Source organism: Salvelinus fontinalis, chromosome 18, assembly GCF_029448725.1.
Source record: "Salvelinus fontinalis isolate EN_2023a chromosome 18, ASM2944872v1, whole genome shotgun sequence".
Taxonomy (NCBI): Eukaryota; Metazoa; Chordata; class Actinopteri; order Salmoniformes; family Salmonidae; genus Salvelinus; species Salvelinus fontinalis.
Window position 1 is genome coordinate 31,794,288 of NC_074682.1, and position 66,998 is coordinate 31,861,285.

Below are 66,998 nucleotides of genomic sequence, written 5' to 3' on the forward strand. Positions count from 1 at the left end.
ATGCAATGATGGGAAGAGAAAGGAAAAGAGAGAACAATAAAAGTGCAGACTGTTCATCCTTTGTAAACGACTGAGGATCCTACCCTGACCTCGGTAAACACGGTGGCTTTCAACATGCAAAATCATATGCACACATGTATTTATTGATTTTAGTTCAGCTTTCAATACAATGCAAAGACAAACACTCCTGAAATTACTACTGGACCTGAATGTCAACGGATCAAGGACTTTTTAACTTACCGCCCACAGAGGGTCCTCATGACTGGGGCCCTCTCTGATGAACTGACCCTGAACACAGGGGCGCCCCAGAGGTGTGTCCTTTCACTGCTGTTGTTTTCTATCTACACTAATGAGATGAAGATCCAAGGAAATAATGTGACCCTTTTCAAGTACATGGATGACATGGCTCTGGCAAGACGCTATTTTTAAAGATGCTAAGTCAGATGGGAACAGCTCATTTAAACAGACCAACAACCTTCATGAATGGTGCCGGTCAAGTGCCCTCCACATCAATGTGGAAAAGACAAAGGATCTGATCATCAATGGCAACAATTTGCCAATGTCCCAACCACTCTCTCCGAACGAACAACCTGTGGATGTGGTTAAGTGTTTCAAATCAAGTCAAATTTGATTTGTCACATGAGCCAAATACAACAGTGAAATGCTTACTTACAAGCCCTTAACCAACAATGCAGTTAAGAAGAATACCTAAAAAATACAATTACAAAAATAAATGAAAGTAACAAATAATTAAATAGCAACAGTAAAATAAAAATAGCGAGGCTATATACAGGGGGTACATGGTACAGAGTCAATGTGCGGGACCACCGGTTAGTCGAGGTTAGTCAAATACCTAGGAATACAAATTGATAACAAGCTGAGTTTGCAGACTGTATTTTTTTTAAAGCAAGCCAGCGCCTGTTTTTAATGAGGAAATTGAGGTCAGCCAGGATGTTCTGGAGAGTGTGTACAGCAGCTTGGTGGAGAGCATCCTCACGTTCAACATGACAGTCTGATATGGTAATCTGAGCGTGAAGAGCAAAAGCAAACTGAACAGAATAGTAAAAAATAATTGGTCGACCACAGGCACATTTGAGCAGTCTGTTCCACAAGGCAAGCAAAAAGAAGGCACCGGCTGTCATTGCCGACCCCTCCCACCCTCTACACCCTCAGTTCGAGAGGCTTCCCTCTGGCCGGTGCTTCAGAATGTCCATGGAAGAAGGTGTTCAAACATTCGTTCCTTGTGCAGTTGGACAACTAAATGCAAAGTAAATTGTATCAGTATATATACATATCTATCCAGTGCAGTTGAGACAGCAGTCAGTTGTGAATGAATGTATCAATGTCCTCTGATTTTAGTGTATGCAACATGACTGGTGTGTATGGTGTGAGAATGTATGTGTATATGATCCTTTTAATGGAAGGTGATGCCAAAGAAAAATGTCCATCCTGGATTAACAATAAAGTTTTATTATATTCTATTATTTTGACAACTCTAACTCTAACATTTATTTACTTGGGTTTAGGTTTAAATAAATACAATTCAATTTAAATTCAATTCAAGGGCTTTATTGGCATGGGAAACATTTGTTAAAGTGGCCAAGGCAAGTGAAGTAACCACTCCAGCTCGTTAGGCGGCAGTGTTCTGGAATATCTAAGTCACATCTACGCGTGAGCATTAGTTCCACATGTTGACATTGCCGAGATGTGAAACATTGCCAGGTTGGAACTGCGTTTATGTGAAATTTGACCAAGTACAGCGTTATTTAACACCGTTTATGGGTAACAAATGCTGGACAATATTTGTTTAGATCTAGCGTCATGACGACGCCATCTGCTCGCCTGTTTCATAAACTAGAGGGATTGTTTTCCATTTACAAACCCCCCGGTGTCCACTGGAAACTCGTCCGGGATACCGTCGAGACAAACCTGCTCAAAGGTACTGTAACGTTACTGACACTAGCATCTACTTTTGCACTACAAATGCAACATAATCCCCCATGCTGTTATTTTGATAATTGCATGCTTAATTGTAGTTTGATTAATCAGGCTGTAGTACACAATTATTGGTATATTCAGCCTGGAAATAATGCCTGCAAAATCGTGTAAATGTACATTACAAGCCAGAATGTTGAATAAAATTAACGTTACATTTAAACTTACTCTACATGTTGTCTGTGCGGTTTGCACAATAGCTGCTCGTAATTTGAGACAAAATATCCACAGGAAAGTATTGTTTACCCGACATTTTAGAGAGCCGGTAATGTTTAGTAGTAACGTTATATGGTTGAGTTGCTACTGCTGTTACCTAATGGGTTTACCACTTGACAAGAAATGCCAGCAAGGGATTTCCTGTCACATGTCCAGTTCATTCACAGCAGTGCAGTTGAAGGAAATTAGAGAATCATTTTACATCTTACATTTCTAGTCATTTAGCAGACGCTCTTATCCAGTAGCAAGAGCATACATTTTCATAAAAAATACTCGTCCTGGTCCCCCTGGGAATCGAAGCCACAACCCTGGCATTTCAACCGCCATGCTCTACTAACTGAGTCAGACGGGACTGATGATGATGATGTTGATGCAATCTCTCTCCAAAGGGATAAATGCTGCCCCTCCTCCAGCCCCTCGTCAGCGGGTCCAGTTCCTGGCTGAGCCCACCACTGTTGTGGCTGAGGGTTCCAATGAGCTCACCCTGTCTGCAGCCTCTGTCCCAGCTCTGGCTCATCACCCTCTGGGTATGTTCAGGTTCACTGTACAATCACTTCCAAGTCTTTCATGACCTGTCCCTTACACAACCTATAAGTGCATTCACATGTACTTTAAAGGTGAGGCTCTCCATATCGTAATGATGCTGGATTCGTGTGAATTCAATAACGATCTTACTGTTTTCTTGTCAGTGAGTGGACCTGAGTTCCAGCACATAGGAGTAGGAGTGGGACATCGCCTGGACGTATTCTCGTCTGGAGTTCTAGGTGTGACTTTCTGTCATGTCCTCCAAATTACAAAAAATATATACACTGCTCAAAAAAATAAAGGGAACACTTAAACACAATGTAACTCCAAGTCAATCACACTTCTGTGAAATCAAACTGTCCACTTAGGAAGCAACACTGATTGACAATAAATTTCACATGCTGTTGTGCAAATGGATTAGACAACAGGTGGAAATTATAGGCAATTAGCAAGACACCCCCAATTAAGGAGTGATTCTGCAGGTGGTGACCACAGACCACTTCTCAGTTCCTATGCTTCCTGGCTGATGTTTTGGTCACTTTTGAATGCTGGCGGTGCTCTCACTCTAGTGGTAGCATGAGACGGAGTCTACAACCCACACAAGTGGCTCAGGTAGTGCAGCTCATCCAGGATGGCACATCAATGCGAGCTGTGGCAAGAAGGTTTGCTGTGTCTGTCAGCATAGTGTCCAGAGCATGGAGGCGCTACCAGGAGACAGGCCAGTACATCAGGACACGTGGAGGAGGCCGTAGGAGGGCAACAACCCAGCAGCAGGACCGCTACCTCCGCCTTTGTGCAAGGAGGAGCACTGCCAGAGCCCTGCAAAATGACCTCCAGCAGGCCACAAATGTGCATGTGTCAGCATATGGTCTCACAAGGGCTCTGAGGATCTCATCTCGGTACCTAATGGCAGTCAGGCTACCTCTGGCGAGCACATGGAGGGCTGTGCGGCCCCACAAAGAAATGCCACCCCACACCATGACTGACCCACCGCTAAACCGGTCATGCTGGAGGATGTTGTAGGCAGCAGAACGTTCTCCACGGCGTCTCCAGACTCTGTCACGTGCTCAGTGTGAACCTGCTTTCATCTGTGAAGAGCACAGGGCGCCAGTGGTGAATTTGCCAATCTTGGTGTTCTCTGGCAAATGCCAAACGTCCTGCACGGTGTTGGGCTGTAAGCACAACCTCCACCTGTGGACGTCGGGCCCTCATACCACCCTCATGGCGTCTGTTTCTGACCGTTTGAGCAGACATGCACATTTGTGGCCTGCTGGAGGTCATTTTGCAGGGCTCTGGCAGTGCTCCTCCTTGCACAAAGGCGGAGGTAGCGGTCCTGCTGCTGGGTTGTTGCCCTCCTACGGCCTCCTCCACGTCTCCTGATGTACTGGCCTGTCTCCTGGTAGCGCCGCCATGCTCTGGACACTATGCTGACAGACACAGCAAACCTTCTTGCCACAGCTCGCATTGATGTGCCATCCTGGATGAGCTGCACTACCTGAGCCACTTGTGTGGGTTGTAGTCTCCGTCTCATGCTACCACTAGAGTGAGAGCACCGCCAGCATTCAAAAGTGACCAAAACATCAGCCAGGAAGCATAGGAACTGAGAAGTGGTCTGTGGTCACCACCTGCAGAATCACTCCTTAATTGGGGGTGTCTTGCTAATTGCCTATAATTTCCACCTTTTGTCTATTCCATTTGCACAACAGCATGTGAAATGTATTGTCAATCAGTGTTGCTTCCTAAGTGGACAGTTTGATTTCACAGAAGTATGATTGACTTGGGGTTACATTGTGTTGTTTAAGTGTTCCCTTTATTTTTTTGAGCAGTGTATATTGCTGAGGGATATGCTCATTTGAACCACATCGGGCCGGCATTACTGCACCAATATAAGTTTATGTTTGATCATTACATCATCATAGCATCTGTTTCTCCTCAGTTCTAGGTGTTGGCCAGGCAAACAAGGCTCTGACTGATCTCTACAGATCTCATGTCACTAGAGTAAGCGTTCATCTCTATTTATGTTACAAGTAAAAGAGCATACAGTTTATTGGAGGTGGAAAATCCATATGGCATCGTTCTGATTGTCATGATGCATTTCTTGCTCAACTTTCAATAATTTATTCAGGATTATACATTGGAAGGTGAATTGGGGATGGCCACAGATAATTTCTCTCACACGGGCCGCCTCATAGAGAGGACCACATATGGTAGGTACAGCAGCACTTTATTTTTTTGCCTTTCACCTTATTGAAATAAATACAGAATCTATAAAAACATTATCTTGACTGTGTAGCAACCCTTGACATGCCTTCCAGATCACATCACACGGGACAAGCTGGAGAGAGTCCTGGCCATGATGCAAGGATCCAATCAGAAAGCCCTGCTCACGTACGTCCACCATTCATTCTAGTTCTGTGGTCCACCTCTTATCCCTCTCTGTTCACCTTACTTTATCTACTCACTGAACCAAGGTGTATTGCAATTAGAGCATTCCCATAGACCTGTACCAATTCAACCCCATTACTTACCAAACTAATGCTGTGATATAAGTGCCAGTCAGTTGTTGTCAGTGCCAGTGAAAGCTTATTTGTTATTTTTGCTATACCTAGTGTGTGGAGCAGTGTAGGATAACTGTTTGTTCTGGCAGGTACTCTAAGGTGGACATGAGCACCCAGGGGGCCTATGAGCTGGCTGTGAAGGGGGAACTGCGTCCCGATGGGAAGTCTCCCCCTATTATGACAGGCCTGCGTTTATTACACTTCCAACCACCCCATTTTACCTTGGGTAAATGTATTGCCACCTCCAGTTTCACCTGTACTGTACAACACCCTGCTAGATAGACACTTGATCACACACAGTACCAGTACACACAAAGACACAGGGACACACTCGCATGCAATAGGACATGGCACATGGCTCTTTCTAACTGATGAACTGCAACAGACACCTCGTTGCATTAGATATGTATCCGGTATTCTTGAATAGTGGGGCAATTCCATGATGACCAAGTGACACTGAGAATGATTTTTCACTTTAAAATGTATGCCAAACCAATGATTGCAAAGTTAAACAAACCATACAACTCTATGCACAAGAACTACAGTATAAATTGTTAAAAGTAGTTATTGTGCATAGTTGTATGGTTTGTTTAACTTTGCAATCATTGGTTTTTGTTTGACATACATTATTATGGTACCGTGCAACTGCCCAGTGCTCAATTCAATTTATACACTTGACCCTCTTTCCCTAATGCATGTGTAAATATTGTACTATAAATCAAATCTGTTATCGTGGAATTGCCCAGTGCTCAATTCAATGTATACACTCCCCTCCCCCTTACCCAATACATGTGTAAATATGGTACTATAAATTGTGCCTTTCTGTATTATACATATTTCTCAAATGGTAATTCTATTCTACTGCCATTTACTTTGTTCATATTGTTATTTTTTTACTATTTCATATTGTTATTGCATTGTCAAGAAGGAACCTGCAAGTAAGCATTTCGTTGGACAATGTATACCATGCATGTCCCGCACATACGACTAATACAACTTGAAACTTGCTAATTCAGTTTTGTACATTTCATTAACCAGTTTTCTCCCTCTCACAGAGGTGCAGTGTTTGAATGAAACCCAGCGGTACCTGTGCAGAATCCTGCATGAAGTGGGCTTGGAGCTCCGCAGCACGGCTGTGTGTAAGGGAGTGCGCCGCACTCGAGACGGACCCTTCACCATACAACACGCCTTGACCCATCAACACTGGACTTCCCCAGATGTCATACAGGCCATCAGACAGTACCGCTCTTCCAGAAAGGCTAGCAAAGCCAAGCACACACAGCCAGGGAAGGATACAGGAACAGCCAGTCAGAGACAGGAGATGTCAGAAGAAGCAGCAGTCACTGGTGATTCCCACCGGTTACACTCTGTAATGACCTCAAAAGCATTTGGCTCTTGATGTCCTTGGAATAGATATCCTTGAAAGCTACATCAGCCTCAAAACATACTGGTTTTAGTCAATGAAGATGTAGCCTCTGTCACAGGCTTGCGCCTCACTTACGAGTGCGAAGCCTGGAGCCTAGGCTAATGAAGATGTGGCTGTTGGAAAGCCAATTTTTATTTTCATGCGCAATGTCTGCTTTCTTTATGCCAATATATGACCTGTTTGTAACAGTCTATCTGTTCTTTTAAATTAAAATATACCAAATTATGTGATAATCTCAATCTGTAGGGGGAGCTAATAAATGTATACATATTCTTAGTTATAAGAAACACCAGTAAGTAGCTTGAGCCATCCCAACATTAGCCCTTGATCATGATTCTGTTCCATTACATTACTCATAAGTCATTGATTGGGTGAAGGCGTCTTCTGTATTGGGGTTTTGTTAAGATCCTTGACGCTTGTTTTGAACATTAACACGCATTGCTTGCAGTACAGTTTTGGAAACACAATGACCTTATCTTTCATATCAGCACGCAATAAGTTTAAAAAACCAAAGGTTAAATTGATACACCTTTTTAGCAATCTATCGTGCTCTGAACGCCTGTGTATGTAATGGGAAAAGGCCACCAGAAACGTGTTGTTACTGAAAAATACTGTCGGCTGCAACTGATAAAGCCGGTAAACAGTGTATATTTTGCGTTAAATTATTTAGATGTTATATGAACGAACGTAACGGGCTTCTGTTTCTAGAACCGTATCGCAATTGAGAATCGATTCACGTTTAAATAGAATATTTTGCTGCCAGAGCCAGTCTACTTCTAAAATAACATACAAGGTCCTTGAACCTTAAGACAGGCTCCTTATTAAGAGAAAGCACATATTGGGCTATCCCAACATTAGATGGCAGCACAAGCACAGTTATTTGTCACAATTTAGAATGTATTCACTCTATTTTGAACGTCCTTTAACTTTTTGTCCAACCTCAGTATTAAAATACATTTATGCAAAGGATTAACACAACAAACATTACACGGTAGGCTACATGTTTGAGTGCAGGACTCAAATGGAACCCTTCCTTCTGTGCAAGAGATTCCGTGGTGATATTTGAAGTGCTGCACCCTAGAACCGACTGGCAGTAAGAGTATACCTCTCGTTGCATAGTAGCAAATATACTGGTAACTAACCCTTCTTCTGTCTGTGATTGTACCGTCGAGAGTGATCAGGTACGATACACACTTCGGTTATCTTCCTTGGCATATCATTTAACTCCGATGTTGTCATATATGCTGCTGCTACTGTTTATCCTGTTGCTTAGTCACTTTATCCCTACCTATAAATCAGTGGCGAACCGTAACTATGGCCCTAGTCTTCATAGGGACCAAAAATCTTCCAATACGTTGTATCAAACTCAAATCAAGAAAATAACAGAAAACATAGTATCATTTATTATTTCTTCTGTAGTCTGAAAATTCTAGTTCTACTGAAGGAGGAATGAAAACAGGCCTGGCCGAGCCTCGGAGACAGAAAATCATAACAATACAAAAGCACAACCATTTAATTTCCCAAATGAAATTAACAAAAGTTATTTTATGACCATCACACTAACCAGTGATCTAAAGTTTAAATGCAGCAATGTCTCATAGTCATTATTTTCAGAGATCGCAAACATCAAGTGAGCTGCAAAAAAAGTGCCATTCACCAAATTATCATTTGTAAACAAAGTTTGAAAGTTAAAAGGGTGGTGCTAACAAATTAGCAGCAACATCCACATGGGAGCTAATAACAGCCGCTATTGCCATTGACACACTACTACGACACTAGCTAGCTAACATTACCAGCATTTCCGTGGGAAAACTACTGCTTGCGCCTCTGATTATTTGCTCGTCTTGCGCCCTCAGTAGTGATGTGTTTAGGCCTTAGAGAAAGAGAAGGGTGCAATTTCGGCCTGCATTCCTGTATCTGCAGGAACCCCTCTTTATACTTCTATAAGTACACTTTTAGGTTAGGGAAGGCAGAAGCAATCCAGTACAGTAGGTGGCGTTATTGAACAATAACGTTGGATACCAGCCGTCGATTAAACCCACAGAAGAAGGGATGGGGTGACAATGGGCACTGTTTTCCTGCAGTTCTGTTAACGATGCCGAGGGCTGGTGTTCAGAATTTTGGCGCAAAGGACACTGTGCCAGTTTTTCCAGCTAGTCCTAAGGAGGACTCCGGGACACAGCAGGTGAGAGGTGGGAGTGACACTTTGTGCTAGCTAGCCAGCACACTATGGGGTGTGATTCATGCCAGAATTAAGCCTGATCTGGAGAAGGTCTGTATGGAGGAGTGGGCCAAAATCCCTGCTCCAGTGTGTGCAAACCTGGTCAAAAACTACAGGAAATGTATGATCTCTGTAATTGCAAACAAAGGTTTCTGTACCAAATATTAAGTTCTGCTTTTCTGATGTATCAAATACTTATGTCATGCAATAAAATGCAAATTAATTACTTAAAAATCATACAATGTGATTTTCTGGATTTTTGTTTTAGATTCCGTCTCTCGTGGTTGAAGTGTACCTATGATACAAATTACAGACCTCTACATGCTTTGTAAGTAGGAAAACCTGCAAAATCAACAGTGTATCAAAAACTTGTTCTCCCCACTGTATTTCTTAACGATATCACAACTTAAATATAGCCTACTTACTTCTCAATTGGATCAAGTAAATCTTGGTAATTATTTTCATAGTTTCTAATGAAACTATCTGGGGCAGATACTCAAATCGCTTCTGTCGCTTGTAAAAAAACAAAACAAGAATGAATGAATGTGTCCCCGCCGAGCTCTCAAATACCGTGCCAGTCTCTCACTTTATGTACGGTCACTGCAATCCGGATTCCTTGGGACGTCCTTATACTAACACTAAACTTGACCAATTTACAATATTATACTTTTTTATTTTGTTTTACTTTGTACCTTTTTAACTAGGCAAGTCGGTTAAGAACAAATTCTTATTTTCAATGATGGCCTAGGAACAGTGGGTTAACTGCCTAGTTCAGGGGCTCCCTCTGTACTGAAAAGAGGGAGGGACATCCCAAGGATTCCGATTAGCGCAGACCCTCTGGGAAAGTCTATGAACTGCTCTATTCGACTGAAGGGACATCCCAAGGATCCCTAATAGCACCTATGAACTCTGAAAGCTGTGGACACAACTGTTTTTGGTTGTCTGTCGCACTGGTAACAACACAGTCTGTGATTGGCTAACAACATTTAGATCTGTATACAGCGAGATAAGATAACATAACATGCCATGAGGTGTTGAGGGAAAGACAGATAGATTGGGCATCATCTTTTCTAGGCCATTAGCGATAACAGGAAATACACAAGCCGTAGGCTACACTATAGTTCAGTGTGTCTACGTTGGAACGTCTGCTTGCATGGAAAAAATTGTAAGTTTCTAACATTTATGGTTGAGATTTAATTAATATAAATATAAACTATTCACATTATGACTTTCATTAATACGCGATGCAGGCATCACGTACACGCTAGTAAGGCGTTGGTATCATGTCAGGTGGTACGGTTGCCTAGGCTTATGTCCCTGATCACCCCACATAGCACACGGTGTCGCTAACTACCTCTGCACCTCGACTCGGTACTGGTACCCCGTGTATATAGCCAATTTATCGTTACTCATTATGTATTTATTCTTCTTGTTATAATTGTTCTATTATTTATTTGTATTCTCTGCATTGTTGGAAAGGGCTCGTAACTAAGCATTTCACTGTTAGTCTGTTGTTTACAAAGTATGTGACAAATAAAATTTGATTTGTTTCATGGTTAAAAAGTATACACCATGACGAACGTCAGCATGTAATAACGCGTGTAACGCAAGCAGTCTCGGTACACATGCCCCTAGGTGTGTTGTCAGTGGTGTAGTGGAGGGTATACACCGTATAGCCACTTATTTTTCAATGGGCATTGCGTATACTCACTTCTTAATCCCCTCGATGCGTATCAAAGTAGCCTAGTGTAGTGGTCTAGTGGAGGTATATGTCATATCAATTAATAAGGTTGATGTAACATATCAGAATGTTTAGCTTAAAATGTTGATTAACTATTATTTCTTCACATTTAAGGTGCAGCAATGTGCACACGGTGCAGGCCTACATGCGAATGTTCCAAAATGCAATTTACAGGAAAATAATTCTAAAATGTGCTCCAACCATACCTGAAAGCAGTTTCATAGACAGAGATAGAAATATCCATTAGAAATTTTAGAAAGAAGGGAGCTCTAAAGATGCAACAACTTACAACTCTCATGGGTTGCTAATATGACTAGGATCATACCTTTGGCTGCTAGACAATGAAATAAAGTTTAAAGTAAGCCAATAGAACAGGTGAACATTGAGGTCTTTATAAAATAATTGTCTCCATGTTTCTATGGTGGGATTTTGGCTACAGGCTACTATGAAGCAAGGCAAAACATGCCTCATAATGTCATGAAATAAAACGTAAGGAAGGAAAACTATAGCGATGCTAATGGTAGACCTGATGCTAATGGTAGACCTAACCTTCTTCTGGTAGATGGAAAGGCTTTCCCAAAAACTCTCAATTTAAAATGTTAACTAGCTATAAAGTAGTCTTTGCCTACCTGGCAGAATGATATCATGATTATCTGCATCAATCCAGTGGACATTTGTTTTGTTAACAACATCTCAGAAACACTGCTAACCAAACAGCAGTTCTAGGTGCCTGCCACTTAAATTAGACGATAACTACACAACAACAAATACAATTCCCAGACCTTAGTGGTCTCCTGATGTGGTTTAAGCATTGTTATGGACATAGAACATCCTATTTAGTTGTTTTTTCTATTAAAAAATGGTGACTTAGAGAGCGAAAACCAGAAACATTTTTTACCAATCAGAAACCTGCAAATTTCTGGCTTAGTTGACAGCCTCCATTTATCTGTTTCACTAGTAGGCCTACCTGCACAGTATGGGTTGGCCTGACTGTGAAAGATAGTTGTAGGTCATTCAGAGTGTATGTCACTGTTTCTCATACATTTTCACACAGAGCATCTTTCTTTCACCGGGCAGGCCATTTGGGAAATGTTTTGCTCAATTAGAGTATACTCACTTCTCCAGGCACCACTATGTGGTGTTATCATTGAGCAACTAACAAAAAAGTCAGTATCTATCACTGTGGGATCATTCAGTTAGAAATAAAACAGTATCTGGACTTTGTGCCTTCCAGAGCTTTTTTGTGCTTTATTTTGCAGCCTTAGCTATTTCGTCAAATTTTCTTTTTGTCAATGCAGTGAAAGTAGACTTCCCATTTTTCATACTTTTACTGATTTCCTCCATCTCAGCTACATCTACAACATGAGATGGGTGTGGATGTGTCTATTTCTGTGGCAGGTGTGATGCGTGTGCCACTGCGTTGGGTGCTGTGGGATGTGAAAGACACCCTGCTGAAGGTGCGCAGTTCTGTCGGAGAGCAGTACTGCCAGGAGGTCAAGCGAACAGCAGGTTTCAGTCTTAACCCTACAGAGGTGGAGGCTGCCTTCCGCCAGTCCTTCCACCAGTACTCCAAACTCTACCCCAACTACGGTACTGCCCAGGGCCTGGGAGGGAAGGCCTGGTGGATGGGAGTGGTTCGGGACACCTTCGCCCAGTGTAGAGTACAGGACGCAGCCCTACTGGACACACTGGCCCACAACTTGTATCATGGCTTCTGCAGCCCTAATAACTGGGAGGTGAGGGGATTATAATAATTGTTTCTATCAGCATTATAGTATGTTGTATAATTCATGTAACATCTCCAAAAATGTGATATTATGATTGCGCAAAATGATCTTGTATACCTACATGCATTCATTAAAATAGTTTAAATGTAAACCATCCTCAACATCTATCAATTGGAACAATTGTGCCACATTGTGAAATTAATAGCCTGTATCTTCCGTCCTAAGGTATTTCCAGACTCAGCGAAGACCCTGGAGAGCATATCCTCCCTGGGACTGAAGCAGGGTGTGGTGTCCAACTTTGACAATCGCCTGGAGGGGATTCTACGAGGCTGTGGCCTACTGTCTCACTTCAGCTTCCTGCTCACCTCAGAGGAGGCCGGTATAGCCAAGCCTAACCCAGCAATCTTCCACCAGGCACTAGAGAAATGTGGCGTAACAGCCGCGAGTGTAGCGCACATTGGGGACCATTATGTCTATGACTATGTGACCTCTCGGTCACTGGGCCTCCATGGGTACTTGCTGGACAGACAGGGCAGGAATAAATACCCTGATGTTCCCCCACAGCATCGATTAAAGACCCTGGAGGAGCTACCTGCATGTCTCCAGCAACATATGGACTAAATGTTATCTATTACACAAGTAAACTCAAGCCAGGATTCAAACAAAGCGCACTGTGCCAACATTTCACTGCACTTGACATTAAAGTATAAAAAAAATATATATAAAATCCAAGCCTTAATCTATGGCAGTGAAACTAGCCCCAAAACTTAACATATGCAATGACCACTTTTAGATTATCTAAATATGTACATATAATTTATCTAATGTTTTCATAACTTATTTCGCCAATACGTTTTATATCACATTGTGACACCCTCCAATTAATGGATTATGTTCAATAAATAAAAATGCCTGTTCTACAGCCAGTGCTACATTCTTCTACGACTTAACTCCTCTCTTGGAAATTAATACATTTTTTCATACAGCATTAGATTTCAGCTCACTTGAGCTGAGACGAGGAGGAATCGGGCCGGTTATTTATGGTCGTGGCTAGATGTGATGCTGCTAATGTCAAAGTGATATCAAAAGTTGCATGTTGGAGTTGCATCAGGAAGATTTTTTTTGCATTTTACCTAACCTTAACCTAATTCTCCTAACCTGCTACATAGGTTCTCCTAACCTGCTACATAGGTTCTCCTAACCTGCTACATAGGTTCTCCAAACCTGCTAGTCACTTCTGACATTAACTGCATCACATCCAGTCAAAACTGTTATCTGACATAAAAAGCTATGATTGAGAGAAGCACTCCAAAGTGCATCCACTCTGACGGCAGGAACCAGTCTTTATTTGTTTGCATGGGTGGTCCGTCACACCATTCAGTACAACCCAGTGAAAAGCATACCGCTATCCATTAAAGCCTATTTTCAGTGTTGTGTAGTTTTGGCCTAAAAGGCATGAATTCTTGTTGGTCTTTCATTATAGTAGAGCTCTTTTGTTACACAGCAAATTGGCCAGTGTTACCTTTTCAATGTAACATTCTTTGTGTTGATTCAGGAGCTAACATTTTCAACACTGAGTGTTACTATGAGCTCGTCCTCCCCAACGAACTTAAATTAAGCGTGTACCAGAATGAGGCTCACACCTCACTGCCTATTGTTACTGCAGTGAGGAAATTCCCATCTTCAGAGATCTTTTTCTCTACAGAAAATAACTTCTCCACAGATAATTGTTGTCTGGAGCTCAAAAAGCAGTAGCCTAGCAGTATGCAAGTCAGGGAGCCAAATTAACGTCTCTTTAAATGTGATTAAATACTTTTACGTCATAGAACACATGCTATATAATTATAGAGTAAGATACAAGTTCCTTTGTCTATAGGTCAGCTGATTGTATACGGTGCATTCGTAAAGTACTCAGACCTAGTCTTTTTCCACATTTTGTTACGTTAAAGCCTTATTCTAAAATTAATTAAATACTTTTTTCCTCAGTCTACACACAATACCCCATAGTGACAAAGTGAACAAAGGTTTATACATTTATTTATAAATATTTACATAATTATTCAGACCCTTTGCTGTGAGACTCAAAATTGAGCTCAGGTTCATCCTGTTTCTATAACTTGATTGGAGTCCACCTTTGGTAAATTCAATTGATTGGACATGGTTTGGAAAGGCGCACACACCTGTCTATATAAAAAGTTTGCACAGTTGACAGTGCATGCCAGAGCAAAAATCAAGCCATGGAGTCAAAAGGAATTGTCCGTAGAGTTCCGAGACAGGATCGTGTTGAGGCACAGATCTGGGGAAGGGTACCAACACATTTATGCAGCATTGAAGGTCCCTAAGAGCACAGTGGCTTCCATCATTCTTAAATGGAAGAAGTTTGGAAACACTAAGACTCTTCCTAGAGCTGGCCGCCCGGCCAAACTGAGCAATCGGGGGAGAAGGGCCTTGGTCAGGGAGGTGACCAAGAACCCGATGGTCACTCTGATAGAGCTCCTCTGTGGAGATGGGAGAACCTTCCAGAAGGACAACCATCTCTGCAGCACTCCACCAGTCAGGCCTTTATGGTTGAGTGGCCAGATGGAAGCCACTCCTCAGTAAAAGGCACATGACAGCCCGCTTGGAGTTTGCCAAAAGGCACCTAAAGGACTCTGTCCATGAGAAACAAGATTCTCTGGTCTGATGAAACCAAGATTGAAAACTTTGGGCTGAATGCCAAGTGTCACGTCTGGAGGAAACCTGGCACCATCCCTACGGTGAAGCATGATGGTGGCAGCATCCTGCTGGGGGGATGTTTTTCTGCGACAGAGACTAGGAGACTAGTCAGGATCGAGGGAAAGATGAACGGAGCAAAGTACAGAGCATCCTTGATTAAAAACCTGCTCCAGAGCGCTCAGGACCTCAGACTGGGGCGAAGGTTCACCTTCCAACAGGACAACGACCCTAAGCACACAGCCAAGACAATGCAGGAGTGGCTTCAGGACAATGTCTTTGAGTGGCCCAGCCAGAGCCCGGACTTGAACCCAATCGAACATCTCTAGAGAGAAATGAAAATAGCTTTTCAGCAACGCTCCCCGTCAAACCTGACAGAGCTTGAGACGATCTGCAGAGAAGAATGGGAGAAACTCCCCAATTACAGGTGTGCCAAGCTTGTAGCGTCATACCCAAGAAGACTAGAGGCTGTAATCACTGTCAAAGGTGCTTCAACAAAGTACTGAGTAAAGGATCGGAATACTTACGCAAATGTAATTTCAGTTTTTATTTTTAATACATTTTGCAAAAAATGTCTAAGCATGTTTTTGCTTTGTCATTGTGGGGTATTTTATGTAAAAAAAAACATCTTCAATTTAATAAATTTTAAAATAATGCTGTAACAACAAAATGGAAAAATTCAAGAGGGTCTGAGTACTTTCCAAATGCAATGTAGGTCAAATCAAATTTAAATGTTACATGCGTCGAATACAACAGGTGTTGTATTAGTGAAATGCTTAAAAGCCCTTAACCAACAATGCAGTTAAGAAAAATAAGGTGAAATATTTACTAAGACAAACCTAGGTAGAACATTTATAAATATTAAAGAGCAATAATGCAAATAGTTCTGGTAGCCATTTGATTTGCTGTTCAGGAGTCTTATCGCTTGGGGGTATAAGCTTTTAAGAAGCCTTTTGGACCTAGACATGCAGTGCGGTAGCAGAGAGAACAGTCTATGAGTAGGGTGGCTGGAGTCTTTGGCAATTTTTAGGGCCTTCCTCTGACACCGCCTGGTATAGAGGTCCTGGATGGCAGGAAGCTTGGTCCCAGTGATGTACTCGGCCGTACACACTACCCTGTAGTGCCTTGTGGTCGGAGGCCGAGCAGTTGCCATACCAGGCGGTATTCAGTGTGGCAGATGTGTTGTTACCTACCCTTACCACTTTAGGGCGGCACATCAAGAACAACTTGATGTTGTTCTATGGTGTTGAATGCTGAGCTGTAGTCAATGAATAGCATTCTCACATAGGTGTTCCTTTTGTCCAGGTGGGAAAGGGTAGTGTGGAGTGTAATAGAGATTGTGTCATCTGTTGGAGCGGTATGCAAATTGAAATGTGTCTAGGGTTCCTGAGATAATGGTGTTGATTTGGGTAGGGGGGGAATAGTGGGGGGGGGGGGGGGTTCTCATTAACCTAAAGATAATGAGACCCCCCTATCCCAACAGAGGGTTAAGGGTACATTCTCTATTTGTATGCATAGCAGACTATTATACTGTATACTAAATGAAAGAAATATCTGATATTGTACCACATTTTTCCCTTTTATTTGCATATAAGGGGGGAAAACCCTCTAATCTTGTTCTAGTATTGTATGTTATATTGTAATGTCTAATTTAAAGACGTGGCATGAATAAGAATCAAATAACTCAAGTGAGTTTTGTTGAAAAAGGTGTCTAAATCAATGATACATTCATTTTAATGTTGTATTGTACTGGATCAAATGACAACGAACTCAAATATAATGGGTTCAAATTAAGAAAAACAATTGTGATGTGATTATGATTGGGGTGACAAAGTCCTACAAAACATAAGGTTTTTAGTTTTTCTTTTCAATTAAAGACCTAGACAACCAGGAACAGGGAGTTCCTTAATTATTAGTGACCTTAATTCATCGATCAAGTACAAGGGTGGAGAGAATCTGCAGACATTCAGCCCTCCATGGAATGAGTTTGACATCCGCTATATAACTGTCATGACGTGGCCCTTTCTGGGTATAGAGCGTGGCAAACCCCTCCCTCTCCTACACCCAGGTCCTGTTATCTCAGGTTGTAAATTCCTGGAGAAGACTCTCCTCCTGGCCATGCAATATATATAGAGAGAGAGATGTATAGGTGGAGAAGCCAGCTACGACCCGGTCTGTTTTGTTTCATGTTTGTGACCTCATGAAAGACAATACAGCCACATTACCATAACTCTGTTTATACAGGTGCCTCCATTATGAGGTTTTCGTCTAATTATTGTATAAAATGAGTAGGATTAAACTATTTGTGTAATGATGTTAATGTGAGAGAATTGTATTCCCTTTCAAGTTTAACTAAGTCATTGGCCCGCCCCCATGAGCACAGACATGATCTGGCGTCATGGAACAGCCCTTCTCTACTGTTACGAATAAAACCCACCTGAAGAATTCCTCTTCAGACCATGCTTACCTCGGTCAGCTGAGGGTGCAAAGGTTTGAGTAGAGACCACAAAAACCTAACCTACAAGCTAAGGCTGTAATGGTTGTTGAATTCCTAACCATACCACGTGGAGCATTGGCTACACGGGTGGAGATGGTTAAACTCGATCCCAACAGAATAAGAGAGCAAATCTTAGATACTAAATATTAGTCTGCAGCTAGAAATTGTTAACCTGGGATGCGAAGACCGACAACTGCCGAAACATCTATTTTATAAGAACATTTCTGAATGGTACTCTGAAGTATCTATTCTAACCACGAAAGACTTTAGGGAAGCAGAGAGACGGATGATTCCAACAGCGATCACGACGACACAGAGCGTAAATATATATTGATTGCAATTATTCCCGAATGAGTGCGCGTTCATGTGCAGAGGATTAGCATTTCAATGAATATAATTATCAACTGTGTAGTGACATATTTTTGTCTTTCCCACCCTTCTCAGTCCACACCCACTTCCCTTTGTCCACCAAGCCGTCATATCGGCTTAGCCCACTAGGAACCTCCCCTATAATTTCCTTGTAACCATATCTGTTTGTTTGTTTATGCATATTTAGTTAGTTGCTTAGTAAAAAAATGATTAAGACAATTGATGTATGGATGATTCATATTAGAGGCTGGGTTTGTGCAGATAACCAACAATTTACAACGTTTGGAATGAGACTAACGTGAGGTAAAGAATAATTCATTAATTAGAAGACTAATTGATCAGATATTAAAATATCTGAAGATATATCTGAAGGAAAATTATAACTAATCTGAAGATATTCTTTGGTGACCATACTTCCTAGTTAGTTACATTTACATGATTAGTTTATCATGTAATAATAATTACAAAGAATTGATTTGATAAAATAAGTCTTCAATTTAATGATGACACGACATAACTCTTCCATTGACGCAGTGCATGGTTAAGCCGTTACTGCGAGAACAGTAGATCCCTTTTTACAAAGAAATATCCCACTGAAGAGCGTCTGCGTTTACATACATGTTGAGTGCAGAGATCATGATGATGTGTATGAGCACAATCAGCGATTATATCCGAGGGGGAGAGAGGGAACGTCGGGCTGGGAGGATGGACAGCTAGGCGGGGGAGTTGGCGCTTGCTCACTTAACTCTAATACTGTTATTCCTAGCCTAGCCTTGCCATCTGCGCCAAGGCAGATGCTGGGAATGTTGGGTTTGGATCAGAGGAGGGTCAGAAGTTCAAAACCAACACCAAAAGAAAAAAGGTGGCCCTGAGAGGCACCAAAGAGCTTTAGGCAAAATCATTGTCTCCATTATAGGGCCATAACAGCTGAATTAGAGCTCGGCCTTTGGTTGTTCCACTTTTCCTCCATCTGATTATGCTCCTCTTTCTATCCACTCATCCTCTATCACAGGAGGCTGCTGAGGGGAGGACGGCTCATAATAAGGGCTGGAATAGAGTGAATGGAATGGTATCAACCACGTGGAAACCATGTGTTTGATACCATTCCAATCATTCCATGCCAGCCATTGGAATGAGTCCATCCTCACCAATTAAATAGCAACCAGCCTCCTGTGGTATCCATAGGGAGGGATGCCCCAAAAGAGCATCTTAATTCAAAGCTGGTTTTAGTAGCTCTGCCAAATAAGGACTCCACACAAATCCAATTGTTAACATAATGGGATTGGGAAACAAAGCACATGGAGGGAGACATAGGAAGGGTAGAGCAAAAGATGGATACGAGTGGTGGTGGTCAAGCAAAAGACATCTGCAACTGAAAAACCCAAATGAATGGAGATAGTGAGTCAACGTCACACAGGCTATACTCATGCACTGAACAAGTACAGGCGTAGTTTCTTCAGCCCCTTGTAGCGACATCTACTCTCACTCAACAGGGGACAAGCAAACAAATAGCCATGGAAGTAAATAGAATAAAACCTTTCCTTCCCTCAGCTAAAAAAAAAAATCACTCAGGACCGAGGCTCTTTATTCCTCAATTGTGCCTGAGGTTTAGTTGAGTTTTTTTTTCATTTATTCTGCCTTTTAAAATATTCAGTAGAAGGGGGGGTGGACAGAGCTCTGAATAAAGAGGGCAACTGCCGTAAGAGAACAGGTGAAAGTAGCGAGTGAAAAGAGGCGGCACGCAATGGATAGAGTATGGAGAAAGAGAGAAAGTCAAGTGAGGATCAAAAAGTGGGTCATAGACGGGTGTAAGTCTACACTGCGTTCCAACAATCCACTAGCTTCTCGTTGTTGACCCTTTTTCCTCTGTTAGCGAGTAGACGTCTTGCTATGTTACTGTGCAACAGAAAACAGCAGGGAGACAGCTACCTTCACAGATTTCAGTCTTCATTGAAAAAAAAAACATAAGTCAAGGACATTACATCATCATACAACTGGTTAGTTCCAACGAGAATATCCAGTACAGTTGTACTGCTGATGAATATCCGAGAGGTTAATCATTGACACGGTCAAGTCTGAAGTTAATACTGTATAGTCCATGATCCTTATTCTCTTCAAATTAAAACATTATGAGTACATGGATTATATTTCATTTGTATAGTTTACAACTTTACATTGCTCAGTAGGTGTGTTTTCCATGCTTACCCCTCCTACTTCGATTCTCTTTCACCATCTCTTGCAAATTTTTAATACACTTGAAAGCTCCAAACATTTATTTACTTCAAAATGTGGTTTTGGGCTGCTTTCCATTTCCACCAAATGGTAGGCTTATGGTATAATAAGCATAAACAAAATGTCTGAATTAAATACATACATTTATAAATAAATATAAAGCAGGTCTCCATCCTACTTTCTTTTCCCCAAGTATTTGTTTTTCAGCAATTCGTTTTGTCCCAAAACTGTACAAAATTGCCATTCATACGCTTCAGCTCTCTATTTCCACCATATTCTCTTATTCAGACATCTATTGTACCATATCTGTAAAGTGTGGTTTTAACAGTTTCTAAAAATGATGCTCTATAAAAAGTGTTGCACAATTTCCAGTTAATAAACCAAGTCATTCCAGCTAAAGGCTGTGTTTTGTGCATATTTGTGGTGTGTAATAATACAAATACTGTGTTGTCTAATATGTTTCATAACTAGAAACAGGGTCTTGTGTATGCATGCATGGCTGGATGCGCTCTATAGAAGGGCAATTCCATGGTAACAGTGATGCTGGGACAGAGGTTTCACTTTAAATGTATGTCAAACAAAAAACAATGTTTGCAAAGTTAAACCATACAACTATGCACAAATACATTGAAGACGAGTGCAGATACAAAGTTTGGTAAAAGAATGATGACACAAAGAGCACAAACTATCATTCTGTTACCAAACTTTGCATCTGCACTGTTCTTTACTTAAATGTGTTTTTGTAACATTTTCTGTGGAAATTGTTCAAAGTAGATCTGTGCATATAACTGTATGGTTTGTTTAACTTTGCAATTATTGGTTTTTCCTTGACATATATTTTAATGTGAAAAATCTGAGTCTCAATCATTCTGTTACAGTGTTATTACCCAGAACTGCATGAGTCTTTCTGTGCTCTATCAGACATGTAAGATCTTCAGGTGCATTTGGCATCTCTCACATATGAAGTAACAGCAACCTAAGTGCAGAAGTGTGCAAGCTTGTTATGACGTGTACCCCAAGAAAACATTACTATACAATGAAGTGTACATCTAGAATAGGTCATGATAAGAATCTCATGCATACAATGTTCCCAGTAACATATGTGCATAAAACGAGTGCTACACAACAATGTCTGTTTGTATGTGCATCACTAACTTGTCAATTGGAAAATGTAATGCCGGTTTTGTGCAGGAATGGAAAGAAACAACCAACACTACAATATCTGAGGTACAATGCAATGTGCACACTCATAGAAAGCCTGTCATATCAGGAATAATGATACATGGTGGTAGATAAGTTACTAAGGGACTATAGGTTGGCAATGTTTTTGGAGACTATACAGTCCTCTAAAATCTACTCTTTTGCATGCATTTAATTTCTCCCATATCTAATGTCCAAGTCCCACCATTGGTCCATAATCCACAGTGGGGTTAAAGAGTCCCAGTAGCAATCTCCCATTTTTGTCAGGTGAGGTGTGTCAATATCCCTTGCTTAAAACAGAAACTAAAATGTTCTTGCCCCACCTAAATCTGTGCGCTTTAAGTTTTGATGAAACAATTGTTCATTGTGTTTTTAGCTTGTGTTTAGCTTCTTAAAAGACAAAAATTTAAGATTTTGAGTGAATAAAACAAAGTTATACCTGAAATCAAAATCTGAAATAATTGCTTTCATGGGCCAAAAACCCCACAGGACACCAAGTTGTAAAACGTATTTCTCTTATGTCCAGCATGTTCCTTGTCATGTCCTTGACTTCATCATCTTTACAGTGATGTCACACTGAGCGCTCACCATTTAGAGGATATCTGTTCACGAGTCCAGTTCCAGAGAGCTGTTCCGGAGAATTTGGTATTTCTGACCGGTCAGTTCCCATCTCTTCTCCTCCATGCATTAAAACAGTAGTGAGATCACAGTATTCCAAGTGTGCGGAGGTTCTGAAACGACATGAAACTCTCACATCAAATGGGCCTCCCTTGGTCTGGTAATAGAAATAGAGGGGGTCTCTCCTCCCTCTCAGTCTTATGAGGATGTTATTAGCCAGGTGTCTGATGCCCATCTTAGGTATGATCCATATGTCCCAGCAGTCTTTAGGGTTGAATGGACAGAGGAAGAGAGAAGGCAGCCCATCATGAAAATCCCTGGCGTTCCAAGCAGGAGTTCTTCTCTTTACACCACTGAGGGGAAATTATAAGATAAAAAAACAAGGAAATCAGATAGCCATATCAACCCATTTTGTAAAAAGGACAATGTGGTATGGAGACTCAGAAGTCATGCTCAAAGTCACTACAGTCTACTCTATGCACCAAGGTTTGGAGACAATTCCAGGAGAATTGTCTGATTGCTGTTTTAAATGAGAGATGAGTTCCCAACCATTGTGTATAACCTCTGATCTTGACTACAATAAAAACACACTATCCCACCAAACAGAGATTGAGTCTAGTCTAGGCCACCTAAATACAACAAAACACAATCGCAATGGTACCTTGTGATTAAGGGATGTGAGGACAAAGTAGAAACAGAACATGTCATTCAATTATAACAGAAAAGTACCTTATATTCTAAAATTGTGTTTCATAAGAAGTCAAATTTCTACATGATATAGGAAACTTACATGAGGGTGCAGAAGTTAAGGAAATATTGGTCCTGGGTTTGCATAACCATCAGATAGACCCATAGCATGCCACTGCTGGGTAAGAGAGGCCACTGAGAAGACCTGAGTCTTTCAAACATCTAACTACAGTACAGTATATCTATGGAGGAAGGTGGTTCATAATTTCATTGACATTGCGGTCTGGGTGTGATGATAATGTTGTTAGTGTGTACTTCCCCAAAACACGAGTCAAGAACATTCAAAGTTCATACAGCATGAGACAGAGTACAGTAGTAAGCATAGCCTTAATAGCAGTCTATAGAGAACCCTGTTCTAATATGGGCATAACAATTTTTTCTCAGTATAGTGTTCTCATAGCCCTGTGTGAGAGCTAGAGTAGAGACTTCCAGTGAGAGAGTTCTACATGTCTATGGATGTAAAGGACAGGAAACATCAATTAGCTCCAGCAGTGTCAGCAACACCTCAATGGTTCCCATACACAGCGTGAGCCTTTAATACTGTCATGATCAAACCAGATGGGTCCTATATGCACATAGAAAGGTTCAGTATGCTTCAGCAGATTGGACACAGTAGGCCATTAAACCGAACTCTAGGGCTTATAGCCATCTACCCTGGCCAGTTGATTATAAAAATACCCCATACCGATTAACATAATTAGAACCCCTGTAGTTTCAAATTTCCAACATAATGACAGTTGGGAATGTGACAGACAAAATAAAAAACTAGGTAAAAGTAGAAAATGAAAAGTAAGTTGAAGTCTGTACCACTTTCAGAGTGACAGCAGGACCCTCGGGCCTTCAGCATACTGCCTTGTTTCTCTGGGGCACAGTGGAGTCTGTGTCTCCGCCCCAAACCGTCCCGCCTCCACCAGCAACTGGGAGAGAGAGGACAAACTCTTCATGACGAATGATTTCAGGTCAACACACCAAATGACCTTCTAAAGACCAGTGGAGGGTTTTTAATCTTACTTCATGGACAAACTCATCATGGTAGCATGTGCAGTATGTTCGGTTAATCACAGTGTAATGACGCAGATGTCTACACAAAGTATGTAGGCTCAATGAATGGGCAGTGTCAGAGGGAGATTGCTGTTCTCTTGTGGACAGCACATTGAGCAGAATCACAGTGTGGTTGGTTAAGCACAGTGTGGTTGGTTAATCAACCACATAGTTGTCTTTATGATATGCTATTTCAGTAAATGGGATAAGTCATGGTGAGATTTTCCTATTAAGCAGACATCATGTACTTACTGTAAAAGGGTGCAGAGCAGCATCGTCAAGACGCAACCAATCACACACAGAACTAGCACCGTGGCAACTGTCTGTTGCCTGTGATTGGTGGCCACCACAGCTAGCAGGTCTGCGTGCTCACATCGCATCCCTACGAAGCCTTGGTGACACCTGTCAAACATGAAGTGGAGAAAGAACATAAAACTTCATACAGCAGCATGGATTTGATCCTTCAAGGCTTTTGACAAACTCACTGACTCCATTTGCAATGGAGAAACAACAGCATTAAATATAACATCTATAAATATATTGTATCTCTATGGAAGAGACTAATAGAGGTAGAGATGAATGAAGTAGAACAGGTAAGTAGAACTATTAGCCCTACGTTTCAGAAAGAATAGTTCAGTCTGCAAAACTATTCTGCATCATATTGCTACCCATACAATACCCTTCGTATTATGAACAAGAGGTTGACCGATTATGATTTTTCAACGCCGATACCGATGCCGATTATTGGAGGACCAAAAAAAGCCGGTACCGATTAATTGGCCGATTTCTATTTATTAATAATGACAATTACAACAATACTGAACGAACACTTATTTTAACTTAATATAATACATCAATAAAATCAATTTAGCCTCAAATAAATAATGAAACATGTTCAATTTGGTTTAAATAATGCAAAAACAAAGTGTTGGAGAAGAAAGTAAAAGTGCAATATGTGCCATGTAAGAAAGCTAACGTTTAAGTTCCTTGCTCAGAATATGAGAACATATGAAAGCTGGTGGTTCCTTTTAACATGAGTCTTCAATATTCCCAGGTAAGAAGTTTTAGGTTGTAGTTATTATAGGAATTATAGGACTATTTCTCTCTATACCATTTGTATTTCATATACCTTTGACTATTGGATGTTCTTATAGGCACTTTAGTATTGCCAGTGTAACAGTATAGCTTCCGTCCCTCTCCTCGCCCCTACATGGGCTCGAACCAGGACCACACATCGACAACAGCCACCCTCGAAGCAGCTTTACCCATGCAGAGCAAGGGGAATAACTACTCCAAGTCTTAGAGCGAGTGACGTTTGAAACGCTATTAGCGCGCACCCCGCTAACTAGCTAGCCATCTCACATCGATTACACCAGCCTTATCTCGGGAGTTGATGGGCTTGAAGTCATAAACAGTGCAATGCTTGAAGCACAGCAAAGAGCTGCTGGCAAAATGCACGAAAGTGCTGTTTGAATGAATGCTTACGAGCCTGCTGGTGCCTACCACCGCTCAGTCAGACTGCTCTATCAAATCATAGACTTAATTATAACATAATAACACACAGAAATACGAGCTTTAGGTCCTTAATATGGTCGATTCCGGAAACTATCATCACGAAAACAAGATGTTTATTCTTTCAGTGAAATACGGAACCGTTCCGTATTTTATCTAAAGGGTGGCTACCATAAGTCTAAATATTCCTGTTACATTGCACAACCTTCAATGTTATGTCATAATTACGTAAAATTCTGGCAAATTAGGCGGCCCAAACTGTTGCATATACTCTGACTCTGCGTGCAATGAACGCAAGAAAAGTGACACAATTTCACCTGGTTAATATTGCCTGCTAACCTGGATTTCTTTTAGCTAAATATGCAGGTTTAAAAATATATACTTCTGTGTATTGATTTTAAGAAAGGCATTGATGTTTAGGTACCCATTGGAGCAAGGACAGTCCTTTTTCACGAATAGGCACCGCATCGATTATATGCAACGCAGGACACGCTAGATAAACTAGTAATATCATCAACCATGTGTAGTTAACTAGTGATTATGATTGATTGATTGTTTTTTATAAGATAAGTTTAATGCTAGCTAGCAAATTACCTTGGCTTACTGCATTCGCGTAACAGGCAGGCTCCTTCTGGAGTGCAATGAGAGGCAGGTGGTTAGAGCGTTGGACTAGTTAACTGTAAGGTTGCAAGATTGAATCCCCGAGCTGACAAGGTAAAAATCTGTCGTTCTGCCCCTGAACAAGGCAGTTAACCCACCGTTCCTAGGCCGTCATTGAAAATAAGAATGTGTTCTTAACTGACTTGACTAGTTAAATAAAGATTAAATAAAGGTGTAAAATTAAAAATCGGCCAAATCGGTGTCCAAAAATACCGATTTACGATTGTTAGGAAAACTTGAAATCGGCCCTAATTAATCGGCCATTCCAATTAATCGGTCGACCTCTATTATGAACATGCCATAAAGTGTCTCAAGAGGTCGCTACTAAAGAGCATTTTAGTAAAGGGTTTAGGTCAAAGAACCTAACCCTGGACGGAATTCCCTTTTCTGCTCATCTCACTCAGTGAGAAGTGAACTGTCGCGCTCCAATTCCATAGGCCAGTGTAATTCGTATCATGATCAGACCAGCTCTACAAAATGCAGCGAATCAGTGTACAAACATAGCACTGACAGAACAGATCCTAAACACACTTTGGATGCATTTATATTTATTATGGATCCCCATTAACTCTTCCTGGGATCCAGCAAAATTAAGGCAGTTAAACAATAAAAAAAAACATAATAATACATTAATTACAGAATTCACAACACACAAAGTATGTGCCCTGAGGTTAATACTCCACTATCTACAACACTAAATGTTATCGTGTGTGTATATATATGCATATGTCTGGGCCTATGTGTGTATTTCACAGTCCTCGCTGTTCCATAAGGTGTATTTTTCATTTTTATAAAAATCTTATTCTACTGCTTGCATCAGCTACCTGATGTGGAATAGAGTTCCATGTAGTCATGGCTCTATGTGGTACTGTGTGCCTCCCAGTCTGTTCTGAATTTGGGGACTGTGAAGAGACCTCTGGTGGCATGTCTTGTGGGGTATACATGGGTGTCTGAGCTGTGTGCTAGTAGTTTAAACAGACAGCTCGGTGCTTTCAACATGTCAATACCTCTCACAAATACAAGTAGTGATGAAGTCAATCTCTCCTCTACTTTGAGCCAGGAGAGATTGACATGCATATTATTCATGTTCTGAGCCAATTGCAATTTTCCTGAGTCCCTCTGTGGCACCTGACCACACGACAGTAGTCCAGGAGTGACAAAACTAGGGCCTGTAGGACCTGCCTTGTTGATTGTGCTGTTAAGAAGGTAGAGCAGCACTTTATGGACAGACTTCTCCCCATCTTAGCTACTGTTGTATCAATATGTTTTGACCATGACAGTAGGGTTACTCCAAGCAGTTTAGTCACCTCAACTTGCCTAATTTCCACATTATTTAGTACAATATTTAGTAGAGTTTAGTGAATGACTTGTCACAAATACAATGCTTTTAGTTTTTTAAAAATATTTAGGAATAACCTATTCCTTGCCACCCATTCTGAAACTAACTGCAGCTCTTTGTTAAGTGTTGCAGTTATTTCAGTTGCTGTAGTAGCTGATGTGTGTTGAGTCATCTGAGTACATAGACACACTGGCTTTACTCATACACCGCATACATAGACACACTGTCGTTAGTAAAGATTGGCCTAGACAGGTGCCCTGGGGAATTCCTGATTCTACCTGGATAATGTTGGAGAGGCTTCCACGCCCTCTGTGTTCTGTTACAGGTAACTCTTTATACACAATATAGCAGGGGATGTAAACCAATAACACATACGTTTTTCCAGCAGCAGACTATGATCGATAATGTCAAAAGCCACACTGAAGTCTGAACAAAACAGCCCCCCAATCTTATTGTCAATTTCTCTCAGCCAATCATCAGTCATGTGTAAGTTCTGTGCTTGTTGAATGTCTTTCCCTATAAGCGTGCTGAAAGTCTGTTGTCAATTTGTTTACTGTAAAATAGCATTGTATCTGGTCAAACACCATTTTCTCCAAAACTTTACTAAGGGTTGGTAACAGACTGATTGGTCAGCTACTTGAGCCAGTTTTTCCCCGCTCACTTTAGAGAATTCAAAATTACAATTCTTGTCTTTCATAATTTAGTCAGATATACTTGGATGTGTAGTGTCAGCATTTGTTGATGGCATATCATGCCTAAGTTTGCTAATCTTGCCAATGGAAAAAACATTTAAGTAGTTGGCAATATCAGTGGGTTTTGTAATGAATGAGCCATCTGATTCAATGAATGGAAGAGCTGAGTTTGCGTTTTTTCCCAGAATATAATTTAAGGTGCTCCAAAGCTTTTTACTATCATTCTTTGTCATTTATCTTTGTTTCATAGTGTAGTTTATTCTTCTTTTTATTCAGTTTAGGTCACATGATTTCTCAATTTGCAGTACGTTTGCCAATCAGTTGTGCAGCCAGACTTAAATTGCCATTCCCTTTGCCTCATCCCTCTCAACCATACAATTTTTCGATTACTTATCAATCCACAGGGATTTAAGTTTTTACAGTAATTTTCTTAATGGGTACATGATTATTAGTAACTGGGATAAGAAATTGGATGTCACAGACAGACCTAAAACTGGGTGGCTTACCCAACAAACTCTCCATAAATCCTACTAACTGGTGACCACTCCAAATAAAATAATTAAGACATATGCTAACTTTTTACAGCTTACTTGTGACAGGTCACCAGCAAGGACAGGTCACAAGTTCATTATCGAAGAACAATTTTCCATACAGACAGAGTAACACAATGATTCACCTGATTTTGAAATAATGATGACAATGCCTTACTGTGGGACGTAGCCTTATTTCAACTATGTGGGTGCGTGTATCAGCGAGAGAGCAAGAGAAGTTGAACTTACACACATGCAGGCGTCTCCTCCAGAATCAAGAAACGACAGATGCCATGGAAACAGAAGTGGCTGTGGGAGTCAGGACAGTCATCGAAGTGGGATCGAACAGCTGCTGCAACAAACTCTGACAGAGAGAAAGAATGACATAAGGGTATTTCTAAAACAGCCACAGGGTCTGTATTGAAAGTCCAAAACATTGTGCAACTGGATTGCAGTCAGATTGCACATACTCAATGATTTACAAATCACCTTGTATTCCAAATATGTGATGAAGATTAGAAATTCTGCTCTGCGCTTTGCTCAAACTGATCCCCTCCAACATGCCGTTTCTCTCTTTGTAGGATTATACTGTAAAAGAGCCCAATAACCTGGCCATACGCCTTACCAAAACTCCATAGGCCAGTCAGTGTCATAGATCTTAAATAACTTAATTCTTGGAAAACAATGTCAAAATCTACTCCCACGCCTCCAGTTGGGGAAGTTCCTGAGGCAGAGGAGACGTATTCTAAGCCTTTTGTTACATCTCTGAGTGACTGGGGTTTTGTCATGGCTTATGTCAGGGACAGGGCCCTCCAAGGGACAAGTCTAACCCCATGTCAAATCCCCAGTGCCACGACACAGCAAAACAAAACATCTGTCCATCATCAAACCCATTAGAGGTCTGGAAAGCACATCCCTGAAGCCAGGAAGTAAAACTCTCACCCTTTTCACTCCATGGTTGTGTCTGAAAAGATTACTAGCCATCATGTCCTTGCTTCCTCCTTATGGAGTGGATCAAAAGGTCCCTCCTTCCGAGCTCTACTCTATTGAGGTTTGAGAGGAATTCAGGAAACAAGGACAGAGGAGACAAGGATTTGACAGCTAGTAAGCTTTTCAGACACAGCCTCTCTCCTCTTCCCTTTACATCCAATCAAACTTGATTTATTATGGCTAGAATAACAGAATTAATCTTCTGAAATAAATTAACATTGGGATGAGCTGAAGGGGTCAGAACTCAGGAAGAACACGGTAACCACATTTTTTGTGTCTGGATGAATTTCTTACTCATCAACTATACAGTCAGGGTTCCAAATTCCAACCTGACTGGCCCAAACAAAAGTCTGAGTATCTTTTCTCGGGCAGCCAAAACAGATGTCACAATGTGGCATTCAGAGGGAGGAAGAGAGGGAGTGAGTGAAAAAGAAAGAGAGGATGAACAGACAGATAGACTGCTGCAGTACAGCCGACCGTAACACACTTCATTCCATTAGTAAATGGCTGGTTGGATTCCAGCCTACATGCATTGTCCTTTCTCCCCTCTCTCTTTCAGAGTCTGTATAAAGCTCTCTGTTCTTCCCTGAGGCATCTGCCCCTGCTACCCCTCAGCCCCTCTCTAGCAGAGTCCCAAATTGTACCCTATTCACTATAGTGCACTATTTTTGACCAGGGACCATAGGGCTCTGGTCAAACATGGAACCCTATTCCCTACATAGTGCACTATTTGGGATACAGTTCCATCTCTCTCTTCATGTCATTTTGTCAGTCAGTCGAGGATAACATTTAGGAGGAACGGAAATTAGTCATTAGGGCATTTCTGGATTTTACATGGTGCCTCGCAGATAATGACGGAAATGTGATGGCAACCTGGGATTTAGGCTACTTTATTTTTTTTGCTACATTCTATCCAGGCTGAGAAACTAGATTTATGAAAAAAATAAACCAATTAATTAATGTTTAGCTTAGTATGTGTTCACTTTTTAAATGCATTCTATGTTGCCATCTGACTCTTCACTAGAAAAGCCTTGAATTAACATTGGCACCAGTCAATGAGTCTGAAGAGGTGAACAATCCTCTGGAGCACTCTGTAGAGAGGTTTTATAAAGGCATTTATAAAATGTGTCTGTGTGCAGTCACCTGCACATACACACACACAGAGACAAAACACACACACACACACACACACACATACACACACACAGAGACAAAACACACACACACACACACACACACACACAAATACATACTTTTCACTGGAATGGTGGTTGTAGTGGTGATACTGGTGGTGGTAGTAGAAGAGGTAGTAACATTTACAGTGGTAGTGGTGGTAGTTACAGGAGGTGTGGTGGTCATTGTAGAATTAGTAACAATAGTGGAATTATCCTGGCTTGTTCCATATGTAAAGAGGGAACCTATTGGAAGAAACAGATTATGAAATGATAAAGTACACACATCAGTAATAATGTCAAGAATGATCAGCGAAAGAAACAAACTAAATTCCAGTTGGCTTTAATAGTTGACAAATCAGAGAAACAGGCCGTCTCCAGATGACTTGTTGCTCTTAAAGTATAACTAATCTCCCAGTTGGAACACAAAACAAGGCGCCATTAGATCCCCACTTATCATCCTGAGTACTATTCACTGAGGTGAAACTGACTGAAATGGGCTGCGCAGCCACATCAGATCTTTTCACATCATCACTTTTTCAGAGCTTATCCGATTGGTCAAAAGACCAATTAGTGAAACAAATATCAGAATTAGGCTGCCTGTGTAAACGTAGCCATGGGGGGTACTACCTGAGAACACTGATTTTTGTTTTCTGTTTCCAAACCACTACAGTACATGTTCACATATCAAACTTACTTGACTTAAACCACTTTGCCCCATTGGGAGGATAGAATTTCCACGATTGCTTTCCACCTCCCTCTTCTGTTCGATGTCTTGGCTCTTGCCAGGAGATCTTTGCACTGCAATCGTATTATATTATTTCTAGTACTTGACCCTAATTAACCACTTCTCTTTTTTATATTGCACTGGGCTCATTGTGGATTGCATGCTGAGGCATGTTCTGTACTCATAACTCTCACATTTACCATTATGTTTGGAGCTCCTCTTACCAGTTGAGTAGTCCAAGAGTGGCAATAGGATGAACACACTACAATGGGTCTACAATAGGTCTAAGCTGGGATAGTCTTAATATAGACAGATCACACAATTAGAATACTGTAAGGCACCTAATGAGACACGATTGTTATTCAGTGATATGGATATATGCATTATTTTAATTTAACCTTTATTTAACTAGGCAAGTCAGTAAAGAACAAATTCTTATTTAGAATGATGGCCTACCCCAGCCAAACCCTAAAGACGCTGGGAAAATTGTGCGCCGCCCTATGGGACTCCCAATCAAATCAAACTTTATTTGTCACATGCGCCAAATACAACAAGTGTAGACTTTACCGTGAAATGCTTACTTACAAGCCCTTAACCAACAGTGCTGTTCAAGAATAAGTTATTTTCAGTCATAAGAGCAACATTATGTACACAATAAGTTAAAAAAAATAAAACGCAAAAAACGAACAAAATATCACAATTGGTTGGGAGAATGTAAAACGTCAGCCATGTTCTTCGGCGCCATCTTGTTGTCAATCACGGCCGGTTGTGATACAGCCTGGAATTAAACCATGGTCTGTAGTGACGCCTCTAGCACTGATATGCAGTGCCTTAGACCGCTGCGCCACTCAGACAATGAAAGTGCTGAGTATCAAATTAGCCATCACCATACTGCTCAGATAGATAAGAGATGGTTGCAGTCTGTCATAAGGGTTTCAGGAAGGGCCATTTTCCTGCAAGCTCTTCCCTTTCCGAGATTTCAAATGATGGTTAAAAATACAACCTTTTTTTGTTTTTTAACACGGAGCGTCAGTTAAATGGGTGACATCCCTGTGATGTTGCTAAGGACACTGTGAGCGTAACAAGGTACAAAGTCCAGAAATAGAGAGGGCAGATGAATGCTGTGTCAAGGCAGGAAGTGTCCCCAATGGCACCCTATTCCCTACATAGTGCACTACTTTTAACCCAAGCCCTAAGACCCCTGGTCAAAATTAGTACACTGTGTAGAGAATGGGGTTATATTTTGGACACAAGCCAGTGTGACTGAACAACCAATAACAGTAGCAGGGTCAAGTATTCCCTCCCTACTAAAAGGATGAGGCCATTAGAAACCTATGAATAGGTCTGAACTGGCAGTTAACATGCTACATCAAACATCAACGGTGGCTCATTGGTAGGCCAACCATCTTTTTTTTCTCATAGAAAAGGTGAAATGTCACTGACCCTGAGGGTTAGCCACAAAAATTGTTAGAATTCACAAATTGGAGCCATATTCAATCAAACCTGGAAACCCAATTCCCAGCGTATGAGTAGGCTAGGTTAGGCTATATAGGCCTGGAGTATCAACTTTGTCCTTTCTGATGCCCACGAAAATATATTTGAGAGATAGAGGTTACTGTTAATATTTTGTATTTACAATTGTCGTTCCTCTCTGCTTTTTCAGGGACCCCTGGTTGAGGTTTTATTCTATTTGTAAGGAAAAGGTTCTACAGAAGCAGAGCTAGTTTATTAGGAAATAATAAGGACCTTTTCCCTTTTGGTATAGCAAATTCCAATTTACTCAAATCCATTTTTTATTTAACATTTTACTCATTAAAATATTTTACCAACTGTTTTTTTCCTTGAACTCACCAGCAATGAGAAATATCGCATCCCAGAAAGCCCGATTCATCATGATGAAGGTTGTCTATCAAGGTATTCCTCCGAAATTCGAATGTTCTCTGCTCAATTCCATAAATATTTTTGTAGGCCTAGGCACGCATCCGTCAGTCAGGCGAAAGAAATGTATTCGTCTAAAAAAATAAAAAAAACGTTCTGCTTCTCCACTATAGGCTACTACTGACGTTCTTCAGAAATTTCTCAAACAATGCAAGTGCGTCGCTATTCAGCAACTTCATTATTGTCCAATGCCATGTGCAAACTGACGTGCCTGATATATCATCATTAAAGTGTATCAACCAACAAGTCTTCAAATACTTCGTTTCGATTAATAGTTATTACATTTAAACGGAGACGTTAAGTCCATGACCTAAACAATTCCACTCTCCTGTCGAAATAAACCCTTTCACGCACGGCACACGTAATCTTGTCAGTAGCGTCCCCTGAGGAACTCTATCACGGGACACATGTAATTGGAGAGAGAGAGAGAGCGGCGTGAGATAGTGATAAATATTTATGTGAGATTTATTTTCCCTTTCGTACTCCAACCAGTTGCACATTGTTAAAACACTGTAGATAGTCATAATATAACCGTTGAAATGTATCTATTCCTTTGAAACTTTTGTGAGTAATCTTTACTGTTAATTGTTTATTTCACGTTTGAATTGAATTGAGAAAGAGCGAGTGAGTATTCAATATCATTATGTCGTTGCTCCCTCTGTCGGGCCACTTCCAGTTACCTAAACTCAATCTTCAAATGACTGGCTTTCATATTTCAATTTGGTGGTGGCTTTTATATGGGCAGTTATACTGAACAAAAATATAAATGCAACATGTAAAGTGTTGACCCCATGTTTCATGAGCTGAAATAAAAGATCCCAGAGAGAAAGCGTATTTCTCTCAAATTTTGTGCACATAATTGTTTACATCCTTGTTAGTGAGCATTTCTCCTTTGCCAAGATAATCCATCCACCTGACAGGTGTGGCATATCAAGAAGCTGATTAAATAGCATGATCAATACACAGGTGCACCTTGTGCTGGGGCCAATAAAAGGCCACTCTAAAATGTGCCATTTTGTAACACAACACAATGCCACAGATGTCTCAAGTTTGAGTGAGCGTTCAATTGGCATGTTGACCGCAGGAATGGCCACCAGAGCTGTTGCCAGATAATTGAATGTTAATTTCTCTACCATAAGCCACCTCCAATGTCATTTTAGAGAATTTGGCAGTACGTCCAACTGGCCTCACAACCACAGACCACGTGTAAGGCTTTGTGTGGGCAAGCGGTCAACATTTTGAACAGAGTGTCCCATGGTAGTGGTGGGGTTATACTGTAGTATGATCAGCCATAAGCTACGTACAACAAACATAAGTGCATTTTATTGATGGGAATTTGAATGCACAGAGATACCGTGACGCGATCGTGAGGCCCATTGTCATACCATTCATCCTCGTCCATCACCTCAGCATGATAATGCATGGCCCCATGTCGCAAGGATCTGTACACAATTCCTGGAAGTTGAACATTTTCCAGTTCTTCAATGGCCAGCATACTCACCAGGCATGCCACCCATTGAGCATGGATGCTCTGGATCGACATGTATGACAGCGAGTTCCAGTACCCCGCAAGATCCAGAAACTTCGCACAGCCATTGAAGAGGAGTTGGACAACATTCAACAGGCCACAATCAACAGCGTGATCAACTCTATGCGAAGGAGATGTCACGCTGCATGAGGCAAATGGTGGTCACACCAGATACTGAATGGTTTTCTGATCCACTTCCCTACCTTTTTTTTAAGGTATGTTTGACCAACCGATGCATATCTATATTCCCAGTCATGTGAAATCCATAGATTAGGGCCTATTCCATTTATTTTGATTGATTGATTTCCTTATATGAACTGTAACTCCGTAAAATCTTTGAAATTGTTGCATGTTGCGTTTATATTTTTATTCAGTGTATGTAGCCTACGTCTAGTGCACCCATATAGGCCTACAGATGGACAGATTTTACAGAATCAATGTCTGCATACCTCATATTGCCCAATTTTGTAGGCCTAATTATGCTTCCATAGAGCAATAACAGTTGGCTCCACTCTACTTAATACACTCACAAATCAGCATAAAACTGATAAAGGTTCATGAGCACATTCCCTTTATGTTGATCCAACAACACCCATGCACCTTGAAACTCACAAAACTCCAGATACAGAGCATGTTCTATTACATTTCCAAACCAAATTAAAAGGATGTTGGTCTTGAAATAGTAAACATCAAAATACTTAATTCATATCCATCTGCATGATAATGGATAGCCTGCAAGCGTTAAATTAATGTAACCTATTTGTCACTAAACAATGGTATTCCCCTGATACACTGCATTTATTTGACACTTGAGGTTATGTAGTGGGCAATGTTCCATTTAAGCTGCACAAATGTGCGGGGACTGCCACTCAGAAGAAATATCAGCCTGTGCAGAGAAGCACGAGATTGAACTTCCCTCAACTTTCTAGAGTTTTCCCCCTCACGGCCGGCCCACTCATTAGGCAGGATTAGGCGGCGGCATTTTCAGAGCTAAAGCGTCCAAGATGCACCTCCAACAACAAAACATAAAACCTCACGTAATTCTGCCCAAAAACAATGACAATTTCTCTCAACCAGTGGCATAATGGTCTTTTTAGTTGAGCGCTGATGCCGCCCTGTGATAACCAATGCCCACTTTGTCAAAGGCAGGTGCGCAAAATATTTTGCTTGTCCATTCCCAATGCGCCTCTCCAGGGTGCTGTTGGAAAGACGCATTGCTGTGACGCTCCACCAACATTCCGTCAAATTATTATTATTTTATTATCTAAAATGAATCATGTAGCAGATACAGGATATGGTAGAAGAGTATGTGGCCTTTTCTGTAGTTACAGATTGGAGATAAAATGTTTGGCAATGTATTGAACGGACACTTAACATCATGCAGGTTTCTCTGATCAAATAGCCTAACCTAAAATGGCGCCCAATCAAATAAAACATGTGCTGTCAGCTTAACAAACAACATATCCTAAAACAGGACAGGTCTAAGTTAAATTAATATGGAATCGACAATCACAACTGTTGGAGTTGTGGAGTTGGAGTTTCACCCAATTGTCATGATCAGTGGTTTCAAGTTTGTTTCTGTACATTTTTGACAAGCTGATCATAGCAAAGCAGAAAAAGTACTTCAGCATTTCCTGCTGTGTAAACACATTGCAAATAGGCTCACGATAACGCCTGATAAAGTTGGTTAGCTGATATTCAGAGCTTAAATAGCCAAATTGATTAGTCACATGAATCAAGACTAATAATATCAGACCTCAAGATAAGACCCATATGCAGATAGTTCGAAATAACAAATGTTTATTTACAAAACAGGGAGCAGGCAATCAACAGGTCAAGGGCAGGCAGAGGTCAGTAATCCAGGCCAGAGTCCGTAAAGTACAGAACGGCAGGCAGGCTCAGGGCAGGGAGGGGAGGGGTCAGTAATCCAGGGCAGTGTCAAAAGGTACAGAACAGCAGGCAAGCTCAGGGCAGGCAGGATGGTCAAAAACCGGGAGAACTAGAAAACAGGAACTAACACGAATCAGGCATACGGGGAAAATATGCTGGTAGGCATGACGAATAAGACAAACTGGCAACAGACAAACAGAAAACACAGGTATAAATGCACAGGGTATAATGGGGAAAATGGGCAACACCTGGTGCGGGGTGGAGGCAAGCACAAGACAGGTGAAACAGATCAGGGTGTGACAAATAAATCCAATGCAATGGCCTGTTTTACAAATGGTGGGCCTACCATGGATGGACATTCATCAAATTCCATTGCTGTCCAACATGGTAGGCTACATCCCAGGGGGCATTTTGTCTTGCCTAGTGTGGCAAAAATGTAAGAACCGGCCCTGTTCCCCTTTAGTTAACATTATCAAAGTTAACCTTTACTGTGGAAATTGTGATCGAATCAACGCAATATTAGTGTTCAATGCAACATACCGAAACAAAACGAACTATGCAGAACGCTTTGGAGTAGGATTCTATTGCATTGACACACATGACTCAGCCAGTACTCTAAAAAGACTGGTGTGGCATAACCAATCAGAGCTGCAGTAGGCCTATATGCAAATAGACTATTGCCATATTTGGATCTGTGCCATTCACTTTGAACTGGACTGTGTTTACAGCATGAGTGGTGGTGAGTAGATGTGCTTGTTTTGAGATCAAAGCTGCATGTACTGTAGCCATGCGTGGACATTTGTTCATAGACTTTACTAGTTAGTGAGTTATTAGCCTAGTTATAGATCATTTATAGTCAGCAATGGGGGAGTGATTGCTTTCTACAAGAGCACAAAAGGTGGACATTTCTAGACCTTTTTGAAAAGCGAGTCAGATAAAGAGCTTTTTTTGTCTTAAAGGAGCAGTATTGTATTTTGAGACAGGCTTGAATAAGCTAAGTAGCCAATAGGCAGAGGGTAGCATCATTTGTCTGATTCTCTGTAATAATGGTATGGGAATAATAATGCATTTTATTTTGTAAAGTGGTTTCTTGCATCAAACAACAACATGTTCAGTCACCTCCATGTCTGAAGGACAAGTGGATAAACAGGTTAATGTCAATCCCAACATGTTTTTTTTCTTCGAAAAGCTCATGTAATGTAGGCCTACATTGAACATCACACATTGGCTGCTGAACACCACCACTACTGTAGGCTGAATGATAGAACAGCTATTTCCATGTTACAATGTTATTGGATGCATTTTTTCCATTGTTTTTGATGGTAGGCCACTCTGGTAGAGCTACTTTATGATCAAATAGCCACAGTAACCTACTTGGTCACTGTCTGTAACTTAAAGCGAATGCAGCCTCAGTGTTCACAGTAAATGTTCAAGTTTAGGTTGAGCAGAATTTATTTTTAAGGGAAGATTGGTAGTGGGTCACCAGAATTGTCATCATGCTTCACTGTGCTCGGTTGTGAAGTCCTGTAATTGCATTATAATGTGTGAACACGTCGCCCCATGACACCAAGTGTTTGACCCATAATGTAAATGTTTGCTCCACTATATTTATGCACACTTATTCACTACAAAATTATATTCGATACCACTTACTTTCTGCAGTTTGCCAGTTGTCTTAGAGCTTTGGATCTACAGGGGTCTGTTGGGAAGCATAATATTGACACATGTCAGAGAGAATTGTCTGTTTGGAGATTAGTTATTATGAGATACACTAATTTACCACCAGAAAGTTAATGAGAGAACAGCTAAAAAGACATTTTGTTCAATGGGTTCAAAAATAAAGAGTACATTGTGGTAATGTCCAAAAGTGACAACAGTCATAGTGCAAATTTAACTTAAAATTAGATAAAGGGTTGAATTTAACCAGGAAGTTTTGTTAAGCATGATTAATGAATCAGTCTTGATTTAATCCAGTTTAACCTTTTCTTGTGGTCACACAGAGCAATGTTTGTCAGTCTTTATCTATGTTGGTGCAACCCACCCTGATTTGTCACTGCTGGCTAAATTATTAGATTAATAAATTAGATATCTGGCTAGTTGACTTTTACAAACATGATAAGCCACAAGAGCTAAAATTGGTAGTCATACCAAAAATACAGCACATGCAATGTAATTTGATCACTTAAACCACCTCCAGTGGCAGTTTATAATTAAGCCCTAATCTAAGTTTAAATTTGATTTTGAAACAAGAGTCAATTTGATCCTGGTTCAAAGTGAAAATTTAAACTTTGATTATATGAAGGGTTAAATGTAACTAGGACTAATTCAATACTAGGTTTAACGTTTTATGCAACATGATTAACATATCAACCTTAATTTAAGTGTTCATTCATGTTGGTGCAACCCACCCTGGTATTTTACAACTGTGTTTACTTTGAAGTATTGTATTGAAAACTCATCAAATGCATTTACTCATAAGCCTTCAATGCAGCACCATCTGCTGGCTGGATAGCAACATTTGAAGAGGCTGACCAGTATTAACCAATGATGTTGGTAGTAGCCTATAATACTGCATGTGCCTCAATTCAACTTGGTGACCTACAGGCTACACAAACTTCAAACTGTCACACATTGATGTCAATTGGAAATTTGCTGTACTTATAGTAGAAATGTTTGGGGGTCTGCGCTCTGCGTACTGGCCAACCTGTATGATTCAAGCACTTTATGGATGACCGAATAGTTCCACTGTTACAATTTTGCTTGAAAATAGAAAATAGAATCTTCGATTCGCTATGTCGCATGTTGGAGTGGAGAGTTTATTGACATTCATCCAATTAGTCAGACTATTCTGACTGTTTATTGGCATGTCCTCTTTTTCATCTTTAGAGTAGTACCTGTGAACGTAGGATAGGTGGCATAACACAGTGTTTCTCCAGTTCTCCTAATACTCTTATGTAAACCATACACTATGGCTAAATACTTACTGTGCACTTACTGTCACCCTGTTCTGGACTTGCATCATGTCCATCTACTCCCTGGGAGGGCTGCCGGAGCTCTTATAGCTGGACCTATGAGCATAACCTTTGGAGGGTAATTTGACTTATTTGATGAATACATTTTGGCCTACTTTGGAAGGCAATGTTATTAATATCAATATCAGCTTTTTACACATGGTAACCTTGGTATGTTGTCCTCACTGAGAAGCTTATTACGTTTTATTTTCACGTTGTATTTTTGAATGTTGTCAATTTTATCAATCAATCAATCAAATGTATCTATAAAACCCTTCTTACATCAGCTGATGTCACAAAGTGCTGTACAGAAACCCAGCCTAAAACCCCAAACAGCAAGCAATGCAGGTGTAGAAGCACGATGTCTAGGAAAAACTCCCTAGAAAGGCCGGAACCTAGGAAGAAACCTAGAGAGGAACCAGGCTATGAGGGGTGGCCAGTCCTCTTCTGGCTGTGCTTGGTGGAGATTATAACAGAACATGGCCAAGATGTTAAAATGTTCATAGATGACCAGCAGGGTCAAATAATAATAATCACAGTGGTTGTCGATGGTGCAACAGGTCAGCACCTCAGGAGTAAATGTCAGTTGGCTTTTCATAGCCGATCATTCAGAGTATCTCTACCGGTCCTGCTGTCTCTAGAGAGTTGAAAACAGCAGGTCTGGGACAAGGTAGCACGTCCGGTGAACAGGTCAGAGCTCCATTGCCGCAGGCAGAACAGTTGAAACTGGAGCAGCAGCACGACCAGATGAACTGGGGACAACAAGGAGTCATCAGGCCAGGTAGTCCTGAGGCATGTTCCTGAGGGAGAGAGAGAGAGGGAAAAAAATACTTAAATTCACACAGGACACCGGATAAGACAGGAGAAATACTCCAGATATAACAGACTGAACCTAGCCCCCCGACACATAAATTGTGTTCAAGCAGGCCTCCTTTGAAAAATAGGCCTTGGTCTCAATGGGACTCCCTGGTAACATAAAGGTTAAGTTAAAAAATATATGTGCCTTAAAAATCAATATTATCAGTGATATAACATCTCAAAATGAATTGTTTACTGATGAGCAAATGATCACCTACTTATGAGTCAGATGTGAAAGGAGAGGTTGCATTGAAGAGAGCATAGATACAGGATCTCTGAATACTGGGGATGGCAGGTAGCCTAGTGTTGGGCCAGTAGTTTGAAGGTCGCTAATTTGAATCCCAGAGCAAGGCACTTAATTGCTCCAGGGTTGCCGTTGATAATGTCTGACCCTGGCCGTGACCCCACTCTCCGAGGGTGTCTCAGGGTGAGTTGGAATAGGCAAAAAAACACATTTCCATTTCACACGTGTATAATACACACTTGTGAAACAAATATAAGGACCCACTGAATTATTATTATGAAGACAGCAAGGCTACCTTTACTTCATGTTTCCTCCTCACAGTGGAGTCAGTCAATAAAAATGTGGAGGTGTTTGTTTCTCAAGGCTGATAGAGATCTCTGAACCTTGCAGGGTGGCGCCAGAGCAGTATACGATATCTATATGAGTACTATTTCCAGTAACGTAATTAATTCCTTGATATTCAGGATTTACTTAACTCTATTTGTCTCCACTCTATTCTATTCTCCTCTACTCTACTCTACGTTAAACCCACTGTGTTGCTCTCACAGGAAGAAGACTATGCTGTTGAATAATATCTTCTTGATGGTGAGTTCACTCCTAGCGTTGACCAGCAGAGCTGCCAAGTCTTTTGAAATGATCATCATCTCCTGGGTCCTGGTTGGAATCAATGCTGGTATGTACTGTATATGGTATGTACTGTATATTCAACCAGAGGGTTCTTAGATGGGGGTTCTTATGTCATCAAACCATGCTCATTGTGCCACTGACTGCATTACTGTTTTGGGGTTTAACAATAGAGAAACATTTGTAATACTTGTAGTATGTTTGTTGCTTTCTTAGGTCTTTAAATGTCGATGGCATAAACAGTGTATTTATACATAATAAGACAAATGAGACAAACAGCTGTACAATTACAGTATTATGTTTGATGTTGGAAAATGAAACCACCGACAGTAGAGAAATTATCCACTCCTTTCACAGGGATCAGTATGAATGTACAACCCGTGTATTTTGGAGAGAGTGCTCCCAAGCACCTGCAAGGGGCTGCTTCCCTGTCGTCAGCCATCTTCACATCGCTTGGAGTGGTGTTAGGACAGGTTGTAGCATTCGGAGGCTACGAAATCAGCTTGCAGTTTAGTGTTACACATCAATCTAGCACCCACAAAATATTGTGTGATTTGTTTGGGGAAATAATTGCAGTTTGAAACTTTGTTTAATTAAGTCAGTATTTCATTTGATGGTGGTCATGTGTTTCCAGGGAGATCTTGGGCAGTGAGCCATGATGGCAATACCTACTGGCCAGTAATGCCATCCCAGGCCTCATCCAGCTCCTCACTCTCCCCTGGTTCCCAGAAAGCTCTCAATACCTCCTCATAGACCAGGGGAAAAGGAGGCCTGTATCAATGGTAGGTAGGAGGAGAGCCAGACCATGGCCTGTGTTAGTCTGTGGCTGTGTGCAGTACTTTCTTGTCCGAGCCACATGGCTCTGTTCCTCTTGTATGTGAGTTAGTGTGAGAAATATATACAGTAAAATCATGAGCAAGTTCTACTGCTGTTATTCATTATCCTGCATCAGCAGGGATGGGCAGTCTTTGTATCAATTACATGCATCTGTGTACTTTTTTTAATCATTTGTTTGTATTTATATAATGTATTTTGCCCGTGTGTGTGCATGCATGTTAGCCTTGTGGCGTCTGCGTGGGTGTGAGATCCAGCGGACAGAGTTGGATGAGATCCTCCAGGAGCAGGCTGAGGTTAAAGTCCTGAGGCCCAGCAGACCTGGGAGCTGTTGGCTGACCGTAACGTCCGCTGGCAGGTGATCTCCATCAGCAGCACCATGCAACTCTGTGGCAATGACTCGATTCTACAAAAGCATTAGAACTCGGAACTCAGAACTCGGATCGTAGAACTTATAAGAACTTTCTTTTTCAACAGGGAACTTCATTTGTTCCTAATTTGTAATACATTATGTAGGCTACATATGTCACATAAAATCACAAATACTACACTACATGACCAAAAGTATGTGGACACCTGCTCATCAAACATCTCATTCCAAAATCATGGGCATTAATATGGAGTTTGTCCACCCTTTGCTGCTATAACAGCCTCCACTTGCTGCGGGGACTTGCTTCCATTCAGCCAAAAGAGCATTGGTGACGTCGGGCACTGATGTTGGGCGATTAGGCCTGGCCCGCAGTCTGCGTACCAATTCATCCCAAAGGTGTTTGATGGGGTTCAGGTCAGGGCTCTGTGCAGGCCAGTCAAGTTCTTCCACACGGATTTAAAAAAAAAACATTTCTGTATGGACCTCGCTTTGTGCATGGGAGTATTGTCATGCTGAAACAGGAAAGGGCCTTCCCCAAAATGTTGCCACAAAGTTGGAAGCACAGAATCGTCTAGAATGTCATTGTGTGCTGTAGCGTTAAAATTTCCCTTCACTTGATCTAAGGGGCCTAGCCCGAACCATGAAAAACAGCCCCAGACCATTATTCCTTTACAGATGACACCATGCATTGTGGCAGGTAGTGTTCTCCTGGCATCCGCCAAACCCAGATTCGTCTGTTGGACTGTCAGATGATGAACCGTGACTCATCACTCCAGAGAACGCGTTTCCACTGCTCCAGAGTCCAATGGCAGCGAGCTTTACACCACTCCAGCCGACATTTGGCATTGCACATGGTGATCTTAGGCTTGTGTGCGGCTGCTCACAAACCCTTTTCAAGAAGCTCCCGATTGTCAGTTATTGTGCTGACATTGCTTCCAGGGGATGTTTGGAACTCGGTAGTGAGTGTTGCAACCGAAGACAGATGATTTTTACACGCTATGCGCTTCAGCACTCGGCAGTCCTGTTCTGTAAGTGTGTGGCTCTAGCAGGGCACAAATTTACAAACTGACTTGTTGGAAAGGTAGCATCCTATGATGCTGCCACACTGAAAGTCACTGAGCTCTTCAGTAAGTCCATTCTACTGCCAATGTTTGTGTTTGTCTATGGAGATTGCATGACTGTATGTTCGATTTTATACACCTGTCAGCAACGGGTGTGGCTGAAATAGCCAAATCCACAAATTTGAAGTGGTGTCCATATACTTTTGTGTATATATAGTGTATCTGTGGTGAATGATGAAATGTCCTTTTAGCCGCTTTCTTACAAACGATGTAAGCAGCAGACTCCTCTTGTTATTGAAGCTTGGTTTCTCCCCACATTCATTGTTTCTCAGATGTTCAGTTTCGGTTTGAGTCAGTAGGGTTCTGGTTCTCTCTGGTTCTGGCAGGGGGTTTCTGACAGAGCTCTCTATCTGGGATCAAAGTTAACTACCTCTGAAGTACACCATTGTTCTGACAGCAAAACGTACCCAGCTCAGATGAACTTCTGGACAGAGCCTGTTCCTGGCCCCTCCCTCACAACAGACTTGATTAGAAATGTGAGATCAGCTACCAATTTCATAGTGCGAGTAGACATTTACATTTCATCGTACGGTACCTTGTTAAAAATGCAATCTGGTGATGATGACATACGGTTGTACTTTACATTTGTAATGCTTGCGGGAGTTAGGGAGGAGAACATAAAGGGTTGTTTGTATTTCAGGGTTTAATGAAGAGGTGTAGTCAGTCCATGACCATGCCATTTCACTGGTGCTGCAGATTTGGTAAACTTCTTCGGGATCGCTGTCCCTTCCACGGGACGGTTGAGCTAACGTAGGCTAATGCGATTAGCATGAGATTGTAAGTAACAAGAACATTTCCCAGGACATAGACATATCTGATATTGGCATAAATTCTTGTTAATCTAACTGCACTGTCCAATTTATAGTAGCTATTAAGGTGAAAGAATAACATGCTATTGTTTGAGGAGAGTACACAATTTTGAACATAAAAAGTTATTAATAAACAAATTAGGCATATTTGGGCAGTCTTGATACAACAGTTTTTACAGAAAAACAATGGTTCATTGGATCAGTTTAAAACTTTGCACATACACTGCTGCCATCCAGTGGGTAAAATATATTGCACCTGGGCTGAAATAATACATTATGGCCTTTCTCTTGCATTTCAAAGATGATGGTACAAAAAAACATTGTGTTATATTCTCCTACATTCCTTTCACATTTCCACAAACTTCAAAGTGTTCCCTTTGAAATGGTACCAAGAACATGCATATCCTTGCTTCATGGCCTGAGCTACAGGCAGTTAAATTTGAGTTATTTCAGGCGAAAATCTTAAAAAAGAGGCGGATCCCTAAGAGGATCAAATTTTATTTGTCACATACACTGGATTAGCAGATGTTATTGCGGGTGTAGCGAAATGCTGGTTCTTCTAGCTCCGACAGTGCAGTAAAATCTAACAAATTACAACATATACACACATCTAAGTAGGAATGAATTAAGACGATATACATATGGACGAGCGATGTCAGAGCGTAACGGACTAAGATGCAGTAGAATGGTATAGAAAACAGTATATACACATATGAAATGAGTAATGTAAGATAAGTAAACATTATTAAGTAAATGAGATGCTGTAGAATAGTATAGAAAACATTATACACACGAGATGAGTAATGACATATGTAAACAATAATTGACTAAGAGACCGTAGAATAGTATAGAATACAGTATATACACATGAGATGAGTAATGCCAGATATGTAAACATTATTAAAGTGACTTGTGTTCCTTAAAGTGGCCAGTGATTCCTAGTCTATGCCTATAGGTAGCAGCCTTTAATGTGCTAATGATGGCTGTTTAACAGTCTGATGGCCTTGAGATAGAAGCTTTTTTTCAGTCTCTCGGTCCCAGCTTTGATGCACCTGTACTGACCTCGCCTTCTGGAAAATAGTGGGGTGAACAGGCAATGGCTCGGGTGGTTTATGTCCGTGATGATCTTTTTGGCCTTCCTGTGACATCGGGTGCTGTAAGTGTCCTGGAGAGCGGGTAGTTTTCCCCTGGTATTGCGTTGTGCAGACCGCACCACCCTCTGGAGAGCCTTGCGGTTGCGGGGGGTGCAGTTGCCGTACCAGGCGGTGATACAGCCCAACAGGATGCTCTCAATTATGCATCTGTATAAGTTTGTGAGGGTTTTAGGTGACAAGCCAAATTTCTTTAGCCTCCTGAGGTTGAAGAGGCTCTGTTGCGCTTTCTTCACAACACTGTCCGTGTGGGTGGTCCAGTTCAGTTTGTCAGGGATGTGTACGCCAAGGAACTTGAAGCATTCCACCTTCTCCACTGAAGTCCCGTCGATGTAGATAGGGGGGTGCACCCTCTGCTGTTTCCTGAAGTGCACAATAATTTCCATTGTTTTGTTGACGTTGAGTGAGAGGTTGTTTTCCAGGCACCACACTCCCAGGGGCCTCACCTCCTCCCTGTAGGCTGTCTCATCATCGTTGGTAATCAAGCCTACTACTGTTGTGTCGTCTGCAAACTTGATTTTTGAGTTAGAGGCGTGCTTGGCCACGCAGTCATGGGTGAACAGGGAGTACAGGAGGGGGGCTGATCACGCACCCTTGTGGGGCCCCAGTGTTGAGGATCAGCTTAGTGGAGGTGAAGTTTCCTACCTTCACCACCTGGGGGCGGCCCGTCAGGAAGTCCAGGACCCAGTTGCACAGGGCGCGGTTCAGACCCAGGGCCACAAGCTTAACGAAGAGCTTGGAGGGTACTATGGTGTTGAAGACTGAGCTATAGTCAATGAACAGCATTCTTACATAGGTATTCCTCTTGTCCAGATGGGATAGGGCAGTGTGCAGAGTGATGGCGATTGCATCGTCTGTGGATCTATTGGGGCGGTAAGCAAATTGAAGTGGGTCTAGGGTGGCAGGTAAGGTAGAGGTGATATGATCCTTGACTAGTCTCTCAAAGCACTTCATGATAACAGAAGTGAGTGCTACAGGGCGATAGTCAATAACTTCTCTAGGGTATGTGGGACGTCCCACCTCGTCAACAGCCAGTGAAACTGCAGGGCGCCAAATTCAAAACAACAGAAATGCCATAATTTAAATTCCTCAAACATACAAGTATTTTACACCATTTTAAGCTACACTTGTTGTAAATCCAGCCACAGTGTCCGATTTAAAAAATGTTTTACGACGAAAGCACACCAAACGATTATGTTAGGTATGAGCCAAGTCACAGAAAAAGACAGCCATTTTTCCAGCCAAAGAGAGCAGTAACAAAAAGCAGAAATAGAGATAAAATTAATCACTAACCTTTGATCATATTCATCAGATGACACTCATAGGACTTCATGTTACACAATACATGTATGTTTTGTTCGGTAAAGTTCATATTTATATAAAAAAATCTGAGTTTAGGCGGGACGCTACTGTCTCACTTGGCAAAAAGCCTGAGAAAATGCAGAGCGCCATATTCAAATGAATTACTATGAAAATTACTATAAAATCAAACTTTTATTAAATCACACATGAAAGATACCAAATTAAAGCTACACTGGTTGTGAATCCAGCCAACGTGTCAGAATTCAAATAGGCTTTTCGGCGAAAGCATACTATGCTATTTTCTGAGGATAGCACCATTGTAAACCAAGAGAAATAAGCATATTCCAACCCTGCAGGCACGACACAAAACGCAGAAATAAAAATATAATTCATGCCTTACCTTTGACAGCCTTGTAACGGTGTTCCTCCTCCTCTTCATACGAAGAGGAGGAGTAGTGATTCGACCAACATGCAGCGGGTTGTGAATACATAATGAATTTATTAAGGTGAACGACGAAACACGAAAACAAACACTGGGAAGGATTACAAAATAACAAAAAACGAATGTATACTGACCTAAACCATGAGTACTTACATAAAACACGAAGCACGTAGGAACAGGTACAGACTATGACAAACCGAACAAACAAACGCTACAGTCCCGTGTGGTGCAGACACCGACACGGACGACAATCACCCACCAACAAACAGTGAGAACACCCTACCTTAATATGACTCTCAATTAGAGGAAAACGCATAACACCTGCCTCTAATTAAGAGCCATACCAGGCAACCCAAAACCAACATAGAAACAGAAAACATAGACTGCCCACCCAAAACTCACGCCCTGACCATCACACACATACAAAACAACAGAAAACAGGTCAGGAACGTGACAAGCCTTCTATTGTTGGCACTCCAATATGTCCCATAAACATCACAAATGGTCCTTTTGTTCGATTAATTCCGTCCATATATATCCAAAATGTCCATTTATTTGGCGCGTTTGATCCAGAAAAACACAGGTTCCAACTTGCTCAAATGTGACTACAAAATATCTCAAAGGTTACCTGTAAACTTTGCCAAAAAATTTCAAACTACTTTTGTAATACAACTTTTGGTATTTTTTAATGTTAATAATCGATAAAATTGAAGACGGGATGATCTGTGTTCAATACAGGATTAAAACCAACCGTGGCATGCCTTCTGGTCATGCACTTCTATCTCACAGGACACCTAGAGTGACTCGACTTCAAGATGGCCGTATTTCTTCATTACACAAAGGAATAAACTCAACCAATTTCTCTAGACTGTTGACATCCAGTGGAAGCCGTAGAAACTGGAAGCAAGTCGCTTAGAAATCTGGTTTCCCAATGAAAACTCATTGAAAAGAGAGTGACCTCAACAACAAACAATTCTGAATGGTTTGTCCTCGGGGTTTCGCCTGCTAAATAAGTTCTGTTATACTCACAGACATGATTCAAACAGTTTTATAAACTTCAGAGTGTTTTCTATCCAAATCTACTAATATATGCATATCTTATTTTCTGGGGATGAGTAGCTGGCAGTTTAATTTGGGTATGCTTTTCATCCAAACGTGAAAATGCTGCCCCCTACCCTAGAGAAGTTAAATTCATTTACCTTTGCCTTCTTGGGTACAGGAACAATGGTGGCCATCTTGAAACATTTGGGGACAGCAGACTGGAATAGGGAGAGATTGAATATGCCCGTAAACACACCAGCCAGCTGGTCTGCGCATGCTCTGAGGACGCGGCAAGGGATGCCGTCTGGGCCGGCAGTCTTGCGAGGGTTAACATGTTTAAATGTTTTACTCACGTTGGCCACAGAGAAGGAGAGCCCACAGTCCTTGGTAGCGGGCCGCGTCGGTGGCACTGTGTTATCCTCAAAGTGTAACGACTTCGGCCGAAGTTGGTCCCTCTCCTTGATCGGACAGCGTTCAGCGGTCTACGTCACTGCCTTTCTAGTCACCCCCGATCCATGTTTCATTTTCGTTTTGTTTTGTCTTGATCATACACACCTGGTTTCAATTCCATTAATTATGTTCCTTATTTAACCCTCTGACTTCCCTCTCTGTTTTATGCGTTATTGTTTGTCATGTTGGTTCGTGTTCTTGTGCTCTGGATTATTTTTGTATTGTTTCCTTGTTGGAACATTATCTTAATTTTGAGTAAACTTTCGGACTATTACTCATATTTGTGTCCTGCGCCTGACTCCGCATTTTTCCATTCACCAACACCCTCACAGAATAACGCACCACTAATGGTGTCAGCAGGTACAGCCAGCCCTCCTCACCCAATGGAGGAGCGTGTTCAGCAGCACGCGACCATGTTACAGAGTCTCGGTACAGCCATGGATTGCGTGCTGCAAACCATGGACCGATGGGAGAGAGAGGGTTTTCCAGTTCACCCATCAGCACCTCCCCAGCTCCCACAACAACCGACCCAGATGTCCACACCTCCTTCATCAGGATTGGGCTCTCGCTCCCAGGACGTTATGATGGAACGGCTGCTGGGTGCCAGGGGTTCCTACTCCAGCTGGAGCTCTACCTGGCAGCTGTTCAGCCGGCCCCCTCGGGACGCGAGAGAGTGAGCGCCCTCATCTCGTCTGACTGGAAAAGCACTGGTCTGGGCCAACACCATCTGGGGAGAAGAAGGCCCGACGTTGGACAACTACAAGGATTTCACCCGCCGCTTCCGGGCGGTTTTCGATCATCCACCTGAGGGGAGAGCGGCGGGGGAACGCTTGTTCCATTTAAGACAGGGTGTTACGAATCCCTTTGGCCCAGCAGTCTAGGGGGGATGGTAACGAGACCCGTAACATAACTCATGCAAAGTATACTAGTGAAAAAGGAACAGTGAGAACGAATAACCACAGACAACTAAATTACCGTCATACACTCATAGTTTATTTGCAAACACACGGTAATGGGGAGCAGGAAAAGGTGCTGAGCTGGACCCAAGGAAAGAAATAATAAGCATTCAATAACACCCCTAAGCTAGACTAGCCTACTTCAACAACAGCTAACTAACCTACCAAAAATACAGTGGGTGGTCCGCCCAGTTCTAACTAGTGTTCTTTGACAAAGTATTCCTACGGGTAGTGTATGCCCATGGGCGACTTGTCTTGGTACCACCTTTTTCCACCATCAAACAAACAGTCAAACACCATAACAAAACAATACTCACAGGGTAAAGGACAAAGTGACATGTAGTTGCAAAACACAAGAGATCTAGAGAGAGATTGCATGACAGAGAGATCGAGCTCCAGAGAAAACAACTGACAGGGTTTTTAAACCATGGGAAAGGGAATGTGATAGGGTAAGAGAAAAGGAGCAGGTGTCTTCTGATTAGCGACTAATTGGTGACGTATTGGGGAATGATGATTGCCACCTGTGAGGGGAGAAGGAGAGAAAAGAAATACAAACACAGGATACACACACACAGGATACCTGTATCCGTAACACAGGGGATGAGGAGCGCTCAAGAGTTCGCTCTGGATTTTAGAACTCTGGCCGCCAGGCGCAGGATGGAATGACGTTCGTAGGGAGTTAGCCTGCAGGGACACCACCCTTAACCTGGACCAGCTGGTGGACCTATCCATCCGGCTGGATAACCTGTTGGCCTCCCGCGGACATCCAGATCGGGGTCTGTCAGTTCCATCCCCCAGCACCCTGATCCTACCCCGATGGAGCTGGGAGGTGCCGCTATGAGGGGGACCGGAGGGGGGACCGTTCCTTGCACCACCTGTGGCCGCAGAGGACACACTGCTGGTTGGTGCTGGGGAGGCAAGGAGGGATTGTTTCTCTCTCTCTCGTTAAATCCTTAATCCAGACCTTTGAAATAGTCACTCTGTAAGAAAAGTTCCATTTGTAAATGTTTCCTGCATTCCGAGAAGTTAAAGCACCTATCCGACATACTGTTCGGATTAGAATGTAAAAAATAAATACATGTATTATCACACAAGGCTAGACGTAAAATAATTAAACACACCTCTATCGCGTCTATGGCTAACCTCAGGGAGGAAAATTATGTGATTTGAATTTTTATATTTTCACCCTGCTCAGAACCTGCTGATCGAGCAACAGGGCAGGAAGATTATTTTGATGGGAGGCTACATTTTCATGACAGGCTGGGCCATTGTCTTCACTATTGCTCTGTGTTTTGAGGTATTATATTATCTTATGTCATCCTCTTGGAATGATATCTAATTAAAGTGAGCCTGGGAGTCAAAAGGGGATCTGAAACTAGATGATGGTGAAACTTGGCTGAAACTTCATGTCCCAGTCTCTAATTTCATTGGCTTGACTGACCTCTAAAGTGATTGGCATACATACTAGAGGTCGACCGATCATGATTTTTCAACGCCGATACCAATTAATCGGCCGATTCTTAGATACATGTATAATAATGACAATTACAACAATACTGAAACTTATTTTAACTTAATATAACACATAAATAAATTCAATTTAGTCTCAAATAAATAATGAAACATGTTCAATTTGGTTTAAATAATGCAAAAACAAAGTGTTGGAGAAGAAAGTAAAAGTGCAATATGTGCCATGTAAAAAAGCTAACGTTTAAGTTCCTTGCTCAGAACATGAGAGCATATGAAAGCTGGTGGTTGCTTTTAACATGAGTCTTCAATATTCCCAGTTAAGAAGTTTTAGGTTGTCATTATTATAGGCATTATGACGCGTCAACTATTTCTCTCTCTACCATTTGTATTTCATATACCTTTGACTATTTGATGTTCTAATAGGCACTATAGTATTGCCAGCCTAATCTCGGGAGTTGAGAGTCTTGAAGTCATAAACAGCGCTGTGCTTCAAGCATTGCTAAGAGCTGCTGGCAAACGCAGTAAAGTGCTGTTTGAATGATTGCTTACGAGCCTTCTGCTGCCCACCACCGCTCAGTCACACTGCTCTATCAAATATCAAATCATAGACTTAATTATAATATAATAAACACACAGAAATACGAGCCTTCGGTCATTTATATGGTCAAATCCGGAAACTATCATTAAATCATCACCCGTTTGGCGAAGTTGAAGTAGGCTGTGATTCAATGATAAATTAACAGGCACCGCCTTGATTATATGCAACGTAGGACAAGCTAGTTAACCTAGTAATATCATCAACCATGTGTAGTTAACTTGTGATTATGTTAAGATTGATTGTTTTTTATAAGGTAAGTTTAATGCTAGCTAGCAACTTACCTTGGATCCTTGCAGCCACAGGTCTTTTTGATGCTGCACTCGCGTAACAGGTGGTTAGCCTGTCACGCAGCCTCCTCGTGGATTGCAATGTAATCGGCCATAATCATCGTCAAAATAGGCCGATTACCGATTATTATGAGAACTTGAAATCGGCCCTAATTAATCGGCCATACCTCTACTTCATATTCATCCTAATGGAGGGACAGTAGTCAGACTTCGGGAAAGCTGACCACGACTCCATTTTGTTGCTTCCAGCCTATAAACAGAAACTAAAACAAGAAGCTCCCGTGCTCAGGTCTGTTCAACCCACAGCAAAGATTAAAACATTCCCAAACCAGAAACCGTGGATTGATGGCAGCATTCGGGCGAAACTGAAAGTGCGAACCACTGCTTTTAACCAGGGCAAGATGACTGGAAACATGACCGAATACAAACAGTGTAGCTATTCCCTCCGCAAGGCAATCAAACAAGCTAAGAGTCAGTATAGAGACAAAGTAGAGTCACAATTCAACAGCTCAGACACAAGAGGGATGTGGCAGGGTCTACAGTCAATCACGGATTTCAAAAAGAAAACCAGCCCCGTCGCGGACCAGGATGTCTTGCTCCCAGACAGACTAAATAACTTTTTTTGCTCGCTTTGAGGACAATACAGTGCCACTGACACGGCCCGCTACCAAAACCTGCGGGCTCTCCTTCACTGCAGCCGAGGTGAGTAAAACATTTAAACGTGTGAACCCTCGCAAGGCTGCAGGCCCAGACGGCATTCCCAGCCGCGTCCTCAGAGCATGCGCAGACCAGCTGGCTGGTGTGTTTACGGACATATTCAATCAATCCTTATCCCAGTCTGCTGTTCCCACATGCTTCAAGAGGGCCACCATTGTTCCTGTTCCCAAGAAAGCTAAGGTAACTGAGCTAAACGACTACCGCCCCGTAGCACTCACTTCCGTCATCATGAAGTGCTTTGAGAGACTAGTCAAGGACCATATCACCTCCACCCTACCTGACACCCTAGACCCACTCCAATTTGCTTACCGACCCAATAGGTTCACAGACGACACAATCGCAACCACACTGCACACTGCCCTAACCCATCTGGACAAGAGGAATACCTATGTGAGAATGCTGTTCATCGACTACAGCTCAGCATTTAACACCATAGTACCCTATAGTACCCTACAAACTCGTCATCAAGCTCGAGACCCTGGGTCTCGACCCCGCCCTGTGCAACTGGGTACTGGACTTCCTGACGGGCCGCCCCCAGGTGGTAATGGTAGGTAACAACATCTCCACCCCGCTGATCCTCAACGCTGGGGCCCCACAAGGGTGCGTTCTGAGCCCTCTCCTGTACTCCCTGTTCACCCACGACTGCGTGGCCATGCACGCCTCCAACTCAATCATCAAGTTTGCGGACGACACTACAGTGGTAGGAGGCTTCAGGAGGCTGAAGAAATTCAGCTTGTCACCAAAAGCACTCACAAACTTCTACAGATGCACAATCGAGATCCTGTCGGGCTGTATCACCGCCTGGTACGGCAACTGCTCCGCCCACAATCGTAAGGCTCTCCAGAGGGTAGTGAGGTCTGCACAACGCATCACCGGGGGCAAACTACCCGCCCTCCAGGACACCTACACCACCCGATGTCACAGGAAGGCCATAAAGATCATCAAGTACAACAACCACCCGAGCCACTGCCTGTTCACCCCGCTATCATCCAGAAGGCGAGGTCAGTACAGGTGCATCAAAGCAGGGACCGAGAGACTGAAAAAAATATTCTATCTCAAGGCCATCAGACTGTTAAACAGCCACCACTAACATTTAGTGGCTGCTGCCAACATACTGACTCAACTCCAGCCACTTTAATAATGGGAATTGATGGAAATGTATGTAAAAATGTATCACTAGTCACTTTAAACAATGCCACTTAATATAATGTTTACATACCCTACATTACTCATCTCATATGTATATGTATATACTGTACTCTATATCATCTACTGCATCTTGCCATCTTTATGTAATACATGTATCACTAGCCACTTTAAACTATGCCACTTTATGTTTATATACCCTACATTACTCATCTCATATGTATATACTGTACTCTATATCATCTATTGCATCTTGCCTATGCCGTTCTGTACCACCACTCATTCATATATCTTTATGTACATATTCTTTATCCCTTTACACTTGTGTGTATAATGTAGTAGTTGTGGAATTGTTAGGTTAGATTACTCGTTGGTTATTACTGCATTGTCGGAACTGGAAGCACAAGCATTTCGCTACACTCGCATTAACATCTGCTAACCATGTGTATGTGACAAATAAAATTTTATTTGATTGGATTGGATTTGATTTGATTTTGCATTGCAGTCATGCTTGGGTTGTTGTGATATGTACTAGGCCGTGGTGTAAAAATACTTTAAAGTACTACTTAAGTCGTTTTTGGGGTCTACTTTACTGTTTATATTTTTGACAACTTTTACTTCACTACATTCCTAAAGAAAATAATGTACTTTTTACTCCATACATTTTCCCTGGCACCCAAAAGTACTTGTTACATTTTGAATGCTTAGCAGGACATAAAAATTGTCAAATTCACGCACTTATCAAGTGAACATCCCTGGTTATGCCTACTGCCCCTGATCTGGCAGACTCACTAAACACGTGCTTCGTTTGTAAATTATGTCTGAGTGTTGAAGTGTGCCCCTGGCTATCCGTCAAAAAAATAAAAAATGTAATGGTGTAGTTTGCTTAGTAAGGAATTTGAAATGATTTATACTTTTGATACTTAATTATATTTTAAACCAAATACTTTAAAACTTTTACTCGTAGTATTTTACTGGGTGACTTTTACTTGAGTCATTTTATATTAAGGTATCTTTACTTTTACTCAAGTATGACAATTGGGTACTTTTTCCACCACTGGTACTAGGCAGTCTAGTACAAAACAGAGGAAACACTCCTCTGCTAAACTAACGTGCGGAAAAAACGTCCCGTGAAAATAAACCTGCTTAACCTGTCTAGGATCAGCGTGGCGCTAGCGGCACACCCCCCCCCCCCCCACTGAAAAACCAGTGCCGCGAAATTCAAAAAAAATATTTTTTTAAAATATTTAACTTTCACACATTAAAGTCCAATACAGCTAATGAAAGACACAGATCTTATGAATCCAGTCAACATTTCCGATTTTTAAAATGTTTTACAGGGAAGACACAATATGTAAAGATGTACATCTATTACCTAAAAACACATTAGCATATTCCACCATCTTTTATTTGTCCACCAACACCAGTAGCCATCACCAATTCGGCTAAACTAAGATATTTATAGCCCCTAACCAACAAAAAAACTCATTAGATGACAGTCTGATAACATATTTATGGTATGGGATAGGTTTTGTTAGAAAAAAGTGCATATTTCAGGTATATGGCATAGTTTACAATTGCACCCACCATCACAAATGGACTAGAATAATTACAATGAGCAACGTGTTTACCTAACTACTAATCATCAAACATTTCGTAAAAATACACAGCATACACGAATCGAAAGACACAGATCCTGTGAATACAGACAATATTTCAGATTTTCTAAGTGTCTTACAGCGAAAACACAATAAATCGTTATATTAGCGTAGCACATAGCACATAGCAGCCCAGCATTGATTCTAGCCAAAGTGAGCGATAAAAGTCAACATCGCCAAAAGATATTAATTTTTTCACTAACCTTCTCAGAATTCTTCCGATGACACTCCTGTAACATCACATTACAACATGCATATACAGTTTGATCGAAAATGTTTATATTTAGCCACCAAAATCATGGTTAGACAATGTGAAATGTAGACAAGCTGGTAAAGAAAACGTCCTTGCGCCACTTAGACAGTGATCTACTCTTATACATAAATACTCATAAACGTGACTAAAAAATATAGGGTGGACAGGGATTGATAGACAATTTAATTCTTAATACAATTGCGTTATTACATTTTTTAATTTATCCTTACTTTTCAATACAGTTTGCGCCAAGCGAAGCTACGTCAAAAAACATGGCGTCCTAAGCCACTAAAATGTTTCGACAGAAACACGATTTATCATAATAAAAATGTCCTACCTTGAGCTGTTCTTCCATCAGTATCTTGGGCAAAGGATCCTTTCTTGGGAGAAATCGTCTTTTGGTGGAAAGCTGTCCTCTTGCCATGTGGAAATGTCAACTACGTTCGGGATGAACTGAAAAGCGTTCCCAACTTTTCACATCGTTGCAAAAATAAATGTCCCAAAATCGCACTAAACGGATATAAATTGCTATAAAACGCTTTAAATTAACTACTTTGTGATGTTTGTAACTCCTATAACGAGTGAAAAGATGACCGGAGAAATATAACAGGCTAAACTAATGCTTGGAACAGGAGAGGGTCGGTGTCTTCCACGCGCGTTACGCAGCAAGAAAAGACTTGCTAGCTAAAGGTTTTTTTCATTTGTAGTGCCTGTGAACGAGCAATCGAGCCCGTTGGAATCGTCATCACGTAAAGGCATCCAGGGGAAGACGTAAGAAGTGTCCGTATAGTCATAGCAACGACAGTGCCCGTTTAAATGACTTCAGAAAAGTGGCCAACGTTTCTCAAATCTGACTCCATGTCAGGGAAATTGCTGTAGAATGGGCTCTGTTCCACTTAGAGACAAAATTTCAACTCCTATAGAAACTATAGACTGTTTTCTATCCAATAATAATAATAATATGCATATTGTACGATCAAGGATTTTGTGGGAAGCCGTTTAAAAAATTAGCCACATTAGCATAAATAGTCTAAACAGCGCCCCCATCCCCAACAGGTTAACAGTAAAAAGAAAACCAACCCAAGCAAACCGACAGTAACACAAACAATCCCGCACAAAACCTAGCGGGTAGGGCGAGATGAAATACCCCACTGATTAACTAAACTAGACACAGGTGAACACAAGACAGACAAAACCAAACGAAAAAGGAAAAGGGATCAGTGGCAGCTAGTAGGCCGGCTACTATGACCACCGAGCGCCGCCCGAACAGGGAGAGGAGCCACCTTCGGTGGAAGTCGTGACAGGTAGTTGATTTTTTGTCATGTATTTAATGTTTTGAGAGTCTTAATGCATTTTGCTGAATTAAATGTCTCATTTTGGCCAATGTATTTCAGTTTGGGGCTTTGTGTTGTTTTGAAAAAGTTAATTCTGTTTCGACAAACACGCTCAAGCAATCAAGAAAACTGTAATATGATTTTTTTAACACTATAATTTGTTTAGAAGCATGATAGCTTTATTTTCAGTTTATGGTTGACGTAGTTTGTTGTCCATTAGTCAATCTGCATTTCTCAATGAGTTCAGAGCACGTGAATGCATCCAGCTGTTATTTCCCACTTCACAACTGGTCATTTTCACCTTCCCACTTGGTTATGAATGCATCGTAAGTCATTGGGATAAATGACCACCTGCTCTCCGGTTCTAGCCAGCATCCAGAAAATCACTCACAAACTTCACTCAGCTCAGCGCAATGAGGCAAAATATGTGTCTACGTTCATGGCGATTCAACATTTTATTTTATTTTATTTTATTAGGATCCTCATTAGGTCCTCATTTGGACTAATCTTCCAAAAGTCCTTAAACATTAAAATACAATTTATAATATGATCACATTTTCACATATATCACTGTTACAAACAGACATAATACACTGACATATTGACCAGATAAATACAGGTAGAGCCTCAGACAGAGAGAGTTAAGCACTCAACAGCCTGGTAGTAAAACTGAACATCACTCACAAACTAACTGATCATGAGGCACTTGTGACAATTGCTGATGTTGAAAAAACTTTGTAAATACATTTGATTGATTAATTGATTGAGGAGGTACACACTGAAATGACAATTTATATTGTTATGTGGCAAAGCTTATGGGCAATTCCACGATAACAGAGTGCAATGACTACTCTATGCAGAAGGTCTACTTTGAACAATTTCCACTGGCAATTTTACAAAAACGAATTTACTTGAAAAACAATGCAGATGCAAAGTTTGGTAACAGAATGATGATGTGTGCTGTTTGTGCAGTCATTCTGCACTGTTCAAGTAAATGTGTTTTTGTACAATTTTCGATGGAAATAGTTTAAAGCAGTACTAAACTGCACGCAGAAACATCAAAATGGTATCCACGAGTTAATCTGACTCTGGGGAAGTAGATAAAGGGCTTCATTTCCCAAATCCCGAAGTATCCCTTTAAAGTCAATCCCTGTTGAAGACATCCTTGTTTATATTCTAGGTGCAGTACTGGAGGCTTCATCTGTTGCTGTTAGTATTGGGAATAGGGGGATCATTTCAATATGGGATGCAAGTTTCAGCGCCCTCAGCGGTCACAAACAGATCTCATCCTGCAGGTCTGGAGACTATCAGCTTACTGTCACGGTTCATGAATCCACTGCCTCTCTCTCTCTCTCTCCTGTGTTTGTGTGGGCGTGGTTTCCAATCTTGGCCTGATTGTCTGCGCCAGCTGGAATTAATTATCTTCCCCTTTATATGTTCTGTAACCTGTGTTTCTTGTTGTCAGATCGTTGTTTCTTCCCTGAGGTTGTGTCGTGTGTCAGTGCTCTTTATCTCGCAGCCCTTGTGGGGATTATCTGCTGTGCTCCTTCCTACCCAGCCGGACTCACTCCCTTGGATTTCTCAGCACGCTATCATCAGAGGATGTGCCCTAGGCCCTGGGTTGGATTCTGTCTGAGTATATTCTGTCTGTCCTGTTGATGCTGTAAACTATTTCATTAAACCATCGTTGCTTGCATCTTGCATCCGCCTCTGTATTGTGACAGAACGATCTGACCACATCATGGATGCAGCGAGTTCAACGAGTCTGACCGAATTCATTTCCCGCAGTATCACGAGAATGGACCAACAAGAGGAGAACATCTCTAGCACAGGTCGGGCAGTACAAGCTATTGCGACGCAGGTATCCCAGCTGACCCAACAATTACAACAGCTGGGGGGTCTCGCTGCGCCACCTACACCGGCAGTTCAACACGCCCCGCCAGAGCCGGATTCCCAGCTAGAGCCACGGCTACCGACACCAGAGGGTTATTCAGGTGATCCTGACTATTGCAGAGCTTTTCTGACGAGATGTTCCATGCATTTCTCGTTGCAGCCACGGACCTTCAACCGTGAACAGTCTAAGGTAGCATTCGTACTCACACTGCTATCAGGCAAAGCGGCCCTTTGGGGATCGGCGGTGTGGGCGAACCAGGACCCATGCTGCACCTCCTTCCAGACACTCTCCGAGGAGATGAGAAGGGTCTTCGATCGGGCCGTGGCGGGTAGGGAGGCGGCCAGACTACTCGCTGACCTTCGCCAAGGAGACCGTTCAGTATCGGAATACTCCATTCAATTCCGCACTCTGGCCGTAGAATGTCAGTGGAACGAGGAGGCGCAGTGGGACATGTTCCTGCATGGGCTGGAGGACCGGATCCAGAAGGAGATTTATGTTCTGGACCTTCCCAGGAGTTTAAATGGACTAGTGGAACTAGCATTGAGGGTCGACGCTCGTCTGAGTCGTATTGGCCGCCGAGCATACCCTAACAGACCGTATAACGACACGGAGGGTTGGCATGCCAGCAGCGGGAACACGGCCAGTTCAGCCTCCGCTCACGAACCCATGCAGGTGGGGAGAGCTCGCCTCTCCCGGGAGGAGAGGGAGAGGCGGAGATCCCAAGGACTTTGTCTCTACTGTGGTAGAGCGGGCCACTTTATCCACTCCTGTCCGGTAAAAGATCAGGCCCGGTAGTAAGTATGAGGCTACTATCGGGTGGTGTCATCACAGAGAAGACCTCATCATCTACTCTCCTCCCGGTAAGACTAAGATGGGCCACCCACACGCACGACACCCAAGCTTTACTGGACTCAGGAGCAGAGGGTAATTTCGTGGACTTCAAGCTCGCTCACAAGCTCCAGATTCCTATCACCTCACTCACGCACAAGATATCCGTCAACGCTCTCAATGGTCAAGAACTCCCCAACATTTCTCACACCACTGAACCTATCACACTCATCACTTCTGGCAATCACACTGAGACACTATCATTTCTACTCATGGACTCACCCCTTGCACCATTAGTTCTCGGCCACCCTTGGCTCACCCAACACAACCCCAGAGTTGACTGGGGTCATAACTCTATATCTATGTGGAGTAACAAGTGTCTTGAGTCCTGTTTAGTGTCTGCTTGTTCATCTGTGTCTGATTCTGTGTTTCTAGAGGAGGCAGTGGATTTGTCTAACGTGCCCGTTGAATACCTCGACCTGAAGGAGGTGTTCAGCAAGTCCCGTGCTGCTTCTCTTCCTCCGCATCGTCCCTATGAATGTGCAATAGAGTTATTGCCAGGTGAGTCTCCGCCTAAAGGCAAGTTATATTCACTCTCTGTTCCTGAGAGAGAGGCTATGGAGAGATACATCTCTGATTCTCTGGCATCTGGATTCATTCGTCCTTCCTCTTCTCCAGCGGGGGCGGGGTTCTTCTTTGTGGGGAAGAAGGACGGATCTCTGCGTCCTTGCATTGATTACCGTGGGTTGAATAACATCACAGTGAAGAATACCTATCCCTTACCGTTGATGTCCTCAGCCTTTGAAAGGTTACAGGGAGCATCCGTGTTCACTAAGTTGGATTTACGTAATGCTTATCATTTGGTTCGCATAAGGAGGGGGGACGAATGGAAGACCGCGTTTAACACCCCCAGAGGGCACTTCGAGTATTTGGTCATGCCTTTTGGGTTATCCAACTCCCCGGCGGTTTTCCAGGCACTCGTCAATGACGTGCTGAGAGATATGATTGATCAGTTCATATATGTTTACCTGGATGACATACTGATTTTTTCTTCTTCTCTCCAGGAACACGTTCAGCACGTCAGACGAGTGCTTCAGAGGTTGTTGGAGAATGGACTTTTTGTCAAGGCGGAGAAATGTATTTTCCATGCACAATCCGTTCCATTCCTAGGTTACATCGTCTCGACTGAAGGTATTCGCATGGATCCTGACAAGGTTAAGGCTGTGGTGGATTGGCCAAGCCCAGATTCCCGTAAGGCCCTACAGAGGTTTCTGGGATTCGCCAATTTCTACCGGCGTTTCGTTCGCAACTTTAGCCAGATAGTCGCTTCTCTTACAGCCTTAACCTCCCCCAGAGTGACGTTCAGGTGGTCCGATGCAGCCGAGGCTGCATTCACCAAACTCAAGAGCCGCTTTGTTTCGGCTCCCATCCTCATAGCTCCCGATCCCTCGCGTCAGTTCGTGGTGGAGGTAGACGCTTCAGAGGTGGGGGTAGGTGCGGTACTTTCCCAACGTTCCTCTTCTGACGACAAGATGCACCCTTGCGCGTTCCTTTCCCATCGGTTATCACCTGCGGAACGCAACTACGACATTGGCAACAGAGAGTTGTTGGCAGTGAAGTTAGCACTGGAGGAGTGGCGCCATTGGTTAGAGGGTTCGGGGGTACCTTTTATAGTTTGGACCGATCACAAAAATTTGGAATATATCAGAACCGCCAAGCGACTCAATTCCAGGCAGGCGCGGTGGGCACTCTATTTCGGACGTTTTGACTTCTCTCTCTCGTATCGGCCGGGTTCCAAGAATGTCAAACCCGATTCCCTTTCTCGTATTTTTGACCATTCCGAACGTCCATCCACTCCCGAGTGCATCCTACCCGGGACCCTAGTGGTCTCCACTCTCACATGGGAGGTGGAATCGAGGGTCAAAACGGCCTTAGAAGGAGTAGAGCCTCCGCCCGGTTGTCCGCCTAATCGGTTGTTTGTGCCGGAGGGGTGTCGGTCCGATGTTATTCGGTGGGGGCATTGCTCCAACGTAGCGTGTCATCCAGGAGTCAGCCGTACTAGCTTTTTAGTGAAGCAACGCTTTTGGTGGCCGCTGATGGCTCGTGACATTCACAGTTTTGTCTTGGCTTGCTCGGTTTGTGCCACTGGGAAGAGTTCTAATCGACCCCCAGATGGGTTACTCCAACCGCTGTCGGTCCCTTCGAGACCCTGGTCCCACATCGCGCTAGATTTTGTTACCGGTCTCCCGCCCTCCCAGGGCAAGACGGTTGTTTTGACCGTGGTGGACCGGTTCTCGAAGGCGGCTCATTTTATTCCCTTGCCTAAATTACCATCTGCCAAGGAAACAGCGGTAACGGTCGTGGATCATGTCTTTCGCTTACATGGCCTGCCGATGGACGTAGTTTCTGACCGGGGGCCCCAATTTGTGTCCAAATTTTGGCAGGAGTTTTGTAGGTTACTGGGAGCAAGTGTAAGTCTTTCTTCAGGGTTTCATCCCCAGAGCAACGGTCAAACGGAGAGGGCCAACCAAGATTTGGAGAGAGTGTTGCGATGTTTGGTTTCTAAGAACCCCTCTTCCTGGAGTCAACAACTCTCTATGGTTGAGTACGCTCACAATTCGTTGCCAGTGGCAGCCACGGGTCTCTCTCCGTTTGAGTGTAGTTTAGGTTACCAGCCACCTATCTTTCCCAGTACTGAGTCCGAGGTCACTGTTCCCTCCGCTCACGCTTTCATCCAGAGGTGCCGTCACGTATGGAGCAGAGCCCGTGAGACTCTCCTCCGGGTGGGGGCGCGCACCAAGGCTAAGGCCGATCGCCACCGGTCGAAGCCTCCGGTATACGTCGTTGGACAAAGAGTGTGGCTTTCCACGAAGAACATTTCACTCCGATCCGTTTCTAACAAGCTTGCCCCCAAATTTATCGGACCGTTCAAGGTCACCAGGATCATTAGTCCGGTGGCGGTCCGGCTCAAGCTTCCTCCGGCGTATAGGAGAATTCATCCTACCTTCCATGTGTCCAAGATAAAACCGGTGTTTCAGGCACGCATTAACCCGCCGGTCCCGGTTCCCCCGCCGCCACGACTTGTTGATGGGGAGACCACCTTTTCTGTCAATCGGATTTTGAACTCGAGAAGGAGGGGACGCGGATTCCAGTACCTGGTAGACTGGGAGGGTTACGGTCCGGAGGAGAGAAGTTGGGTACCCGCTAGGGACATTCTGGATCACTCCCTTATCGATGATTTCAATCGACAGGTAAATTTGTCTGGGAACGCCAAGAGGCGTTCCTAGGGGGGGGGGGTAGTGTCACGGTTCATGAATCCACTGCCTCTCTCTCTCTCTCTCCTGTGTTTGTGTGGGCGTGGTTTCCAATCTTGGCCTGATTGTCTGCGCCAGCTGGAATTAATTATCTTCCCCTTTATATGTTCTGTAACCTGTGTTTCTTGTTGTCAGATCGTTGTTTCTTCCCTGAGGTTGTGTCGTGTGTCAGTGCTCTTTATCTCGCAGCCCTTGTGGGGATTATCTGCTGTGCTCCTTCCTACCCAGCCGGACTCACTCCCTTGGATTTCTCAGCACGCTATCATCAGAGGATGTGCCCTAGGCCCTGGGTTGGATTCTGTCTGAGTATATTCTGTCTGTCCTGTTGATGCTGTAAACTATTTCATTAAACCATCGTTGCTTGCATCTTGCATCCGCCTCTGTATTGTGACACTTACGTCATCAGCAGCTCCATCAACTGATTCAGCCTGTTCCTGATCGGGATGTTCTTCCCCTACAGTCGTGGCCAAAAGTTTTGAGAATGACACAAATATTCATTTCCACAAAGTTTGCTGATTCAGTGTCTTTAGATATTTTTGTCAGATGTTACTATGGAATACTGAAGTATAATTACAATAATTGTATAATTACAAGCATTTCATAAGTGTCAAAGGCTTTTATTGACAACTACATGAAGTTCATGCAAAGAGTCAATATTTGCAGTGTTGACCCTTCTTTTCAAGTCCTCTGCAATCCGCCCTGGCATGCTGTCAATTCACTTCTGGGCCACATCCCGACGGATGGCAGCCCATTCTTGCATAATTAATGCTTGGAGTTTGTCAGAATTTGTGGGGTTTTGTTTGTCCACCCGCCTCTTGAGGATTGACCACAAGTTCTCAATGGGATTAAGGTCTGGGGAGTTTCCTGGCCATGGACCCAAAATATCGATGTTTTGGTCCCCGAGCCACTTAGTTATCACTTTTGCCTTATGGCAAGGTGATCCATCATGCTGGAAAAGGCATTATTCATCACCAAACTGTTGGTTGGGATGGTTGGGATGGATGGATAGTTGGGAGAAGTTGCTCTCGGGGGATGTGTTGGTACCATTCTTTATTCATGGCTGTGTTCTTAGGCAAAATTGTGAGTGAGCCCACTCCCTTGGCTGAGAAGCAACCTGTAACGATCGTCCTGGAAAGAAGGTGATCAAAACTTAGCGTGGTAAGTGTTCATTGTAATTTAATAAAATAACCTGAACACTGAAACAACAAAAACAACAAAGAGAGTGAACGAAACGAAACAGTTCTGTCTGGTGCAACAACACAAAACAGAAAACAACTACCCACAACACACAGGTGGAAAAAGGCTACCTAAGTATGGTTCTCAATCAGAGAGAACGATAGACAGCTGCCTCTGATTGAGAACTACACCCAGCCACACACAGAAAAGAAAACATAGAACACCAGACATAGAATGCCCACCCCAACTCACGCCCTGACCAAACCAAAATAGAGACATAAAAAGGATCTCTAAGGTCAGGGCGTGACACAACCCCACACATGAATGGTCTCAGGATGCTTTACTGTTGGCATGGCACAGGACTGATGGTAGCGCTCACCTTCTCCGGACAAGCTTTTTTCCAGATGCCCCAAACAATCGGAAAAGGGATTCATCAGAGAAAATGACTTTACCCCAGTCCTCAGCAGTCCAATCCCTATACCTTTTGCAGAATATCAGTCTGTCCCTGATGTTTTTCCTGGAGAGAAGTGGCTTCTTTGCTGCCCTTCTTGACACCAGGCCATCCTCCAAAAGTATTCGCCTCACTGTGCGTGCAGATGCACTCACACCTGCCTGCTGCCATTCCTGAGCAAGCTCTGTACTGGTGGTTCCCCGATCCCGCAGCTGAATCAACTTTAGGAGACGGTCCTGGCACTTGCTGGACTTTCTTGGGTGCCCTGAAGCCTTCTTCACAATAATTGAACCGCTCTCCTTGAAGTTCTTGATGATCCGATAAATGGTTGATTTATGTGAAATCTTACTGGCAGCAATATCCTTGCCTGTGAAACCCTTTTGTGCAAAGCAATGATGACGGCACGTGTTTCCTTGCGGGTAACAATGGTTGACAGAGGAAGAACAATGATTCCAAGCACCACCCTCCTTTTGAAGCTTCCAGTCTGTTATTTGAACTCAATTAGCATGACAGAGTGATCTCCAGCCTTGTCCTCGTCAACACTCACACCTGTGTTGACGAGAGAATCACTGACATGATGTCAGCTGGTCCTTTTGTGGCAGGGCTGAAATGCAGTAGAAATGTTTTTTTGGGGGTGATTCAGTTAATTTGCATGGCAAAGAGGGACTTTGCAATTAATTGCAATTCATCTGATCACTCTTCATAACATTCTGGAGTATATGCAAATTGCCATCATACAAACTGAGGCAGCAGACTTTGTGAAAATTTATATTTGTGTCATTCTCAAAACTTTTGGCCACGACTGTATATAGTGGTGAGTTACTAGCTGGTCTAAGTCTTCATAGAGACACTTGTTGATTAGCATATACCCTTTTAATACAAAGGAATCGAATCGAGCTTAGCCAAATTGAAGTGTACTGGGCTGGCCTGGTTAGCATCCACCATTATTGCTCAGGCCGTGCTGGAAAGGACAATGTAAAAATAAAAATGTCAAACCAGCACAGTACGAGGCAGGTCACCCCTATAGTGTGAATCAAACATTATAATGCACTGAACATACTGGAGTAAGCAATAAGCCTGCTTTATAGGATATTCCTGAAAATAGATAAATGCTCATGAATTGTGATGGATGGTTCCTGAAAGGCTTACTTTTCTCTGTCATATGCTGTCTAATACATGTCCCTTGACAGATGGTCACTGTAGCTCTATGGATCTGTTTGGATCTGTTTGACATTGGTACTTGTGTGCCCATGTAGGATGGTTTAGGCCAGTTCTGCTTCCTGGTCTTTGTGGCATACTGCATGTTCAGCTCAGCATTCATGCTCTACTTCATCCCAGAGACCAAAGGCAAGAGCATGGTGGAGATCATGGAGGACTTTAACAAACTCAAATACAAGAACAAAATCAAATCAATTCAAATTGTATTGGTCACATACAAATATTTAGTAGATGTTATCGCGGGTGTAGCTAAAGTCTAAAAGTAAAAGAATGGAATGGAATCAGCAATGTCATGAACTAAAATACAGTATATGCATATGAAATTAGTGAAGCAGTATGTTAACATTATTAAAGTGACTATGGTTCCATTATTAAAGTGACCAGTGATTCCATCTCTATGTACATAGGGCAGCAGCCTCTAAGGTGCAGGGTTGAGTAACCGGGTGGTAGCCGACACATGATGGTTTGCGCTTTCAGTTTTGTGTGAAGGCTGCTATCTATACACGGTTTTTGGTTTGGATAGGTTTTAATAGTCATAGTGGGAACAACATCCCCTATACACTACCTGATGAACTCAGTCACCGAAAAGGCTGCCTTTTCTTGGAAAAGGCACCTAAAGGTCTCTCAGACCATAAGAA

At 42.3% G+C, this 66,998-nt stretch overlaps 3 protein-coding genes and 1 pseudogene across 6 annotated transcripts; 3 read left to right on the forward strand and 1 right to left on the reverse strand.

The window, feature by feature from the left end:
- The first annotated feature begins 1,654 nt into the window (after nt 1-1,654).
- On the forward strand, nt 1,655-6,945 carry trub2 (TruB pseudouridine (psi) synthase family member 2). Its single transcript, XM_055868965.1, has 8 exons — nt 1,655-1,939; nt 2,601-2,738; nt 2,901-2,975; nt 4,673-4,734; nt 4,862-4,943; nt 5,052-5,124; nt 5,384-5,520; nt 6,350-6,945. The coding sequence occupies exons 1-8, from the start codon at nt 1,822-1,824 to the stop codon at nt 6,691-6,693; spliced, it is 1,029 nt and encodes a 342-aa protein (XP_055724940.1). The 5' UTR covers nt 1,655-1,821; the 3' UTR covers nt 6,694-6,945.
- A 648-nt stretch (nt 6,946-7,593) lies between these two features.
- hdhd3 (haloacid dehalogenase-like hydrolase domain containing 3) lies at nt 7,594-13,346 on the forward strand. 4 transcript variants are annotated; one of them, XM_055868967.1, is made up of 4 exons: nt 7,596-8,905; nt 9,210-9,269; nt 12,081-12,418; nt 12,635-13,346. In XM_055868967.1, the coding sequence occupies exons 2-4, from the start codon at nt 9,239-9,241 to the stop codon at nt 13,028-13,030; spliced, it is 765 nt and encodes a 254-aa protein (XP_055724942.1). In that variant the 5' UTR covers nt 7,596-8,905; nt 9,210-9,238; the 3' UTR covers nt 13,031-13,346. The 4 variants fall into 4 exon arrangements, with proteins under 4 accessions (XP_055724944.1, XP_055724942.1, XP_055724941.1 ...); XM_055868966.1 differs by having other exon boundaries at nt 7,596-7,901; XM_055868969.1 differs by lacking the exon at nt 9,210-9,269 and having other exon boundaries at nt 7,594-8,905.
- Nucleotides 13,347-20,242: 6,896 nt separating this feature from the next.
- tgfa (transforming growth factor, alpha) lies at nt 20,243-33,781 on the reverse strand. The gene is made up of 6 exons (XM_055868971.1): nt 33,299-33,781; nt 30,802-30,966; nt 28,808-28,922; nt 24,078-24,227; nt 23,592-23,701; nt 20,243-22,390 (listed from the first exon to the last, which is right to left on the reverse strand). The coding sequence occupies exons 1-6, from the start codon at nt 33,339-33,341 to the stop codon at nt 22,383-22,385; spliced, it is 591 nt and encodes a 196-aa protein (XP_055724946.1). The 5' UTR covers nt 33,342-33,781; the 3' UTR covers nt 20,243-22,382.
- A 6,015-nt stretch (nt 33,782-39,796) lies between these two features.
- Nucleotides 39,797-42,795, forward strand: LOC129816020 (solute carrier family 2, facilitated glucose transporter member 11-like; annotated as a pseudogene).
- Nucleotides 42,796-66,998: the final 24,203 nt, after the last annotated feature.

Coding starts and splice junctions, on each gene's coding strand:
- trub2 (XM_055868965.1), top strand. CDS start 1,822: ATGACGACGCCATCTGCTCGCCTGTTTCATAAACTAGAGGGATTGTTT. Junction 4,735..4,861: donor ACAGATCTCATGTCACTAGA/GTAAGCGTTCAT, acceptor TAATTTATTCAG/GATTATACATTGGAAGGTGA. Junction 4,944..5,051: donor CATAGAGAGGACCACATATG/GTAGGTACAGCA, acceptor CATGCCTTCCAG/ATCACATCACACGGGACAAG.
- tgfa (XM_055868971.1), bottom strand. CDS start 33,341: ATGATGAATCGGGCTTTCTGGGATGCGATATTTCTCATTGCTG. Junction 30,967..33,298: donor TGCGATATTTCTCATTGCTG/GTGAGTTCAAGG, acceptor TTCTTCCAATAG/GTTCCCTCTTTACATATGGA. Junction 28,923..30,801: donor AACCACCATTCCAGTGAAAA/GTATGTATTTGT, acceptor TCTCTCTGTCAG/AGTTTGTTGCAGCAGCTGTT.
- hdhd3 (XM_055868967.1), top strand. CDS start 9,239: ATGATACAAATTACAGACCTCTACATGCTTT. Junction 9,270..12,080: donor TACAGACCTCTACATGCTTT/GTAAGTAGGAAA, acceptor TTTCTGTGGCAG/GTGTGATGCGTGTGCCACTG. Junction 12,419..12,634: donor GCAGCCCTAATAACTGGGAG/GTGAGGGGATTA, acceptor TTCCGTCCTAAG/GTATTTCCAGACTCAGCGAA.